Genomic DNA, 72,089 nt, shown 5'->3' on the forward strand with positions numbered 1-72,089 from the left:
AAAAAGGGAAAGGAACTGGGCTGCCATAGAAATAGAGGCATACACTGTTGTAAAGGGCCTTAAAGAAAGTGAAAGCCTCCATTTTTGGGTCTGACTTTACAAGCGAGACAGACCACGGGCCTCTGCGATGGTTAATGGCTATGCAAGTGGAAAACCGTAAGCTTTTGTGTTCGGCCATATCACTACAGGGATTAGATATGGACATCCAGCACAAGCCAGGCTCCCAGCATGGAAATGCAGATGGCCTCAGCCGGAACTTTTGCTTTGATGAAGAACCTGACCCTCAGTAGGGTGGTGGTTCACATGTCGAGGCTGGGGGGAATGTGAGGAATTCGACCATCCACACAGGGAGTGTGCGCCTTTTGTAATGAAAATGAATGAGGGAAGATCAATCTCAGAAAATGTGTGGGGCTAATTGACACACATTTTCCTCTGCTCACCGCACAACACACACATAGTCATGTGTACTCTGGGTGGACACAGCCTACAGGCGCAGTCCTCCCTGTCACATTTTGCTAGAATGTGACAGCCAAGGGTACATCAAAGCAGCTCAGGGGGAAGACAACACCTTCGTCAGGCCATGGCCAGCCTAATTAAAATAGCAAAGGTCCCATGGATCTGCCCTCTATATTGTCTATGTTCTGCTGGTGGCAGAGCATACCGATAAGAGTTAATTGAAGCAGGCCTGCAAAGGGGCTTGTTCGCTGAACTGACAAAAGGTGACAGGAAACCCAACACCTCTTTTGATATGCAATGTGTCAACTTGATGCTAGCTTCCACCCCTCTGTAAGAAGGGTAGTGAATCCATGTCTGGGACAACAGTTTACATTAGGCATCCCTTACAGGGGGACCCCATTTCAGAGGGAAGTAGTATGTGAATTGATGGTGACAGAAGTCTGTTCTCACCACAGACTTCAAGGAAGACGTGCGCTTTGATCAAGAGTCACAGAGAGCTCAATTAACCAGAGAGACACGTAGATCCACAACAGACAGGAAGATGGGAGGGAATTAGTAGTACTTGGTGTCACCCAATTCCCTTTCCTGTTGCAAAGCACTCTGGTTATGTCCTTACGCATTACAGAAGATTATTGGTGGGGACCCAGAATTGGTTCATTAAGATAGACTTAGCCTGCCCATTTGGCTTTAAAAGACAGCAGAGCCCCTCATTTGGCAGATCATCCGACGACTTTGAAAGGAGTAAGAAGAAGGACTCATTTGGACCATGGATGAAGGTACAGTCTGCCTTACAGCTTCTGCCACTTAAGGAAGGGCAGTATTTCCAAGAGGATAGCAAGACCCCTCCCATAAACATCTCATAGGGAACAAAGGAGATACCGGACTCAGAGGACCCATCCACCAGCTCCAGAACTGGTACCCAGCCAGCCCAGCACACAGCATGCCCTGCTAGGTTCTGCCAGCAAGCTTCCTAGGTGGGAAGGGCCAGAGAGTCTCTGAACAACGGAAAAGGATGTTGCCTGCAAACACTCTCCTCAGCTTTGGGCCGTCTGCCTTAACGGATGACACAAGCCCTGCGAAGAAGCTGGGAGGAGTGCCACAACAAGCATCAACCAGCCTCCATCTTTTAAGGACATTTTCGAGACAGTCGAGCCCTCAAACCGCGACCGGTTGCACCATTGGCTGTTGTCACACTGCAGTCACTAAAACAGTCCGAAATGCCTCGACCAGTATTCCAGATCCATCAACCAGCACAGAGACAACGATTCTTGACCCTGAGTCGCTGTGTAGGCCAGCCTGCAGCTGTCCATTCAGCCTCGCTTGCCGAACTGCCTACTGCCTGATACCCACAGCTGTCTCCCATCTTGAACTCTGTCACAGGAGCTGCAAAGCTTCCTGGAACCAACTTGATGCTGTCGAGCATCAAGATCAGCTCAAGCACCGAGTACATTGTGGTCCTGTCCCCCTGATCCTTCTGCGAAGGCCCCTAGGGACATTTACCACTCCTTGCTCCCTTGATGCTGAAACCAAATAACCTTGAACAGTTAAGACTGATTGCTTTACTGACTACCCTCCTGTCAGTATCCAGAGTGCATCCCTTTCCTTTGTGAAACTGTCTGTCCTCTGTGTCCCTTTACAGGGTGGGCTGTATTTTGCTGTTTGCTAGAACTGTCTGTTGTAATAATAATAAAGTAGATATTTGTATACAAACTTGACTGGACAATCCCTTTTTCATTGGGCAATAATTATATTTTTGCTGTGTTGCAACTAACCAACGATTCACAAACTTGCAGAGATAAGCCTGCCATTCTGTCCATGTTACCAACATTGGACAAGGAGGTTCATCATATACTTGTGTTTCCAATCTGTTCAGATCCCTTCTGGTGTCCTAGAGGTGTGGGGCTGATTGATGTTTCAGAAGCCGATATTCATCCCTGGGCCACTCGTATCCCATAAATTGATTTGTCACAGGCACCAGTGGCACACATGGAATGTGTGCTTTACTAAGGAGTAAAGTCTGTGTTTCTAGCCACCTGATGGGATGGAATCTTTACCCTTGGTGATAATGCTTAATTAAATGACAGCATATGACTGAGTGTGTGATGTCATAAAGCAGGGGCCGATCCTTAATACAACCACAACCCGATGCCTTGACAATATGCAGTGTCCAAGTAGAAAAGCAGGTAGGTCCGGCACTATACGCGACTGCTCGTATTCCACAAATATTTTGAATAACACTGTGAAATGTATGGTATTCCTTTGGAGAGAGTTTTCCTTCATGGTTTGGGAAACACTGAATTTGTGACAAATGTTTTATTCACAGAAAAATGCCTTTTAATTGAATCACCACTGCTACATCTGACGCTCCACAGCAGCTTTATTTTTTAAAGATGACCCAGTGTTAAAGGTCACCAAAATCTAAGTCACTGTACCAATGTGTGTGTGTGTGTGTGTGTTTGAGTATGTGTGTACACATGCAACGAGAATAAAAACAACACATGTACCAAACAAGTGTTTTCAAATGTTAATGATTTGACACAGCCACTACTTCAATTGCTGGCTAGTTTTTAAATTCTCCCAGTTTAGGGGATTTAACCAGGATCACACATTTTTTGTTAGACATGGAGGAGATGCCGGGATTAACCCATGGGTCTCCTGTTTGCACAGTTGAATGCCAGTAGATCACATCTCCATCGTGCCTCCTACACAATGTCTGCCATTTTAGCGGCATTTACATTATTGGATGGTAAACTCTGTGACCTGTGGTCCAGAAGCATAAACATTACGAAATCATGATACATTTTTCTTTATAATCTGGAGTGGTTGCTGTAGGTCCATCATATGGCAGCAACATATCCTTACTCGGACATGCTTTAAATAGTGCACAAGCTGCTATTCGCTCATGGAATAGGGATGTACGAACCTAGAAGGATAACCCCGGTCTATTTTTAAGCCAAAGTGAGGCAAAGCCGCTGTGCTAATTGGCCACCTGCTGTAACCTGCACGCGTGCATGTTGGGAATGCACACACGCCAGAGCAATGTGTTCAAAGCGCTGTTTAGACCCATTCAGGGTTTGCCCTCTGTAGTGGTGACACTTTGGTGGCAGTCTGTGTGACTCCGGGGAATGTCCACTGGCACCTGGGAAATGCACCCTGACCAAGGGCACCTCGAGGAGGTACTGAACAGTATGCAGTGATCTGCCCAGGATGTTAATGGGGCTGTGTGTTTTATACTTTTTCAGAATGCTGCATTTACTTTTGCGGGCCAGGGTGGTTGTTTTTGAGGGCAGGCACTTTAAATGTAACACAATTAGACATATTTGGGCAGGGCCTATTTAAAAGGACTGTGAGCTTCTCCCTGAATAGTAGATCATAGAAGATTTTAGGCGGATCACTAGGCTGTCACCATAGTAATGCGCTAGCATTGGAATAGGTTGCAGGGCCTTATGTACATCTTCAGGTTACATGGCCTCGGCATATTGCACTTCACCCTGGGCCAGATGTCTGAGCCCATGCAGCACCATGGCTACAGGACAAGTTCACCAAGTCTGTGTCCAAGTGAGCTAGACACACAGCAGCGGCTGGACCACCATGTAGGACAGGGTTGCCGGGTCTGAGATCTGCCAAAAATGTCTCCCCTTTATCTTCAATCTGACAACATCCATTTACACCCTGTATTATTGTAATGCGATTGGACTGCTTTAAACTGTCAATGCTGATGGAACCAGGATTCAAACATGAGATAGGTAGGGTCAAGGGTGAAGCACTTACCACAATGCCACTCCATGGTCTTATCAGGATATTAGTGAAATGGCTTGTGTTTAGATTTAAAAGGTGTGCACCTTTTCTTATTTGCTTGCAACGCTATAGGAAACTCTCCATCCTTGAGTTTTTTTTCTATGTGTTCTTCATAAACCTTCCGAGAAGCAAATAGTGACATGGGTGATGTTGTAACACTGCGAGCACAGGATAAATAATAATAATAATAATAATAATAATAATAATAATAATAATAATAATAATATAGGATAGGTTGCTAATATTATTAAATTGTGTTCTTGTATAGCTCTTCATGTGGATTGCTCTTGCTTCTAAGCACTTGTACTAGTAGGTGTTATTACCCAATAATGTAATGCTACTCAATGTATCAACTTTGAGAGGATGACTGGCTGGGTCAGTCCTACTGCAGTATTCGAACTTCAAAGTGCATGGAACATGGAACTCAGAAGGGGATGCAAAAGAGATGTTGAGCACTAATATAGGTTTCTTGACTAGCATTGAGTAACATGAGAACATATTTTTCTTCTGAAAGAGTGACACCTACTTGGAGCAGTCCCAGCAGCAAGGAAGGTGTAGACCAATACAGACATTAGAAAACGGGACATTATGGAGTGAACTTGGGTTTCACTTGTCCTTGGCCAGTAGGTTGGGACTTGTGGGGTACATTTACCAGCCCAACCGAAATCCCTGCCTCACAAAACTGCATTTGAGCAGTTACAGAAATAATGGCTGCACTGTGATGATGGAACACATGTTTTTTTTCAATCAAAACTGCGTTTTGAAGTTACAGAAACCATGACTGTGCTGTGTCTGCTGTGCACATATGGAGCAAGATGGAGCACAAACACCCCGAGAATGTCTGCACTTATTTTCTTCATGGGAATCCAAAAAGAAAAATTCAAAGGTAGCCTGGCTCAGTGCTGCAGTACTGGGATTTGCATAAACTTCAAACTGCTCAAGAAAATGTTCTATGTATAACGACTTTGTGCTATATTCACTTTTTAACATCACCCAGCTTGGGATTTAGTAAAACACAGCCATGTTCACCCATATTCAGGTTGTACACCAGCAAATGGGGGGCATTCCTCACTGAATGGCATGTTGTGTCAAGCAAAATCTGTGAAGAGCAGAGAAATCCATTTCAGGCCGTAATACCCACGTTCACTCTTGCAACAAAGTAACCCATACAGAAGACTTCAAAAAGAAAGCTTGTTCTCCCTGGCTGTGCGTCAATTACAAAGAACAATATGTTCAGCACCTTTCCATGCCCAGAAACTGATCTGATCGGTCAAGGCATTTCTGAAATGTGTGTTAAAAAAACCACATCTTGTGAAATCCCCATGTAAAATAAGCCTGTGTAAATTCGTTTTGCAAAGGCAGTGAAATAATACTTTTTAAAGCTCAAAATGTGAAATCATCTCAGATACTCACACATAGACAGTATTTTATGGGTGGAACTGTGGTGGTTTAAGTGTATATTATACCTATGTACTAAAGACTTGGTTTCTGTGAAAGAAAGTAAGGAAGAAAAAAATGTGTGTTTGAAAACAGCAGAACAAAGGGTCCTTGGCAGGAAACTCAAAGGCACTAAACCTTCCTGGGACAGGAATCTCCCCCAAAAACTGTGAAAGGACCAAGGTGTGAGAATTCGCGATTTCGTCAGACTGACTGGAATTTCCCCAGCAAGGGACAATGGACAAGGTGAATCAGCACTTCACAGAATGGTGTGAATTCCTTGTGACACCTTTCCTCAGCTGAATCTGCCAGAATCAAAGGGTGCTATGGTAACCCTGCTGCCCAGAACTGACACAGAGGGGGCAGGCTGGCTGTGGACATTTTAAGGACCACCCTCCACTGACAGATGCCATCCATTTGATTTAAAATACTTTTTATATTAAAGCATTTATTTCAGTGACCTGAAGAAGCAGCACGTTGAAATTATGATGGTTTTAATGTAAATTGTGCACCATTAAAACAAGACTTTGTGGGTTATCCTACCATGTGGGGGACACAAACAGCATTAAAGGGGTATTTCTGGAAAAAGCGTACATGACACAGTTATGAAAGTTGATTGAAAATATGCCCGACATTAATAGGTTTAGGGGTATCCATTTTTAGAATTTTAGGGGAAATATTTTCCATAGAAATTGTGAGAAAAGTGGCAGAAGGACAAAACAGCATCGTACAAACTTGGGAGTTGGAACGGCATATACCTTGAAAAATATGGGGTCTGTCTATTTGATTTTCATGAGAATAACAATTGTAAATATAAGAGTTTTGTCTCATAACTGATTTTGGCAAAAGTAACTGTGGTATAAAAAAGCACCACATAAAAACACCCACACTAAGACTGATGTCACTTCCCTGGGTCCAATCTGCTTACAGGGTGGCGGCGTCATCCACAGGTTGACCTATCCAATCTTAGAGGTAGGTCTAGCTTAGTTCTGCTGACGAAGTAAAAATCCTCTGATGTCATCCGGTTTATAAAAGGAGGTAGCTTGGGGAGAGGCAGGACATTCAAGGGACAGCCTCTTCAAGGGACAGACATTCAAGAATCATTCATTCACAAATCAACAACCAGAGATCCAGATATTCCACATTCACCCTGCAAGACTCCAGTGCCAGGCCAGAGGTAGCTGATCCAGATCCAGAACCTCCTATCCATGCAGAATCATTGTACCTGAATTCAACACTACAAAAATCCCAATAATTCAGGGAGAAAGGAGGAAAGGCTGTGGACCCTGTTGGGAAAATCCAGACCTGTCCTTGCCCAGCTGATGCACCCCGCTGTCCACTGTGACCAGACCCCGGTTGCCTTGCTGTGTCCCTAGAGGAGAGTCACCGCTGCGCAGTGACCAGACCCTCGTCCTGCTGTCCAGAGACCCAGTTAGTTGTCCTAAATACCCAATTCAAGTGCTTCTTGTGAGTATCACCCCTCCCCAATATCAAAACATTGCATACACCATTCTTTTACCTTGCCATTTGTCCAACCCTATAAGAAACCCTACAAGAAATCTTCTAAGAAATCCTAGTAACTTCTTAAATTGTGAGAATCCTCTGTGTATCCTGTCCTTTAGTCTTCATGTGTTAGCACAATTCTGTTCCAATCATTTCAGTCCTTGTGTAAGTCCTTAGTACTATTTTGAATAATTTAATCAATTTCCCATAGATATTAATGCAGCATGTATAGGTTACACTTGCAAGTACACTCCTTGCATACCGTGTCTTTCTTTAACAATCTAACCACTACAATATAGTTGCAGTAGAACAAATCACTTTGCTAACAAAACAGAGTTGCCTGTGAAAGTGTTTCCCTTTTTAAAATCTGATTTATCCTTTCCATTAAGAATCCCATACTGTCACCCATCCAGAGTCACCCTTTTACTTTAGTATCATACCTGTTATGTGCCTTTTTACTTCATCAGCAAAACTGATTTTCGATTCTGTCCGTTTAGCTCATGTTTGAAATTGTTTGCCTATTTTAAACCCGTGAAAATTAAGCAATTGCAATTTTGCCACGTGTGATTCTTGCTGCACTGTTTTTCCTTCCAAAGTCGATTTTCTAAACTGCATGCCCGTTGTTAGTACATTGCCTTGTAGCTTGTAGGTTTTCTTGCTTCGTTAGTACAGCTACACACATTCTTGCCTTATCCGTTCAACCGCACATATAAAATAACTATTCAGTAATTCGGAGTGCCATTTTGCTAATTTTTCAAGGGAGCTTAATCTGATTTTGTCCTGTCCACCCACACAAAACATGGTTAATAGAGGTTTGAGGGAGTGTTGCAGGGGGAATGCCTAACTGTGGTGCTATTTGAAAATACTACCCGAAAAATAATCTTGCTTTCATTCATTTGTGCATTGTGTATCTGATGTTAGAAGGTTAAACTAAGTGTATCCTATAAGTTTACTGTGTAATTATCACCACATTGGTGATTGCTGTCCTATATTGAATGTGTTTGATTTTTTTTCCAAATTAAAAATAAATAAATATTTAATTATTTCAAATCGGCCTGGTTCATGGTCCATGGCGACACGGGGTGTACGTTAAGGGGTGTGTGAGACGGGTTGGCTGCCTTCTCAAAAACGGAATCTGAATGTAATAAACTCAACTGGCCAGTAGAAAGAGTCCTGGTCTACAGTGTGCCGCATCTTTAAAATCCTTAAATGACCCATGCAGACATTGTGGGCCTTGGCTGTCTTTGAACTTTATGGGCACTGTCTGCAAATTGGTGTGTGGAGTGTTTCTCAAGTGCGCCCGGGAAAAAGGCTGTGTGGGGACATGGAAAATGCATGATAAATGTAGATGGCCCAGAAACTAAACTAAATCATGTCCCTGGTGCTGTTGGATCCCAATGCATTTCCGGTGATAGACCAGTGGCTTTACTAATTGAATACAGAATGTGTGCTTTCAGGGCTTGGAGGGATGTCTCTGACACCAATAAAGCCCATCCAACAAAGTTAGCGCTGGTCATCTCCCTCTGAGCAGAGAACAGTAATTACCCAGGCCTTCAGTGAGATTAATTAATTCATCTTTTATGCTGGAGGACCTTAATTTTGTGAAAAGTCGAGTTATTTGACTAAAATATAGTAAATAAATAAAAAAAAGCAAAGTCTCCAAGGTGTCCCCTGTCCCCACCCAGATTTTATGTGTCATCTACGCCCCTGTCAAGCAGAGTTTGTGCCATTACCAATGAGTAGAATATAAATGGTAGGGCACCTGGCGGGGTCCTGATTTACCCAGGTGGGTAAACATATAATAAACAAAAAATCAGGATGACGAGATCCAGACCAAGCTCTGTGTGTGTGTGTTTATTCGCATCAACACAGAAAGTTTTTCAAGTAATCAAAACAATTTATTTTACAGATCTTTCGATAAGCACGAAAGGTACAATGTGAACGGACAAGGTTTAGTGATAAGAAGTGATAACACGTATGTGTGTAGACCTCGCAACTGCAGAGGCCAAAACTACACTCAAAGACAGATTTCCCACAGTTGGATAGGGTAACAACCCTAGTAGGCAGGGAAAAGTGGGCTCTTAGACTTGCGTCAGTCCAAGGCATGATTAACACATGGTGCACACAACACTATTTACATGAAACGTACACAAGGGGGGTAGAGTTGTGACACAGGGATCGACACAGGGTGTGTTTCGGCCAAAAAAGAGGCTAGAATTGCGCCTGTCTTTGCGCTGGCCTTCGTCAGGAGATGCACCTATAGCGGTGCTGTCCGTTGTGTCTGTGAATAAAAACATATTGGTGAGGATCTCGGGAATCAATTTACTAAGTACTACTTGGTATTTAATACGGGCAAAGTGGTGCCAGAGAGGTACACCATGTGGTGTCTCTTGAAAACGGCGTACCTGCTGTTGTGGTAGCCGGAGGCTGTTATGAGGGTCATCCATGAAAAATGCAGGATTGACGGTGCATGAATGGCATTTGTTCTGTCGGCTGTCTCGGTGGACGGGCCGATTCGTCTCAGGGTCCCGTGCAGCTGATGTAGGCCGGGATAAGTCCAGAATCTGAGAAAGGACATAAAACGCGGGTAATGAAAACCCGGCTGTGTGTAACGGATACAAACCCAATGGGTGAAGGTGGTCCGAAAAAGGGCTAAGACCCCACTGGTGTGGTGGTGGTACGGTGCTCGGGGCTGCAATAGCAGGACACCTGGGTTCTGTGCTCCTGGGAGTGCCGAGTTGAGTGATGGTCGGTTAGGCAACATGACTGAGGTGGCCCTAGGATGACAGAGGTTTGTGTTGTGAATATACATCTGTCTAGGTGAAAGCTATGCCGGGCACGGAATTAATGGGCGTGGGCTGCGTGTCGGTGCCTAGAATGGAAAATATCAGGGAGGAGAAGACTCACTGTCGCAGGGGTGCGGTAAAGAGCTGGAGTGGGTAGCTTACCTCAGTGAGCTCGCAGGTTCTGTGCTACGTAGTCCCAGGACCTCTGAACGCCGTAGTGGTTGTGAGGAAGACAGAGTAGTGGTGCCTTATTAGCTAAACTGGGCCTGACAGGGACTAATCCAAACTGGCGGAGGGCCTGGACGCGGGGGCCAATCGCGAGGGGCTGGTCGAGTGGGTCACGATCGCGTGGTGTAGTGGGAAATGTAGTTCCCTAATGCCACCAAAATGGCGGCATAGCGTGGAGTGATGTAGTGACAGGGAGGTCATGTTCTATAGATGGAAGAAAGGTGTTTGGTTAGAAATGTTTCCATTCGACAGTTATGTTTAGGCCGTTTCGTACTGTGTCCAATTTGTGTACCCATTTTTGCTCGAGTCTAGTGAGAGCCAAATTGATATCGCCGCCCCGGCGTTGTGGCTGGAGTTGTTGTACCAATCCATCAACTTTTTAGACCTTCATATCTATAGATCCGGAGAGAAATTGAAAACGGAACTCTTTAGGAAACACACGGACAGAAACACTCTGCTCCACTTCTCGAGCTACCACCCTCAAGGATTGAAGTATAATCTCCCGTACAGCCAATTTTTTCGCATCCGCAGGAACTGCTCCGACACAGAAAAATTCAAATACCATGCGCAACAACTACAAAAACGTCTCGGAGAAAGGGGTTACCCTAAAAAATCCATCAGGAGTGCCAAAAAAAGAGCAGCCAACACGGATCGCTCGGTCTGCCTCACCACGAGAGAAAAAGATCCCATCAACAGGGTTGTCTGTGTCACCACATACAACCCTATCAGTAATCTCATAAAGAACACCATCAATAAACATTGGCATCTGATCAAAAACGATGGGAGCCTAGCCAAAAAACCGTTATTTGCTTTCAAGAAAAACAAAAACCTCAGAGACACACTGGTACACACCTACCTGGAACCAAACAGACCTACCTCCACCTTGTGGAATCTCCCACCCGTGGTGGGACACTTCAGCTGTGGACAATGTGTCGCATGTCGCTTCACCAAAAACAGCAAAACTTTTGTCCACAATAATCTCACTTGGAAATTGAACAGCCACACGAACTGCGAAAGTAGGTTCATTATCTACGCCATCAAGTGCCCCTGTCAATTGGTCTACATTGGCAAAACCATCAGACCAATCAAACAAAGGATCAACGAACACAGGTCCTGTATCAAAAACCAAGTCGAAGATAAGCCACTAGTTGAACATTTCGCCAAGGCAAAACACACCCACGATCAGTTGTTCTGGACGGTGGTCCAACAACTCCAGCCACAACGCCGGGGCGGCGATATCAATTTGGCTCTCACTAGACTCGAGCAAAAATGGGTACACAAATTGGACACAGTACGAAACGGCCTAAACATAACTGTCGAATGGAAACGTTTCTAACCAAACACCTTTCTTCCATCTATAGAACATGACCTCCCTGTCACTACATCACTCCACGCTATGCCGCCATTTTGGTGGCATTAGGGAACTACATTTCCCACTACACCACGCGATCGTGACCCACTCGACCAGCCCCTCGCGATTGGCCCCCGCGTCCAGGCCCTCCGCCAGTTTGGATTGGTCCCTGTCAGGCCCAGTTTAGCTAATAAGGCACCACTACTCTGTCTTCCTCACAACCACTACGGCGTTCAGAGGTCCTGGGACTACGTAGCACAGAACCTGCGAGCTCACTGAGGTAAGCTACCCACTCCAGCTCTTTACCGCACCCCTGCGACAGTGAGTCTTCTCCTCCCTGATATTTTCCATTCTAGGCACCGACACGCAGCCCACGCCCATTAATTCCGTGCCCGGCATAGCTTTCACCTAGACAGATGTATATTCACAACACAAACCTCTGTCATCCTAGGGCCACCTCAGTCATGTTGCCTAACCGACCATCACTCAACTCGGCACTCCCAGGAGCACAGAACCCAGGTGTCCTGCTATTGCAGCCCCGAGCACCGTACCACCACCACACCAGTGGGGTCTTAGCCCTTTTTCGGACCACCTTCACCCATTGGGTTTGTATCCGTTACACACAGCCGGGTTTTCATTACCCGCGTTTTATGTCCTTTCTCAGATTCTGGACTTATCCCGGCCTACATCAGCTGCACGGGACCCTGAGACGAATCGGCCCGTCCACCGAGACAGCCGACAGAACAAATGCCATTCATGCACCGTCAATCCTGCATTTTTCATGGATGACCCTCATAACAGCCTCCGGCTACCACAACAGCAGGTACGCCGTTTTCAAGAGACACCACATGGTGTACCTCTCTGGCACCACTTTGCCCGTATTAAATACCAAGTAGTACTTAGTAAATTGATTCCCGAGATCTTCACCAATATGTTTTTATTCACAGACACAACGGACAGCACCGCTATAGGTGCATCTCCTGACGAAGGCCAGCGCAAAGACAGGCGCAATTCTAGCCTCTTTTTTGGCCGAAACACACCCTGTGTCGATCCCTGTGTCACAACTCTACCCCCCTTGTGTACGTTTCATGTAAATAGTGTTGTGTGCACCATGTGTTAATCATGCCTTGGACTGACGCAAGTCTAAGAGCACACTTTTCCCTGCCTACTAGGGTTGTTACCCTATCCAACTGTGGGAAATCTGTCTTTGAGTGTAGTTTTGGCCTCTGCAGTTGCGAGGTCTACACACATACGTGTTATCACTTCTTATCACTAAACCTTGTCCGTTCACATTGTACCTTTCGTGCTTATCGAAAGATCTGTAAAATAAATTGTTTTGATTACTTGAAAAACTTTCTGTGTTGATGCGAATAAACACACACACACAGAGCTTGGTCTGGATCTCGTCATCCTGATTTTTTGTTTATTATATGATTACCAATGAGTATACAGAATTTAAGATTATGTAAGGGAACTGTGTGGGATATTCCCCAAACCACACCGTGGAGCCTAGTCTCAGGAGAGCGGCTCTGGCCATCTTCTCGCGAGACTTGGGGCCCACGAGCGCCAGGGCCCCATGCAGCAAGTCGGAGCCGAATCAGGAGGAGAGCAGTCACAGCCGCGGCGCTCCTACAGCTAAAAAAACAGAGAATCACGGATTTACAGAGGGACTTTCAGAACCTCATCCCTCAATAATATATGACATTGTTTTAAAACTGTCTACCCTGTACATAATTATACCCTGTTATAATAAAAGCTTCCTACTAGAATCCTATGAGAGGCTCAGCATTGGCAGCCCACAACACACCCATGAATGCTTCTGTGTGACTGTGAGTCCCAGAGCTGAATGTCAGCATTGTGCAGTGTCTTTACTTGATGAGCGGACGGTCCTGCATTAGCTCTGGAAGACAGTAGCCCTCAATATTGCTGTATGTTCCTATCAAGACAAGAAAAGCTGCGTGTTGGTCATGCATATTATTCTAATTAAATAAATGAGATCGCACCAGTCCACTACCTCTTACCAGTTCATTCCCCGTCTGCCCACTGTCAGGACCCAGGGAACTATGCATGCGTGAGTCTATATAAATGGGGTCATGTGGTGATGGGAAGGGCATGGGCGTTGCCCGTTAACATATATAGCACATTCTGTTCTTTTTAATTGAAATACATGTACTTGTTGTTCTGTCTACAAGTTGAGGGAGTTGTCTAAAAGATGTTAATTCAAGAGGCGATGTCAACCTGAACTTCTGCGTTATCAAGGCGTTCTTTTTGCTTTTCGTAAACAGTGCGATGCAATTTCCAAGAATGACTTTAATGATACGGTGCCTGCATATTGAGCCATTTCTTTCAAGAAGTACAAAAGCAAACCACTTTATTGTAATGTGTACATTCATACTCGTGATAAACATCTGATTAGGGACTATGATGTACACTTATACACAGACAATACAAATAGAGGGTCACCTGGCAGACATGTGCGACATGCTACACAATGTACTGTAAAGCTGTCCACATTATTACATTTTTGTTGCAATTGCATTTTAAAATATCTATTTAAAAGTGATTATGTAAGGCACAGTGTTTGTAAAAGGTTGAACACAACTTAGTACCCGGCGAGGGTCAAGCAGAATGCAACACGCATTCTGATTGGCTCTCGCCGGGTCCTTACCTGGCCCGGGATTCCAGCTGCCTTGTCCTCGGCGGGGGGGCGTGGCAGCCCCTCAGCCAATGAGGAGGCTCAAAGCGGGGCCATCCCCGCTCTGAGCCTCCCCACGACTGGGAGGCTGCCTTCGTCCCCCGCCGGGGACTCAGGTAAGCTTTTTTTTTTTTTTTCCTTCCCTCCCTCCTCCCTGCCCTCCCCACCCCACTTACCTGCTTGCTCCTGCATCCCCGGTGGGGGACGATAGCAGCCTCCAGCAGTGTGGAGACTCGGAGCGGGGCCATCCCTGCTCCGTGCCTCCACACGGCTGGAAGCTTCCATCGTCCACCGCCGGGGACGCAGGTACGTTTTTTTTTTGTTTTTTTTCATCCCCTCCCTCCCAACCCAAGGTAAGTGACCTTCTGCTTCTTTTTCGGGAGCGGACGCACTGGGAACACTTGTGTTCCTAGCGTGTCCGTTCCCGATTGCCGCTATGGAAAGGGAAAACGGACTCCGTTTTCCCTTTGCATGGTGGGCATTTTCTTGGTCGTTTTATCATTTTTTTTTTTTCTGTCCCGAAACGCTGCAGCGTTTCGGGACAGAAAAAAATGCTTTTAGTGCCCCGGTCACGCACATAATGCGGGCCGGGGTACTAAAAGCTATATGACCCTCGCGGCGGGGGCATTACCGACTCAGGTAATGCCCTGGGGCCTTCGTTAAGGCCCTCGCTTCGCTCGGGCCTATAACTATGGGCCCCGGGGCATTACCTGAGTCGGTAATGCCGCCCCCGCTCGGGTCCTATTGCTTATTTATGCTCCTGCTTGGCCGATTACTAACGCACACATGGAGCGGTTGACACACATTTTCCATCTCTTATCAGTATAGCCTTCCCATGAGAACCCTATTTATAAAAAATGCATCAATCAGAGATTAACATTAACCCCTTGGTAATGAGTTCACAAGCCATTCTCTTGTATGGTGCAGATTGCTAAGTGATTCAGCAAATAGTCAATGTGGTTTCTAAACAGAACTGCACCAATACTAAGCAAAAGCTACAACAATAGCCAAAGGCTGACTGCGAATTGGAGTTGTTTACAAATATTATAATAAATTGAGCACGTTTTATAACATTGAATAATGACAGCTATGTTAATAGGGGGCATATTGCATTACAGGTAGTGGCCCTGCTCAACCCATAGGAAGTGCACTTTTTGGGTGGCTTATAACTTCGCCCCCCTGGACAGATCCTCAAAAAACCTTGCAATAAATGTATATTGCCCTGCGAAGTTTGGTGCAGTTTCATCAAGAAGGGGCAAAGTTATAGGGGGGCACAAAAATGTTTTTTTTTTCAATAGACATAAGAAAAAATGTTTTGCTCACGACTACAGCCCAAACTGCTGGACAGAGATTCACCAAATTTGCAGCAGGAGCGGCGGCTTGGTCCTGAAAGCATACTTTTGTAAATTTGGTGTAAATCCATCCAGTATTTCTATTAAAAACGGCCAAAAAGTCGGTAAAAAAGAAATCGTGATATCTGGGCTCAGTCCGCTCACCTACTTCCCTGTTTGGTCTGCGAACGGACCTCTGATTGGCCCATGGGTTCTGTGGACATCGGACGCACCTGCTGATTGGATGGTGAAAAGCGTGAGTCATATTTTTGGGAAACACCTGCCATGTTGGATTTGCGGACTGTGCCCGCTGTCCGCGAACATCGCAGTAAAAACATATTGAAACACAACATTGCACTCGTCAAACTAATTAAACTATGCCCTCTACCACCCCTCCAACAGGCCCTCCACCATTCCTCTCTCCAAGGGACAACAACCTCCGTCCAAACAATCAACTTTCATGCATCCTAATTAATGCCAAATCTGCTACCAAAAAGTAACACACTATATACGATTTAATTTCCTCTGAAGACCCTGACATCCTTTTCATAACAAAAAACTGGTTCTCCAATGACTTTTGACCCATTGCAGACAAGGCTTTTCCCCCGGCTACACACTAATCGTGCACAACAGAACAAGCAGAGCAGGTGGGATCCACATCCTCCACAAATCACACCTCACCATTTCACACTCCGAGGAACAAGCCTGCAACACAGACTGCAAATCCCTCTTAGTGAAATTTCTTAACAATCGCATTTTTTACCCACAGCTTCTTGCATATCTACAGACCTCTTGGCTACAACAGAACATTTGCTGATGCCTCTAAGCAACTCCCTAATGGCCTTCCTGGTCGCCCGCCCCATCATGCTAGGAGATCTCAACGTTTAGTTTGATGTCCCACAAAACCCCATGACACAACCACTCCTGGACAACCCGTACGCCCTCAACATGACTCAACTGATATCAGGTGCCAAGCACTCCACAGGAAATTCCAGAGATTCCCGAGATGCAATTTTCAGCTCCTCCAATCTCATCTCCATGTTTCCCCCGACCACTAATCTGGACAGACCACGCATCCATCTTCTTCTCACTATTGATGGCAACCTCTCTTGCCTGTTTGACTATACCTGGACCATCCACATGCTTCCTTTTATGGAACAAGATCATATTAACCACAGACTTGGCTGACTCCCTCCTTGCCTCCCTCCCCAATCTCTCAATTCAGGGAGATCTGTCCTCTATCAGACATGTTTCCACAAAATAAAGCTGCAGACGCCAGTCAGATGAAAGCCTAAAAGGCTGAAATCCAGAAGGCAAAATAAATCTTTCTACTGGAATGGAATCTCTAATGCCCATAACACCAGCAAAAAACTCTGCAAGATCATCTCAGAATTCACGGCCCTTTCATGCACTTCCTCCCCCTCTATCCACTCCAGAGCACTCTGTGACACCCCTTCGGACGACTTCCACATCATAGTTGTAGAAAGAAATGCCACCATCAGCGACAAACTAGCAGCACTCCCGCCCCGATCACCTGCACCCTCGCCCGACCCGACAAACCCTCCGACCATTGGCCTTATCTTCTCCCATCTCACAACCCAAATTCCTTAAGCTACTTGCTAGCAGCCACCCCTCCAGATCCCTGGTAGATCTGTGCCCTTCTGCCATCCTTAAAGATGTTTTTTCCTTAACCTGTGCAAGCAACATCGTAAGATGCATCATTAACCCTTCCCTCACCTCAGGCATATTCCCAGCAGCTTTCAATACACCTGCTCATAAAGCCCTCCCGTGTTCCCCTCCTACCGGCAACTTTCTCTACCTATCGCTAACAACCATTTCATAGCCAAACGTATTGACTAAACAGCCTACTTACAGCTTTGCCTCTTCACCAAATCTAACCACCTCCTCGACCCCGCCCAGTCCAGCTTCAGAACCCTTTGAGGAACAGAATATTCCCTAGTCTCCATCTGTGATGGCCGGACCTCCTTTCCCATCAAGGCTCCCTCAACATGAAACATGATTCCCCCCATCATCTGCCATTTAGTGGATCACCTTAACTCCCAGAAGGCTTTCAAGACCTGGCTCTTCCCCCCAGCGTCTTGGTGAACCCTTTCGGCCTCCCGTTCTATTTTAACCTCCTGTCAACAGGCCGGGCAGCAAATGTAGTACTGAGCAACACAGAGAAAGGTCCCCAGCAGAACGCAGGACAGGAACAAACAAAACAAGAGGTAAGTGTCACAAGTATCACACATCCTTCAATGGAAGATAGCATTTGGCTTGGCCACCCACAAGCAGTCACGGTCTGAAACACTTGTGTATGAGCGTGATACAAATAAAATATCATATCATATCATCTGCAATCACACGCTACTTCAAGACACACCAAATAACACCTCTGCAGCTAAGTCCCACAACAAAAATTCAGTCTAGCTGGACACTAATTAGTCTGCTTGACTTGCTTACTCTCCCTATAACCGCACAGAACCCATCCCCAAGCCTGTACGATATGGGTCTCTAGAAGGGAATTGGCCACCCCTACCTATCTCGTATTGGCGAAAATGCACACACGCATTCTATACTCTTCTGACGTAGCTATCATTCCACAGAATTGGTTCCCCTGAGGGAGTTCACCTACAGTGCTATGAGACCATACCAATGGGAAAAGGCTCTATACTATTGCCACATTACATTACATTACATTAACTCATAAGAATTTAAGCTCACCTTTTTTCACAGCTTGCCCCAGCAAATTGTAGCATAGCTAGCGAGGGGATTCCCAAATGTGAGAAGCCCTCAACTGGGTTCTAGATCAAGCAATGAAAATATGGCTAGTCATGATACAGAAATTAAAGGTGAGGAACATAAAAGTAAAAGGTAAAAGTAAAGACCCATCAGCTGGCCCTAAAGTAGCAGAAATTAGGTCATGGAAGAGTATGGCATTGTAAACAAGAAAGCTAAAGACTGGCATGTATCAAACACAGAAGGAACAGATAATATAGGGAAAGGCTTAGGTGAAGGGTGCACAACCACCAATGTCATTGTTTCAATCTATCAACCCAATAGATAGTTCAGCTTATGCTAGTGTAAAATATTTGGGACATTGTCCAAAGCCAGGCTTTCACCACAGACCAACAGAACCAAGTAGCCCTACAGGTCACGCACCTCATGGACAATACCAGGAACTGGGAACTCATAGCAGGTTTGACCCTAAGGCTGTGACATATGGCTAGCAATCAAATGGAACCAAGGTATGTAGATAAATTAATTGAAACAGGAGGCCTAATGTGGTGTATCGTCCACGCTCGAATACTCAAGTCACACCACAGCAGGCTTATGTACAAGGGACAATAGCATGCTCTCCCCCTTCATTGTCAAGAGAGTTTTGGGGAAATACCAAACAACTCGCCATGGCTCCGGCAATTTGAGTGAAACCGATAAGGGCCTAGAGTACAGAGAAATTAGTTCACGGATCAAGAAAGATTTCAGAATTTAGAAACACAAATGAGGATACTTGCTGAGCAGGTAGGGAGACTATGTGCCATCCAAAGAAACCAGCAACAAATGACAACCCAGAATGAGGACCAAAAGAGTGATGCTGCACAAGGGAACAGTAAGTGACTAGTCATACAGACACCCCAACCTGGGGAGCAGATGCAGAATAACATGCAGTCAAATAGACCTACATGGATGCACAGTAACTTAAAATTTGAAAATAAGGTGTTTAATGACATAGTAAATAAAAACACACATAGAAAGAGGTGTGGTTTAATCTAGAGCTAAATCAAACTACTTATTCCATACAAGAGTTTTGCGACCAGTGAAAGACAAGGGAAACATACAAATGGATAAACCAGCATAGGTGTTGAGCACAAAGAACAGCAAAAAAGAAAACAAATGAAAGGAAAATATGTTGCAAATGATGATAATGAGGATACAAACTAAGAAATGCACCGTGGTGGTAAGGATGCTGGATGGGGCAATCCAGCATGTGTGGTGAAAGAGACAGTGCTCATCTAGATGATGGCCATAACATGCATTTTGCATTATGAGATGCATTTACAAAAAAATACAAGGTAGAACTTACATCACATCTGAAATAAATGAAACAGGAATTCATAAAAAGACCGGTGAGGAGAGGATGGATGGAAAGAAAATGAATGGGGCTCCATTACCCAGGAAATCTAATATTGTTCATATTTCCACAGATGTAGAAGACAAGCAGAGTGCTCACACAAGTGATTCACCAGATGAACATTTCATCCCACAGGTGTTCAATAAAGTGCAAATAACAGGTGAAGTACAAGTGCAAGGTAAGTTCCAAACACAAAATGATCCTGATTTACAGCATAAAGCAAGAATTCCTGGAAGCGTAGAGAAATTACGTAAGGTAGAGAATATAAATGAGAACACCGAAAGCAGTATGATAAAAGCATGTGAGGAGTTGGGTGTGACCACGAGCAGATCTCTTCCTCAGTCAGGCCAGCTGATAGCAAAGCTTTAGATGTACTTGCAGAGTAGAAACATAACTAAAAAAGACAGGAAAATTGGAAGTGAATCTATAAAAAGGGGGTTAGGGTATCATTTGACATTCCCCTTTGGCAAAGGTCAAGCAGGCTTGAGGCTAGCCAGTCCTGAGATCAGTAACAACTCGTATTTTTTATGCATCCAAGAAGAATGTGAAAATCAATATTATGCCCCTATCACTGTGGAAGAACAATGCAATGTGTCTGCAATGGCGGACACAGGAGCACCAACTTTTGTGATGTCAATAAAACTGCTAGAAAGCATAAATAATGGAAAAAAAACAACAATGCACTTTAAACTAAGACAAATAGGCCCAGTGTACATTTTCATTGGCAAGGAGATACCTGTAGAAGGTGCCACTGAGGTTGTCATTAAGGGAGGTAAACATAAGTTAAGACAGGAAGTGGTGGTAACAACTATCATGAAACACCATTCTCATTAGGCACACATTGTTTGAAATGTTTGTTGCTGCTAATTGATTAGATAAACAGCATTCTCTGGTCATTGGCCAAAAAGCCACTAGATCCTCAAAAAGTGGGAAACCAGCTTAGTAATGCAAACAAATGTCTCACCATTATTCAAAAAAGGTATCCGGAGCCCCTCTCCAGAAAGAACATGGCATGATAACCTGTTCTGTGGTTTTTTTCTACTATGAGAGTTTGCAGCCATTGATTTTTGCTCACTGTACCTTTCACAGATGGGAAATATGCATCTTTGTCCCGCCCACATGGGCAGTCCAGCACCGAAATTTTATAGCAATTCCCTTTTGAACAAGAGTACCAACAGCAACCCCATGCACGTGTTGCAGCCTTGTTGGGCCTCATCAGTGAGGTGGAGCTGTGCCTCGCTGAGCACAATGAGCAGTGAGTCCATGTCTGGGTTGCCCCAGGTAACTCAGGGTGACCAACCCCAGGGTCCTTGCAAACATTTTTCAAAAAAGGTAGCAGATGCCCCTTTCCAGAAAGAACATGGCATGATAACCTATTCTGTGTTTTTTCCCCACTATGAGAGTTTGCAGCCATTACTTTTTGCTCACTGTACCTTTCACAGATGGGAAATATCTATTTGCATATCATTTTTTGTCCCGTCCACACAGGACAGGTTATCATGCCATGTTCTTTCAGGAGAGGGGCACCTGATACCTTTTTTGAAACATTTCTCACAATAACCATGTAGGAAAGTGTGTATTTCTAGTGTCACTGTTGTTTTCATGTGCCAGGATAGAATGCAACATGAAAGGATAGAACAATCTGTAGAGATTCATTTAGAATGAAGGAAGAACTGTCAGACACAAGTGGCTGAAAACACATTACGATTCTATTTCCATGAGTAAGACATGATACCCTGTGATGGATCCATTAAAAATCAGGAAAAATATATCCAGACTCTGGCTGAGATCCACATGAATGCCGGTCGCCCGTACATACCGGTGCACGTAGATGGGTATCTGGAAATGATTGAGGCATATTTGGGCTTGGAACAAGAAAGGAGTTTTTATCAATGAGGAGGTTTTTAAATAAATGCTTGACAGAAAGAAAATACAAATTGCAAATATTCAGTTTAGACAGCCCTAATCATTGACGCATAGTCGTAGGGTGGATGCATGTTGAACATAGAGATAGGATATAAGGGCATCCATCGCAACATTTGCGTAATAAGTGGAATTCACACCAAATTCTATCTGGGGAATGATGACATGGTCAGGACAAGCATGGGTCTAGACGTGAGCATGGGTCTAGACGTATTGAACCGAAATGATTGGTCCAGATTTGGTAGAGCAGCACAGGCATTTGAGAACAAAAGGCAAGAATATTATTATGCAAAAATAATGCCATATGCAATTGAGCTACATGTGAAAAAGGATGTTTATATTACTGCTATTCTTGAGACAGTTTGCAGTAACATTGAAACCCAGAAAGGGACAAATGATTATAGAGTCTGATGCATGTGTGTGTATCAATGAAGTCATGAGACAACAAGGAATATAATGTGAATACACACCACAGATAGAAGGTGGGGACAGTCCTGTATGGATACTGACAGATAATGTCAGGGGATTAATTTGGAAGAAGGTGCCAAATTTGGAATGGCAATTCCCATACCACACCGCAGATCTGAACAACCCAATCATTGGCAATATTCCTGAAAGCTATGTGACTCTAGGAGATGAACTGCCTGATATTATGGACTGCAAACCAAAAGGAGCCCCCAGAATACAATCAGTGCATCCATGTGAAAATAAGGATGCAATTTGACATCCCCAGGATCACTGAATTCTATTTCAGTTGGAGGAAAGTGGTCAAGAGGAAATGCAGCAAATAGAGACGAAGGCTGAAATGCCCTCTTTAGAGGACTTTAAATAATTTTCTACACTTACACATGAAAAAATGAGGCTGCAGATGCATGTACAAATAATGTAGAGAGGGACCAATTGAAGAAGATATGTTTAGAATTCAAAGATGTATTTGCCTCAGATGCATATGATTGTGGGCATACTGATCCTCGTGTCACTTTATTACCAGCAGCTTTTGGAAGGGAACCTGTTTTTGTGCATGGAGTCAATGGCCAAAATCATTATCAATCTAGAGTAGATAGGGATAATTAGACCTATTAATAGTACAACAAACACACCTATCCTAAGTGTATTGAAGCCCAACTTCTAGGTGCAAATGTGTGCAGATTTAATAAGAGGGCATCTGTGTCATGGTGGCTGCTTTCATTCATTGACCAAGGCCTGGCACAGATACAAGGGTCAAAGGATTTTTACCAGGTTGGTCATAACAGCTGGATATTGATGCATTTCATTAGCAAGGGACAAACAAAACATATTCTCATTTACATTCCAAGGGAAACAGTATGTGTGGCACAGGGCTCCCTTTGTCTACATCAATAGCTGGAGCTAATTTTGAATCTTTCTGAATAAGGCTTTACCGGACGCAGCCGAGAGAGAAGCCAAGGTTTATGTGGATGATACCCTGATTAAAAATGATAACATAAAAGATCATTTCAGTGAAATAAGATATATGCCTTGTCAGTCACAAAAGGTTGGGGCGACAATATCGTGACATAAGGCTCAATGGTGCAGAAGAAGGGTAACTTTCTTGGGACATGAGATTGCAGAAAAGGGTTTAAACCCACAGAAGGAGAAGGTGGAACCAATAAAAAAATAAGGAATCCCATCAATGTGAAGGGCTTGAAATGTTTATTGGGTATGACAAGCTACAATAATAAATGTATGATTATGCAGAAATCACCATTGACTAAGCTGTTGAAACTAAGCGTACCCTGGAATTGGGGAGGGTTGAACGTGTACTGATTACGTCAGAAACAGAGTTGCATGATTGTACAGCTGAGTACTGTGGTTTACAAAGTTCAAGACTGATTTGAGATGCAAAGGATTAATCATAACAGATAATTATGAATGTTTAGTGTGCATGGAGGAATGAATGAAATGTTGAGGTATTACCATTACAAAGTAAAGAAGGAAAGTCTTGAATGTAATTTTATTTTTGGGTACTTAAGCTCTCTGTCTGTTTCATGTGTACTAGAAATTAGTAACTTGTTATCCTCCAAAAAGGTTTCCTAAAATCAGATGTCTGCAATGCAGCCTGGAGAAAATGCAGAGTCCCTGAGATTAGAAAAGGCTGGTGAACGCAGGGGGGAAGATCAGATGGCCAGATAGTGGTTCATGTGAGAAGGAAGGACGAAAAGAACCAAAGACATGCAGAGAACTATTACAAAATGGTTAATAATGTTTATAACAATAAGATTAGTTAAAAGAAATGAACTTCCTATGGGTCCTAATGTTGAGTATCTCCCGAAGCATAAGGAAGCACACACAATCACATTGAATATATAAAAGGATAACATCACAGTGAGTGATCTGAGTTTGGCAAGTGAAAATATATGTGCATGAAAAGAGTTGCAGTGGACTAAGAAAGGATTGAAAATTGTAGGATTGTGTTAATGTATTATCATGACATGGTTAGTGGCACTTAAATATATGATAATGCAGGTAGAATGACAGCCATAGAAAAAGAATGTGGCCATTGGTCTGAAAAAGATGAGCTGAGGCCTGACCTGGGTCTTGAAAGGAGCCTGACCCATCAGCGAGTGTGGGGGAACAAAGGTGAGAGAGATAGATGTCCCATTTGGGGGCAAGCTTCAAGGAGGCAAGAGAATAATGTCATATGGTGAGTTATGAAAATAAATAAATGACGAAAGAAAGTGCCTCAAGCAGATAATTGGGAAAGTGTCAGATTTGACATAAGACACCATTTTGTTAACCTTTACGCAACCTAAAGGTTAATAAATAGCCGATTCTTTTTTTTAACATTATTATTATTAGTCATTAGTTTATTATAAACGTTTTGCATCACATTACAATACATCAATATACAAAGAATCATAAACAAGTAAAATCAACATTAAGTACAATGTACACATTATGGAATACCTACAAATGTTCCCCAAATACTTAAAAAAATAAATTCCTGTATATTTCAGAACAACAATATTAATAAGGCAGTCGTAAACTATAACATTTAGTTAGCCTGCTAGTCTTTCAACATTTCAAACACTTTCTCTAAAATGCTAACAGCTGCAATAATCAATGAGGTATCCGATCCAGCACAAATCATTTTGCACCAATCTTCGGAAGTAATCACAACAAAATGTGCCAAAAACTGCTCAAAATATAAAATTCTCAAAGCGTTTAAATCCAGATATATGTTTTAATGTTTCTTTCTCAGAAATATTATTGCAAAATCTACATACATTATCTTTTTCCCAGTCACTTAATGAACTGCTAAGATTTCACGAGTTGGATGAAGGTTAAAACGCAGCCTAAACATAGTTTTCTAAAACATTAATTAAGAAATTTAATTATATGTGGGATAAAGTATTAAAAGGCTTTTCCTCAAGAGTAAAATGATAAACAAAGTTTATATCCTCTAAATTCATGACAAGTCTGGATCCAATCAGTCAGCCACAATTTCTCTTTTGCCATACCTGGGTTTGTTTTTATCAAATTTACAGAAACTTCCAAATCCACTAGTGTATTCACACACCCAGATTTCCACTGAACCAAAGTCCTATCACAGTCTTTCCTGATTTCTCTATGGAGTATTTGGAACATTGAGGGGCCTCCTGCATTAAACATTTTCGGAAAAGACATCATGTTTTCCAATGTACCATGGCCCATAGAGAAAGGAGGCCCAATTCATATCTAATGAGTTGTATGGGCAGACCGTTAGGTACCAGTAAAATCCTCTTCCAGAATATACCCTCAAGTATCGACCACACCTTACATGGAAAATGCAGGAAGGCTTCGGCCCCATATATCAAAATTGAGAGAACTTTTAATTAATAGAATTGAGTAATAGCTATAAGAGAAAATTGGTCATATCGTTTGAGTAGTTACCCACCTTGTGCTGCCAAACTCTTTGCCCTCATCTTTAATACCTCAACACTCAGGGCATTCACACTGCTAGAGTTTATACATATACCCACATAAGAGAAGGTCTCCACTTTTTAAAAGGTTCCTCACCAGGAGAATCTATTTTTCTGATTCTCCTACTTGGTTGCATTAACAAGATGGTAGACTTAGCAGCGTTTACTGCCAAAGCATTGGCTTGGACATAAGATTGAAGTCTATGCAGCTGGTGCTGCAAACCAATAGAAGTCTTGTCTAGGAGGACAATATCATCGGCATACAGCAACCAGCTTACAAGCAGTCCATTAATACAAGGCGAAGGGATCTGGCTCTCCTTACAGAAGCAAGAAGGTGGGCACCACCCGAGATTCATATAACTGAAAAAATGTGAAGAATCTTGAAATCAACTCAGTGATAGTAATAACATGGTTTAGAGGAGCAGACTGTACAAAACCCTGAGACACCAGGGCTCAAAAATAATCATAACCAAAAAACCGGGTGGAAACCACTTGACTAAACAGCCGCTCTCACAATGTGCCTCTTACGAGGTTATTCAAAAATTCGTGAACCTTAGTCCTGATAAATTGTTCAAAATTAAGTCACTCTTTTTTGAGTAATGTCTGTTCAGAGTTTGCTCCAAAAGTGAGGTAAGCTTTGGAAAAATGTTCTTGTGTTGGATGTTTTATGAGGTTATTTTGGGGAAGAAAAAAACAATTAGGCTAATTTGTATAATCAAGCGATTTTATTGCCAATGCATTTCGGAGTGTGCAAACTCCTTCATCAGGGATTTACTCTATGTGACACAGCAAATGATAACCCAGCCCAATCACAAAAGTGTTATCAAATAGCATTTAAACATAAATTGCATGATGTAAGTCATATGCACAAACAGCACATCATAATTATAAAATATGAAAACCAATCACAAAATTTGAGTAGTTAGTACCAGAAAAATATACGTACCATATATCAATCAGTATTGTGGTGTTAAATAGAAAGAGGAAAAAACATAGAGTGAAAAATGTAACAGCCTTGTTACTATTGTTCAATATTGTGGAATTTAATTCACTAGAATGTGAGTACCTTCATTTAGATGGCGTTAATTCATGGGGGCATTAGGACTTGTATTAGTCCTTGTGGACTTCAAGTCTCCTAGAAAATAGACGTACGTAACTAATTAGAACGGTGCTACATTACTTACATTGTGTCTTTGAGGCCCATTTTACGGGTTTTTGTGAAACTAACATTTCTTGTGCGCACTATTAACTAAGATTCTCCTCTGTTCTGAGCTTCAAAGTGAAGTCTGTTAAGAGTAAAGAAACACAAAGACGTCAGTCATCTGTCTCTGATAGTGTCCCTGTAATCATCCTAAGTCTATTGTACTTCAGAGCTCCTTCCTTACTGTGAAAGTCTAGCGTCCGTGTTTAGCAGTGTAGAGCGCGCTTATGCCGCTCTATCAACTGCTTATATACGGTTATACGGTTGCCATGGCGGCTGCTGGAGATGCCTGGGAATGGCACACAAGTGGGTGTGTCAGGGAACCCAGACACCCCTCATCCCAACCTAGCTAAAAACCCTTGGTTGGGATGTGCGGATTGCCGGCACTGCAGTATTTAAATTTCTATTGGTATTGTGTGTAATTCCTAATGCGATTGTAAGGGATTTAGAATACCCGTTTGTTTCATTGGTTGACAGACATTCTGCTCACGTAGTGTTGTCATGACAATGTGACGCTGTCATGGCAACGTGGTAAATATACTGCCGAAACAAGTAATAATAAGGCTAGGTGTTAAAGTGTAAGAACTGATATAGATTCAAATGCATTCTATGCAAAATGTAAACGCGTGGGTGTGTGAACGTGTTTATAACAAGATTTAACAGAAACTGACCAACTATGGTCACAGCTCGATGTACAGCATTTCTAAACATGCCAATGTCTGAACTTGTTCAGAACAATGCATTATAATGTTAAGATAACATAAACTACGCTTGGTGGTTTTTAATAATAGAATTACGATGTGGCATTTTTGCAAGTAGGTTTATCTAATCAGCAGTTTTCATGGAACCCCTAATTCGATATATATGAATACCACAACTTCCTGTAGATTACAAAAGTACTAATCCTTAGTAAGCTGCTTAAAGAATTACTACAATACATATCGTCGGTGAGCTGCTTAAAAAATGTTCAAAATACTTACAATGTGAATCATGTTTTGGGTGATTCTGGTGATTAAATTGAAAATAGCAGTGTCCAGTAGGTGCACAGGGGATATAATCTAATGTTTGACCGTACTCAAGATACTAATCATTCATAAACTGGTAAGAAATTACAACAATACCTATCACAAGTAAGCTACATAAAAATGTTCCAAGGGTATACAACATGAATTGTGTTGTGTATAATTCTGATGATTTAATAGTAACCAGCAATGTTCAGTTGGTGCACAGAAGGTATGCTCTAATGTTTTGCAGTACTCACAAGTTAGTAAATGCTTACGGATACAGGCAATTGCTATATGTTGCTACAACTGTTAGTAGGTGGCTGCAGATAAATATTCTAGTTGTTAACTCTCACCATTCTTACAAAGCATGTTACAAATGACAATTTTGTGTGAAGATAGTGTCACTGAGAATCTACAAGCTTCCCAGTCGATCGATCCAAAATGTTTCTCTTTTGTCGAATTTCAAACTCATATCTTCATGTGGGTTTGATGCTCTGACCACCTCTAAGATTTGAAATCTTATTTGTGATAAGTTGTGTTTTTTCTCTATCCAATGTCCGGCCACTGCAGAATCCATGTTAGAATTAGGTATACAAGATTGATGTTCATTCCACCTTATTTTATTCATTCTTTTCGATTTGCCTTCATAATGTAGACCAAATGGTCATTTAATGGCGTAAATAATGTTAATGGTGTCACATGTGGCAACATTTTTTAGGTTCATTTTCTGACAAGTACTTGAATCGCTGATAGTATCTCCTTTAGTGACAAAGTTGCAACTTCCACAATGTAAACAAGGGAAGGTTCCAATCCATTTTGTGCTCAGGCTTTTAATGGGTGTTGACGAGTTCATCTCGAAGATTCCTGCTTCTTTGGTAGGCAAAAATTGGAAGTTCTTTAAAGAGGTGTTGTACCCTTTGATTGCAGGTAAGTATAGCCCAATTCTTACTGATGATCTTCTTAATTTGAAACATATATCAACTTTTGATAGTCTTTCGTTTCTTTGGTGGTAGACAGCAAAGTTTCTCGATTCAGTGGGTTTATTCTCTCTGTTGCTTTGTCTATATCTGTTTGCGTGTAGCCACATGCGAAGAAATTTTGCTCATTTCTGTGTGTTCTCGGATATAATCCTCAGGGTCACTCACTATTCTCTTGACTCGTACTAGTTGGCTATAAGGTAGATTTTGGATGAGTCTAGGCTGATGGAAACTTAAATGGTGTAGTAAATTATTTCTGTCAGTCTCTTTCTGGTATAGGGTGGTGCTTAATCCCTTCTTGTCCTTTCTTATCTTTACGTCGAGGAAATGAATCTGTGTTGTAGATGATTTATGAATAAACTGGATCCATTGATCAATGCAGTTCAAGTAGTCAAAGAATTCAATGTGTTCACTTAACGTCCCAGTCCAAATGCCAAAGAAATCGCCTATATATCTTGTCCACAAATGTATCTTGCATTTCCATTCTGCATGTGTTAAGATGTAATATGTTTAAAATTTGAACACAAAGACATTTGCATATGTGGGGGCCATGATAGCGCCCATTGCTGTCTTGGAAACTTGGAGGAAGAATTTATCTTTAAGCTGAAAGTAAGAGCTCTCTAAGATAAATTGGAGAAGAATGAGGATACATTCTTTCTGTGCTCGAATTTCTGGTGCAGTGGCAAGAATCCATTCTATTGCATCCTGTCCAAGATCATGTGGAATAGATGTATCTAAATCTTTGACATCGATGGTGAATAGAATTACATTTTTATCAAGTTTTATTGATTCGAGAATCTTGAGAAAATGGGTTGTATCCTTCAGATAAGTCTGTGTTTTCTGTATGAGTAGCTGTAAAACGAAATCTATGTATTTACCCAAGGGTTGAAGAACACTATTCATACCTGCCACTATGGGTCTGCCAGGTGTGTGTAAAGCGTCTTCATGAACTTTGGGTATCGTATACAAATTTGGATGTTGGTTGAGTAAAAATTTGAATGTATTTTTGTTTATCCAATTCAAGTCTAGTGCCTTTTTGAGAAGTTTGTCGAAATTTTGTTTGCTCTCATCCATAGGGTCTCTGTCTAATGGAGCGTAGATGTTAGTATCTCAAGTTGTCTCAAACATTCAGCATCATAATCACTCGTATTCATAATAACTAATGCTCTGCCTTTATCTGCATGGTGAATTGTGATCTCCTTGAATTGTGATCTCCTTAGTGCAGTACAGATGTTTTATCAGATTGTGGTTTCAATTTTTTATGGGTAGGGTGTTTGTAATCTCTCAAAGTCCTTGGTCACCTTTCTTTGAAAACATTCTACTGATGGCACCAAAATTGGTGGAACAGAGTGACTTTTTGCCTTAAATTCTTGGTAATCATTCTCCTCTTCAATAGATGATCTCTGTTGTGTAGTGTCAAGTTCATCAAAAAATGCTTTCAATTTAAGTTTCCTTATGAACCTGAAAAGTTCAATTTTGCTGTCAAATATGTAGGCACAAAACTCAGGCCCCGCTGTAGCGTCTTCTCTTCCATTTTGCTGTCCCATATGTAGGCACAAAACTCAGGCCCCGCTGTAGCGTCTTCTCTTCCATCGGCTTTCCTGACCACTCTTCCAAATCCAGAATAAATAAATTAAAAAGAGCACTAGGAGGCAGCCCTGGTTTAAACCTTTATATGTTTTGATATCTTTTGAATGTTGACCCCTTTGTTTCAATCTAACTCTCAGGGACATAGAAGAATACAATGGCCTAATTATCTCCAGTAAATCCCTATGACAACCCCAGTTGGCCATCTTAGTCCATTAAAGAGAAAGGTCCACACTATGGAATGCTTGCACAAAGTCTATGAAGGCTAAATAGATTGTTGTCTTATTAAATAAAACTTGGCCTTTAAACAAATTAATAATACGCACATATAAGGCATTTGTGGTGCCTTTAATAAAGCCTGATTGGTAAATATCTATATGTTTAGCTTCCCTAATCAAGATCCTCAAATTATCTAAAACTAAGGTAGCAAATATCTTTCTAGGTATATCTAAAAAGGGCGATCGGGTGATAATTAGCTTTTTAAAAATAGGTATTATCACTTCAGGTTTCAAAGAAAGAGGCACCACTCTGGCCATTGTTATTTGATCAAACAGTAAATCCAGAAAGCCTGCCCATATCTCCGGAGATTGTTTTAGTATTGCATTTGTCAAACCGTCCAGACCAGGGGCTCCCAAATTACTAACACTTTTAATCAAAGTTACAATGGCCTGCTTATCATAGGTGACCACCCACTTTGTTGCCACTGAACCCTCTAAGGAGCATAGTTCTTCATTAACAACGTTGCTGAACAGTCCTTCAAAATGAGCAACCCACATAGCCTCTGATACAAATGTATTTGTAAAGCTATTTCGGGAGTACCTCTATTTTTCAAAAGGTGGCAGACATCTCCGGTCTGCTTTTTGGCAATCGCTCTAAGCATCTTCACAGTGTCCTGTTGTTTCAAGATGGCCTCGCAGGAACATAGCCAATTCTTATATTTCCCTTTCCTTTTTTTTTTTTACTTGGATGCTACTCATCTCTAGGTAGGAATTTCAATCTTTTAATTTCAATGTTCTAATATCTTCTAATATCTTCTAATATGTACTTTAATTTCTCTCTTGTTTATTACCACTTCCGTATTGTGTACCTGTGTATGCTTATACTGGGGTTTCCATAACCCGGATTTGCTTCAGTGAAATTAGACACTACCGAAACATAATCTGGTTTGTCAAGTCTCACCCTCAGGGCCATTCTGGATCGAGGACTTATATTGTTCTATAAATTATGCCACTAAATCAGGTCTATTTCTCAACTGATTTCTTCCCTGAGAAACCTCCATTTTAAATATATAGACATCCGGTCAATTACCAGTTTGTATAATCCATGTTAACTTCAGGATTGCATGATCACTTTGGGGGGAGAATAGCACCTGCAAGTTGGTAATGAATGGGGCAATACTCCCAGAGACAAACACATAATCCAATGTAGTAGTTTGAGAGTTTCTAGTCCGAATTGCTTGCGCCATAATATCCCTAGTCTTTGCACTTTTAATATATACACACCACACAACTCCATCAACTTTAGCAACTTCCATCCTCTGATCATTGCAGGGGGGGAACCTTCTACCAGTTCACAAACTCTTTCACCCCTTCTGCGCACACATGATGCATTCAAATCACCATCAAAGAATTTTGCTGAATTATCAAGCGTATTAAGACAGTTATCCATTGAATCAGACAAGGAGTCTAAATAAACGTCGTCTGACATAACTTTAGGAATAAACATTACATCCCACTGTAATTTGGCTACCTGGATATGTGAATTAGGGTTTGCAATCTGATTTAACTCGAAACCCAGCACATCTTTTAAGACTATTAATAACCCTGAAGCAGGCCATGTCCCACTACCTTTCACAGCAGGGTTCAACAGCTTAATGAAGCCATCCAACACCAGATTATGCCTAACCAAATCTCCTGCATTAGTAATAAATCGTAACCCTCAAAACAAAAATATCTCTTATTTAAAAAAAAAGGCAAGAAACCCTGAGTGTTCCAAGACCCAATCATTACGGCTCCATGACTTGGATTAACAGTTAGTTAATTTTTGTTTAACTACAAAGCTTTTGATAACCAAGACCATGACCCCTCATCTTTAGAAGCTTCTCCTTTATCAGAAAGATACATTACATTTTTGTCATAGCTATCATTAGTTAATACACACGTCACTTGTAGTGGATAACGCTTATCACTCTCAAACCTGGCCTCTAAATCGCTTTTTTACATGTGGGATATTAGATGCACTTAGATCTGGACTTTGCCTTCTGCTTTTATCGTTGCTAGTATTTCTTAGCAACTTTCTCTCATTTGGGGAGCTTAGGCCCTACCTGGACATGTATGTGTATGGGGTTACTGATGGTACTCTTGTTCAGAGGAGAATTGCCTAGCATTTCGGCGCTGGACTGCCCCTGGGCAGGACAAAGGCTGATATGCGGGGAAATGTATTCTCTGTGAAAGGGACAGTGAGCTAAAGACTTGGTAGAGTCTCTCCCAGGGGTTATTCACCCAAGAACAGGTCATAGGGCTGTGTTCGTGCTGGTAGAGAGATTCCCAGACCCCCCTTTGTTTTGCATAAATTAACTTTGGGTTTCACCCTAAGTTAACAGGGCGATCCAGACGTGGACCCCTTGCTCACTGTTCTTAGAGAGGCAACAGTTTCACCTCACTGATGATGCCCAACAAGGCTGAAACACGTGTATGGGGTTACTGATGGTACTCTTGTTCAGAGGAGAATTGCCTAGCATTTCGGCGCTGGACTGCCCCTGGGCAGGGCAAAGGCTGATATGCGGGGAAATTTCTTCTCTGTGAAAGGGACAGTGAGCTAAAGACTTGGTAGAGTCTTTCCCAGGGGTTATTCACCCAAGAACAGGTCATTGGGCTGTGTTCGTGCTGGTAGAGAGATTCCCAGACCCCCCTTTGTTTTGCATAAATTAACTTTGGGTTTCACCCTAAATTAACAGGGCGATCCAGACGTGGACCCCTTGCTCACTGTTCTTAGAGAGGAAACAGTTTCACCTCACTGATGATGCCCAACAAGGCTGAAACACGTGTATGGGGTTACTGATGGTACTCTTGTTCAGAGGAGAATTGCCTAGAATTTCGGCGCTGGACTGCCCCTGGGCAGGACAAAGGCTGATATGCGGGGACATTTCTTCTCTGTGAAAGGGACAGTGAGCTAAAGACTTGGTAGAGTCTCTCCCAGGGGTTATTCACCCAAGAACAGGTCATTGGGCTGTGTTCGTGCTGGTAGAGAGATTCCCAGACCCCCCTTTGTTTTGCATAAATTAACTTTGGGTTTCACCCTAAGTTAACAGGGCGATCCAGACGTGGACCCCTTGCTCACTGTTTTTAGAGAGGCAACAGTTTCACCTCACTGATGATGCCCAACAAGGCTGAAACAGGTACTCTTGTTCAGAGGAGAATTGCCTAGCATTTCGGCGCTGGACTGCCCCTGGGCAGGACAAAGGCAGATATGCAGGGAAATGTCTTCTCTGTGAAAGGGACAGAGATCTAAAGACTTGGTAGAGTCTCTCCCAGGGGTTATTCACCCAAGAACAGGTCATTGGGCTGTGTTCGTGCTGGTAGAGAGATTCCCAGACCCCCCTTTGTTTTGCATAAATTAACTTTGGGTTTCACCCTAAATTAACAGGGCGATCCAGACGTGGACCCCTTGCTCACTGTTCTTAGAGAGGCAACAGTTTCACCTCACTGATGATGCCCAACAAGGCTGAAACACGTGTATGGGGTTACTGATGGTACTCTTGTTCAGAGGAGAATTGCCTAGCATTTCGGCGCTGGACTGCCCCTGGGCAGGACAAAGGCTGATATGCGGGGAAATTTCTTCTCTGTGAAAGGGACAGTGAGCTAAAGACTTGGTAGAGTCTCTCCAAGGGGTTATTCACCCAAGAACAGGTCATTGGGCTGTGTTCGTGCCGGTAGAGAGATTCCCAGACCCCCCTTTGTTTTGCATAAATTAACTTTGGGTTTCACCCTAAGTTAACAGGGCGATCCAGACGTGGACCCCTTGCTCACTGTTCTTAGAGAGGCAACAGTTTCACCTCACTGATGATGCCCAACAAGGCTGAAACACTAGCATTTCGGTGCTGGACTGCCCCTGGGCAGGACAAAGGCTGATATGCGGGGAAATTTCTTCTCTGTGAAAGGGACAGTGAGCTAAAGACTTGATAGAGTCTCTCCCAGGGGTTATTCACCCAAGAACAGGTCATTGGGCTGTGTTTGTGCTGGTAGAGAGATTCCCAGACCCCCCTTTGTTTTGCATAAATTAACTTTGGGTTTCACCCTAAGTTAACAGGGCAATCCAGACGTGGACCCCTTGCTCACTGTTCTTAGAGAGGCAACAGTTTCACCTCACTGATGATGCCCAACAAGGCTGAAACACGTGTATGGGGTTACTGATGGTACTCTTGCTCAGAGGAGAATTGCCTAGCATTTCGGCGCTGGACTGCCCCTGGGCAGGACTAAGGCTGATATGCGGGGAAATTTCTTCTCTGTGAAAGGGACAGTGAGCTAAAGACTTGGTAGAGTCTCTCCGAGGGGTTATTCACCCAAGAACAGGTCATTGGGCTGTGTTCGTGCTGGTAGAGAGATTCCCAGACCGGCCTTTGTTTTGCATAAATTAACTTTGGGTTTCACCCTAAGTTAACAGGGCGATCCAGATGTGGACCCCTTGCTCACTGTTCTTAGAGAGGCAACAGTTTCACCTCACTGATGATGCTCAACAAGGCTGAAACACGTGTATGGGGTTACTGATGGTACTCTTGTTCAGAGGACAATTGCCTAACATTTCGGCGCTGGACTGCCCCTGGGCAGGACAAAGGCTGATATGCGGGGAAATTTCTTCTCTGTGAAAGGGACAGTGAGCTAAAGACTTGGTAGAGTCTCTCCCAGGGGTTATTCACCCAAGAACAGGTCATTGGGCTGTGTTCGTGCTGGTAGAGAGATTCCCAGACCCCCCTTTGTTTTGCATAAATTAACTTTGGGTTTCACCCTAACTTAACAGGGGGATCCAGACGTGGACCCCTTGCTCACTGTTCTTAGAGAGGCAACAGTTTCACCTCACTGATGATGCCCAACAAGGCTGAAACACGTGTATGGGGTTACTGATGGTACTCTTGTTCAGAGGAGAATTGCCTAGCATTTCGGCGCTGGACTGCCCCTGGGCAGGACAAAGGCTGATATGCGGGGAAATTTCTTCTCTGTGAAAGGGACAGTGAGCTAAAGACTTGGTAGAGTCTCTCCCAGGGGTTATTCACCCAAGAACAGGTCATAGGGCTGTGTTCGTGCTGGTAGAGAGATTCCCAGACCCCTCTTTGTCCTACCTGGACATAAGTGTTTGCCTAGTAGGTTCAAATAACTCAAAAGCCAAGAGAATGCAGTCTGTGTGCAGCCTCCAGTAACAACAGCCTCACTAATCCTGGATCTATATGCTACAAAATTCACTCATATGATTATCATTCATACATTCTACCCATCTAATAACACTAGAAATAAACTGGCTATGTGGTGAATCAAATCCAACACATTCTGTCTTTTTACAAACAGTCCATCGTCACATACAGTCTTTCAAGACACAAACCGTTTTCAAACTTTTTTCCATGAATTCCCTGCTACTCTTACACTGCTCAATACTTCAGTGGTAACCAATGCTTTATCCAAAACCTGGTTGACCTCGTTATTTCATCTTTTCTACTCAAAAGTCATAAAGGTTGAGCTATTTGTATCCATCAAATGATGTGTATTCACAGGGAGCATTAGCAAAACAGCTGATGGATGGTTTATTTCTTGATTCACTTCTCTCTACAATTCAGGCAGAGGGGACTGCTGCAAATGTTGTACGACCTCCTCCACATCATTCACAGAATAAGTAGTTACAGAATAAGTAGTTAAACTCATGAATTCCTCTTGTAATGGCAAAGCGGAGTTGACACCTGGCAAATTCTCCTCTGAAACTTTCTTAGCGATTATTTGAAATTGAGCCTCAGGTTTCCAAGTGCGTTTTTTTATCAACTGCTGAAGAACTTACTTGATTATCAGGCAGGACCAGATTCCATAAAAATGTGCTTGTGCCAATGGCTTCCAGGTTCTGTATGGACATCTCTAGTAAAAGTCATATTCGTCTGTGAAGCCACTGCCTTTAGCCTTTTCTGGGGATTTATTATAATTGTCAAAATTCATTAGGCCATTCAGCAAATCCAGAGAATCTGGTTTAGTGGCTCTAAGAAAACCTTTTACAAAGATCAACTCAGAATGAAGCATGGCAAGTACTGTCACTTAATACTTTAAGGACTCATTCATAGATTTGTACAATTTCAGGAATGGAGTTAAGGCAATCGTCATACCTGCCATTAAATCCACATTTCCCAACAACAAATTGCCAGTCCTCTCACTCCTAGGCAATCTTGAGGGAGGAGATGTGGATATTTTTGAAGAGTAGGTAAACAAATATGATTTATCAGGCTCTTTGCATACAGTTCCCTGCATGTCGGCATTATTCAGACCACCCAGGTCCTGTTCAAGAGCGGGGTTCGAGGAATTAACCTGATCATCAGCTACATGGGGTGCAACCATATTAAAATCAACGGCTGTTTTTGGAGTAGATCTGTTCTGGGAGCCGAAATCTATTGGATTAATATCTAATACCCTTGCCAGTAACTCAGAGTCCACAATCTCCCTTCTTGCTGCTGCCAATTTAGACTCTATAAACCCACTGTGATCACTGGGATGCTTACTTCAAACCTCCAGACCGCAGACAGCCGACAGCATTTTAAAGCAACTGACACGTGCTGACGCGTAGACGCTTTTAAGCTCCAGGTAGAAATGCTACACGCCGAGCAGTAGACAGCAGGTAAAACAATTAACAAGTCCTGTTAGACAGAACCTTGGAGCCCACAGCTGACACCACTTGATGCAGTACAAATGCAAAAAAAGTGCAAATGTAGACTGTAAAATATGAAATGTGCTCGATTCTACCTTAAAATCACATTAGAGTCTTAAAATGAGGAATTAACCTGATCATCAGCCACCTGAGGTTCTACCAAATTAAACTGAAGGACTGTTTTTGGAGTAGATCTGTTCTGGGGACCGCAACCTGATCTGTGTGACATTTTGGGGCTGATTCATGGAATTATTTGCGCCGAAAAACGGGGATTTGTGCGCCATTCTGCCGCAAATCCCCATTTGTTAAACAGGGATTTGAAGGCAGAATGGCGCACAAATCCCGTTTTTTTCAGCGCAAATAATCCATGAATCAGGGCCTTAGACTGTATAGTTGATGCACTTTAATGGGATCTGATAATATTTGTGGTACCACTTTAGAACTATATATATTTACCATTGTTGATTTTCTGAGCACAAAGTGAGTTATTGTGATAGTGTACATACCTTTGAATATTAATTAGATAAAGACTGTGTTTTAACTAATACAGTGTGTGGACATTTCTTTGTGGGGGGTTGGGGACTACACTGTACTTAAGAACCAGCCTGCATTACCTCCTGAGAAGCTAGGCCTTGATTGCTCGACCATAGCTACCGAATAGAGAATCTTGGCTGGGGTCCTCTGTGCCTCTCCTCTACCATAGAGAGAGCAGAAGTACAGACACCATTGACAAAATGGGTGTTACCCAACAAAAAGATAAAAAAATAGTCACAGAGAAACCGCCGGGGAGGGCGGATTGGGAAGGTTTGGTTGGGGAAGAGAAAATGCAAACAAATAAAGGGATGGAGAAAAAAGAATAATGAAAACTGATTACGTATGTCCGTCATGAGTATATTCACTGTTTATATAGGTTGCATAATTTACCATTTGTTAATCCTCTAGGTGAACTTACCCAGTTATAGTTTTGAAAATGCTTGCTTTTAATATGAGTATTCACGCATGAATTTACGGGTTTTAATCCCACCTGCAAGGTAATCAGTATACGTGTAGAAGCATTTACATATTGCAAAGGTAAGTTGCTGACTAATTTTGCATTAATTGTGTGGTGTCAATACCATGCGTTAGTGTGCATGCTTGCTACAATATGTCCTATTCCCAATATTAGCGCACTGCCATATATGCAAAATTCCACGTCGTGCTGCATTTCCACTAAAAATAATTATAATTTGTGGTAATGCTCTTTAGAAAAATAGTCCATCTGTCGTGCATGGTTATTGCATTACTCGAAATGGCACATTTTAGGGGTGCAATACGCCAATACCCATATGATTACTCATACTTCACGGGTACATCACTGAGCTGGTCCACGTAAAAAATCTGCCTATTGAGCGCAGTTAAGCCACAATGTATATTATATTTCCTAATGTGCGCGTTGCTTGAAAAGCAGATCATGCATATTGCTATCTCGTGCTACGTTTCATCTCTTAACATGAACAGAGTGATTATGAACGTTGCTAGTAGAACGTTCATGATTTATATAGTTTTTGAAATTCCATACATTCTTAGGATCACGCGGTGCTGACCGCTAGCATTGAATTATCATAGTATGGAAAAAGAGGACCTTACCATACAGAAAGAACTGTCGAGTCGGCTACTAGACTGCCGCGAACGCGCATTTTTGTTGTGCTAAACGTTACATAGGTAACGGTAGTCCTACTATTACCACTATGTTTAGAAGTCAGTGGCTGCCATCTTTAAAGATGTTTTAGCCATAGCGTTGGTTGTTATTATATCCTGAGGTACTCACTCTGCCTCTGTAGAATCTGAGGGATTGAGTCAAATATTATTGTCATTTGGATATTTAAGTTACCTTGTGTTGGTTCAAGCGGTTTATTATGTTACAAAAATCACGTATGTCAAACAGGTAAGTATCAAGTCTGTTTAATATTTCTGTTGCTGTGTATCAATCAGAGTTTTCTAGTCACCTGAAAAATAGGGATTTACAAATACTTGGCTATCAAGGTAAAATTAAAATAATGTTCAGAAACTGTTGCCAGAAAGCGTTAGAAATGCTGATCTAGGTCAGTAGCTAGTAGAGTGCATGGGTCGGGGAGTGTTAATTATAGTTGTATACATTGTTCCAAAAGATGAAAATGATGGGAGACACTATCCTTATGTCTCTCAGATCAAAAAAATATACATACAAAAGAATAAGGTGGTGAGTGCTTGCATGTATCATATATCAATACCATTAGGTAAAAAGCTTTTCATTGACATAATGTATATTTCCAATGGTCAAAGTCCCTCAGAGGCATGTTTATCAATTAACAGAAACACTCCCATTTCATTGTCTGTTTTCAATCCAACCACTGTCGATCTGAATTCATAGATTGTCCGTGCTTCTTCTTGTCTTAAAGTTTTTTCTCTATTTCCTCCCCGTCTGCCTAATATAACTTTTTTCAGGCCAATGAATCTAATGTTTTGCTCATCATCCATTTGGTGCAAAGTCTGCCAATGTACTGCTAAGGGCAGTGTTCCATCTTGGCTGGCGATCAAGAATAGGTGTTCTTGTATCCGGAGTTCCCGGATTGTGCCTCCAGTGTATATTTTTTCACATACGCAGATGATGGCATATATTATATATTTAGATTTGCAATTAATATTTTCTTTGATAATGGCAATTGTTCCATTTTTGTCCCTGAATTTATTGGTTGGTTTATGTGCATACTGGCACATAGTGCATACACCACATTTCCTGAAACCAGTTGTTGCATCTTATAACCACGTTATCTGGCTCCTTTTTTCCTCTGCTGGTAGTAAAGATGGGCTCACATTCATTTTGACTGTACGGGATTGCCTGTAGGTAATCATGGGACGATCATCTATGTATTTGCTGATATGTTTGTCCAGATGTACTAAGTGCCAATGTTTGCATAATATTTTCCTAATTGTTCCGTTGTTGCTGCAGATTGTTGTAGTAAATTGCACTTTCTTTTTTTCTCTTTTTATTGGTCGCGAACAGTTAGGGTTTGTTCTCCTGGCATACTTTTAGCTTGTTCACTTGCTGTTTTGATGCACTTAGCATTATACCTTCTTTCTCTAAATGTTTTGAAAAGGAGATCACATTCCTGCTTCAAAGTTTCTTCATTACTGCAATTTCTGCGGGCTCTGATGTATTCGCCCTAAGGAATATTACGTTTGACCAGGTCGAAATGGCAACTTGTTGCCAGTAGAGGAGAGCTCACCTCACTTTCTTTCCGAAAAGTCTTGGTAAGTAAGCTATCTTCTTCGACATAAATTGTTAGGTCCAAATAGTTGATGTTAGTACTGCTATTTGTACCTGTGAATGTAATCCCAAAGGATTCACAGGTACGTACATTTCCACATCCAAGTAATTAATCTGTGTCCTGCTAGTTGAGTTCGTAAATTTAATTCTAGGGTGCATGTTATTCATAACATCAAACAAATTCTGTAGCTCATCCTTCGGTACAGACAGCCTGTTGGAACCCTTAGCAAAGTACTTAGACAAGATCCTTCAACCACTGATACAGAAGACGAGTAACTACGTTAAAGACACCATGGATAACCCTATTCAGAAGAAGTACAAAGGCACATTGCCCTGCCACAACTGCCAACATTGTGGCAACCACATTAAAGGCAACACTATTACGCACCCACACACTGGTAAAGAAATCTCTCTCAAACATTCCTGTACATTCGACTTCAAAAATGTAGTTTATGCTTTGAAATGCCCATGTGGGCTTTATTATGTCAGAATCACAACCAGAAAAGCTACGTTACGCTGGACAGAACATAAGTCGAACATACGTACGCGTAATCTGAAATCTCCTGTGACATCACATTTCCTGAAAGCGAGACACACCATAGCACAGCTCAAATGTGTCATCCTTGAACAGGTGACCGCGGGGTACAGAGGGGGTGACATCAATAGGAAACTACTACAGAGAGAAGTCTTATGGATAGACCTGTTAGACTCCCTGGAACCAAAGGGAATAAATTGTGAAATGGACCTGATGTGTTTCGCAAGGGTTGGAGAATTTACTGCAGAGTAAAAGCTATCACTTTCTATGAGTCCCTATTTTCCTACCTGATGTACAGAGTTGATTTTACTGTTGTGACAGCACAGACTGATGTTGGTCTCATTTTAGTGTGTTTTTCAAAAATGTGGCTCCCCACAAACGTGTGTATTTTATTTGTGAATGGACCAGATGTGCTTTATTTGTTAATGCACAATTTAGGAATAGCTAAGGATTTATATGAGCTTTAATGAGTCCGCTTGACGTACACAGTTGACTTTATTGTGGCAATGGTATGTACTGAAGTTGAACACATTTCAGTGTATTTTTTCAAAAAAATAGTTTCAAAATGTATTAACGGTTCAAAGTGTTTGGGCCTAAACTTGCAGAAGGCAAGCTGACACCGAGCTAGAGTAAGGACTAGGACGGCAGAATAGTCTTTTGATACAATGAGAATCAAGATATGCTGATAGAAAACAATACACATAGTTTTCATATGTGGGTATTAGAAGTTAACTACTTCTATTGATACGCTTGACCATTAGTACCAGGTCTACACCTCACATCTCTAAACTGGGCGGGAGGAGGGGCACCTGGTCTACTTTTGTTGACGTAGTGCCCCTTCACCCACCCTACTGTATCCTCAAATACTCCTCCCTGTTAGAGATAGCCCTGTGACATGGGCAGTGCATAATAGCCCATAAGCATACACTTACTGAGGCATGTTGAGACTCGCTACGTCAATTGGTCTGTGGGAAGTGTGACACATTTTCATTTGCATCAACCAAAAGCGTTACTGTAACAATGCAACAATTGTCCACACAAATATGGCGTTGATACGCAGTTGTGTGCATGTGCGTATGTTGCTTAGGAACCTATTACAACATAACCTCCATCGAGGCTCAGCTTACTGAACAAACGAGCGAAGGGCAGTGAAATCGCTGCGCATGTAAGTTTATGATGTCGCATACGACAAATCAATCTTGTCGGATGCCGCAAGTTTTGTCATAGCTATATATACAGGCAAGATATTTGTAATATTGGGATAGAAGACTTAAATCGACACGTGGCATTGATAGTGATTCCACTAGGCAGTTTAACTGAGGGACACAGCAACAAATAGCAAATTCATATGGTTGTATTATGAATGCTTCTCACACTGAGTACAGCGAATCCCCAGGGGATATAGAGTGGTGAGCCTAGCTTCACAGGGGGCGAGGAAGAATTTGTATGACCAGGCTAACTGTTACATCTTTGGGCGTCACACGGCTCTTTATATTAACAACACTGAGTTGAATATATATGAACAGCACAGTATTTTACTGTCGCTTTTCTGTCTTCCCCAGCTCCTATACCTCGGGCCAGTGACTAGGTTAAAAAAAAATGGAGCTTTGTGAATGTGAAACACGGACATATCGGGACTTCTGCAGTTCTGCATATACACTCCACTGAGTCAAGTTGTTCACCATAACTGTCTTCTGTGACATACTCTAGTGAAATCTTGCTCAAGACAACACCAGGTTAGTTGCGCCCTGTGAATTCTGGTTTTGAATGAGTACACTATGCTAGCTAAGCACATTAGAACCTTATAGTAATACAATTTTTTGTTATATGATCTACAGAGACATTGGAAATGTGAAATTGGAAGTTGGAAATTGAAAATTGAAATTGGTTTAAGGCAGCCCTGAAGAAGGATTGATTCTGAAACACGTCGGCATGTTACCCACAACTTCGATACAGCCTACACAACACGATTAAGGATAGAGAACATGAGTGCGGACATTAACACATTACTCTTTGATATGATATTGAGAGGTTTTATATTTGAACTCTATCGCTCACTTTAAACCACTTGGTGAAAACATATTGTACATACCCACGTGTTTTTGTTTACTTGAACTCAGAGGCGCCTGATGGCTCCTCTATGATTTTGATACATTGTGTGATGCAATGTAATGACGATATTATGACATTATGACAATGTTCAGAGATATTTGTGGTTAACAATTGTCTCGTTACAGAAATAGTGTGCTTCATCTCAAATGATTGAGTTTTTTTTTAATTTTATTTTTCAAATTGTACTTTATAAATATTTGTGTTGAATCTATATCTGTACCTGTTTTTGTGACAGATTACACAACGTGTTATTGAAAGTATAATCATTCGTATATGCATCCATTGAAATATGTATGAATATGTTACTTTTACTAACAACGAATGGATGGGATTTCTTTCCTCTAGGAGTGCATATAGGGACCACCTGTCAGTATATGACAGGTTCATGTTAGTCTTGAATATATGCAAGGTGCATTAACTCAAAAGCCTTGTAAGCAATATTCCCGAAATCTTTTTTTTATTTTGCAGTATATGTATATTATTTGATCGGTCCCACACCTGTGTCTTATGCTTTAATACGGTCAAAACATTTATCAATTCCAACATTTCACCCACAGAGAAATTAATATTAGCAAAATGTATTAACACGGTTTTCTTTAATTCAATCACAAAGGTTTTCATTTTCCCTGAATAAAGGTTAGATGCAATAAGGCTCAGGATTGTGCTAGTTTCCGTCTCAGTCAACAACAAGCATATATATAATTGACATCATTGGATGAACCAATTTGACTTAATAGATGGCAAACCCAACTCGCACCTAAGAGCCTCAACCGGGACTAATCTTGCATGCCCATGAAAGATCTTAGAATTTTCCGCTCAGTTTTCCTAATCCATTTTACATGTTGTTCGGAGAATGGCCCCAACCCAAACATCAACCCTGGTATAATACCAGCCAGATATATCTTTAACTGTCCGTCTAGGTTATTACCATGCTCGCTCTTTATAAATCTCTTTATCACCAGCCACTTCTTTAAGATTTTCAGTGAGATATGATTGACATAGAAGGAGTAGGTTGGGAGAGAGCAAAAGGCGGAACCCAAATAGATGTACCTGTCTATGACTTCCAATCTGATGTCATTCAAATTCCAAGCGAGGTAGATTTATGCTTGTTCCTATCGCCTGTCACCAGGATCTTAGTTTTGATAATATTAAAGTGTAGACGGTTACTAATTGCAAATCGTGAAAGGGCATTAATAGAATGCTGAAGGCCAATGGGTGTATAATCCATAAGGATTATACATCGGTATATGTAAGCCATGATATAGATTCACCCCCTATCTGAGAGGAGAAATTACATTCCTTCCCCAATGTCACATCTAAATCTGATACATATAGATTAAGAAAAGGAGGCGCTTGGACGCACCCCTGTTTCAATCCTTTGTTGGTATTGACTTGTCAAGAAAGAGCCCCTTCTTGTTTAAGTCGAAGAGCAACCGAGGTATCGCTATGGAAGGCTCTGATGTAATATAATAGACTAGAATCAAGACCCCATTGCTGCAATTTGTTCCACAATATGGGGCGAGAAACAGTATCAAGGGCCTCAGAGAAGTTTATGAAGCATAGGTACATTTTCTGTTAATAATAATATACTTCGGATGCCAGATAATGATGGGTGCAGATGTTGTGACTCGTATTATGCGCCTTTCAGAAATCCGTCTGAAATGTTTTGAACAGACACTTCTCCTTGGCCCAACTGTTGAGCTTCCTCAAAATGAACGTAGCAAAAATCTTTGCACTGGTGTCCAGCATTGCGAGAAGCCTGTAGTTGCTTGTGGATGCAGCATTTAAATAAGCATATACATGTAGTTTCACCCCCTATCTGAGACGGGAAATTACATTCCTTCCCCAATGTCACTTCTAAATCTGATACACAGAGATTTAAAAAAGAAACAGTCGCAAATGCTCACCCCTATTTCAATACTTTGTTGGTATTGACTTGTCGAGAAAAAGTCCCCTCTTGTTCAAGTCGAATAGCAACCAAGATATCGCCACAGAAGGCTATGATGTAATATTATAGACTAGAATCAAGACCCCATTGCTATGATATGATTAGTTATTTATAACACGCTTAATACCCAGAGGTTTCCAAGCACAGAACCGGGGATCGAACCTGTTTTGCTCTGTGTTGTGTTGCTTGCAAGGCGAGCACATTCCCGCTGAGCTATACTCCCGAGACAATTGCTGCAATTTGTTTTACAATGTGGGGCTAGAAACAGTATCAAAGGCCTTAGAGCAGTCTATGAAGCATAGGTACATTTTCCATTTATAATAATATGCTTTGGGTTGCAGATAATGAAGGACGCAGATGTTGTGACTCGTATTATGCGCCTTTCTGAATCCCGTCTGAAATGTTTTCAACAGACACTTTTCCTTGACCCAGCTGTTGAGCTTCCTCAAGATGAACGTAGCAAAAATCTTTGCACTAGTGTCCAGCATGGCGAGAAGCCTGTAGTTGGAGGGACATCCACACCGCCCCTTTTAATATAGAGGCACTAATATAGCTTCCCTCCAACTATCAGGGATTGTGCCAGTACTTAATATATGTTGAAACCAAAAGGCCAATAGCCGCACCCATTAACTCGGATTATATGTATATACAACATAAGGGATTGCATCAGGCCGGGTGCTCTAGAAGACTTCACCCTCATTATTACATCATAGATATCATGCTCATCAAAACGCCAGACTGGTGGGATAGCATCAATCACAATCTCTATAATAGTACAGACCACATCCTGGTCATAATAAAGTGAGGTACAATGGTTAATCCTCAATTCCTCAGAAATAGGGTTTAATTCCTGTACGGTATTTCCCCCATGCAGAGGTGTTGCTAGAGGGGGGCAAAGGGGGCTATAGCCCCGGGTCTTTTGGTTGTAGCCCCGGATAGAAGCTCAGGAGTTACAACCAAAAAGGCTAGCTAACCCCCAAACCCGACAGTCCCAAAATTAGTGTAGCCCCCAGATCTTTTCCAGACCTAGCAACACCCCTGCCCCAATGGCAACATCTATAACATGACCAGAATTTTCTGTCAGCGCTTCTGGACGTGTTTGATGTCGTGGGGTGCCATCCCCTCTGTCTTGATGGCACCCACTATGTCCGTCCAGATCCTCCTCCGTCCTTCCTTGTCGGCGCACAATAGTGAGAAGAGGGCATCATAATGCCCCAGGACTTGCTCCACCAGGATGCCAACTTCATTGGATGTGAAGCTGGCAGCCCTCTGCCTCTCTGCTGGGGGGTTGCGACTGGTGCCAGATGGTGTTGTTTCGAACATGGCAACCCCCGAGGCAGGTGTGGGTGGGCAACTGGGTCCTGGGGCTGGGCTTTGGAGCGATGGAACACCAGTTGGGAGTCTTCTGTTCTAGTAGGGGTGGTCACAGCAACTGGACCCCTGCAGATGGCTGATGTGCAGGCACCAAATGGCAGGGCACTGTTGGCCAGGGCCGGTCTTACTCCAGATTGCACCCTAGGCCGAAACTATAGAAAAAAGGGGGATAGTTGCCTTCTTTTTTGTTAAAGAGGGGCTTGACTCAAAAAGGCGTGAATTACAGGGAGAAGAGAGAGTCATAAGCTACCCCTATTACACCGTTTAGGCTGTGGTAGGTTTTCAAAAGGCAGGAAACCTACCACAGCCTAACTGGTGTAATAGGGGTAGCTTATGACTCTCTCTTCTCCCTGTGACCCTAGGAGGAAAGCATTGATGGCGGCCCCCCACCCCGACCCCTAAAAAATCCAAAAAAAGGTGTTACAAGTGTTGTAAATAGGGTACTTCATTAAGAACCCAATAGAAATACAAATGCAATAGAAAATGCATACACTAGACACTAGGTGACAGTCTTAGAATGTTACCTGTATTATGTGTTCAAAAAGTAACTTTTCTTGACTTTGCCCTTGCGAATTGAAGCACAGCGTCGGATAGATCCAGGGATTGGCCAATTTTCGATTGATAAAATAGCAAGCAATGTCAGTCTTTCATTGGCCATTGTTGATCGAAGGTATGTTTTAATGAGCTTCAGTTTGAAGAAGCTGTGCTCACCACTTGCAACTGCGATGGGCAGAGTGAGCAGAATCTTCAATAATATCCAGACATTTTGGAAAATGTTCTTCAGGTTAGCATCATGAATATACTGGAGAACTGGTAGTGGTTTAACTGTCCCTCTTGGTAACAAGTAGCATATAATTTCCAATTCAACATGAAGGTCCTTGCCATTGATGTCAGAGGATTCACCATGTTTTAGTGTCTGGTGCAGGTTTGTACAATGCTCCAATAGTGTTTTTTTGTCCATAGGAAGCTTGCTAAGGTCATACAGAAAGCCCCAGCATTGTTCATGATCCTTCATTTGTCCAAACCTTTCTTCAATTGAACCATGGGCTGTGTCAACAAGCACATAAAAAAACTCCCTCTTGAACTTTTTAACTTTTCTTCTGGGCTTTGGGTCTGTGTTAGATCATCTCTGCCCTCATAATCAAACTGCCTCTTACTTTGATGAATACGAATCTCCTTGAAGGCAGGCTCAACTCCTAGGTCAGCTGCCATTTCTTTGGCAGCAATGATGGCATTTTCAAATCCATTGTCCATGTAGGCTACAAAGAACTGAATGCATCCTTTCATCAAAGAAGTAGCAGTCACAATGTCCACTGACTCATTTTGTAATGTCTTGCTCACAATGTTAATCTGAAACAAGATATTGTGCCAAACTACAAGAGAAACCAGAAATTTGAAGTCAGATATCTGGTTAGCCAGACTGTGGGCCTCATGTCTGACTCCAGCATCAGCTTTGTTTAACTGTGCTAATTCCATTAGTGCGTCATAGATGTCAGTCACTTGGAACCTTACTGCTTTCACGCTGTCAATGTGACTATCCCAACGGGTGTCGCTTAGCGGCTTTACAGTGAGATTTCTAACATTATGTGTGAGGACTTTCATAGTAGATGCAGAAAAAAAGAGTATATATTCTTTGTGGTAATCCAAAGAGAGTTACTGAATCCAAAGATGACAATGCTGCATCGGATACAACCAGATTTAGGGAATGGCAGCCGCAAGGCACAGAAAATGCTCTTGGATTAAGAGCAAGAATTGTAGCCTGAACCCCACTTTGCTTGCCTTTCATGTTTGCGCCATTGTCATATCCTTGACCACGGCAGTGTTCAAGCATTATTTTATTTTCATTCAGGATATTTATAAACAGTTCAGTTAAGCATTTTCCAGTAGAGTTGTCCACAGGCTTTAAGCAGACAAAGTGTTCCTTTACTTGTCCATCACTGTCATCAACACATCTCACCGTCAGTGACATCTGTTCTATGTGACTAATGTCAGAAGTGAAGTCCATGATAACTGAGTAGAATTTTGCTTTCCCGAGTCGCATCAATATGTTCTCAAGCACCTTACTTGCCTTAATGTTGAGCAATTCATTTTGAATTCTTTTGCTGCAGTAATGATCTTTGACTTCTTTACGAACTACTCGTTTTAAATGCTTACGCATGACATCATCATATTTCCCAAGGAGCTCTACCAAACTTAGGAAATTGCCATTGTGATCAGTGAACAACTTATCTGATGAGCCCCGGAAAGCTAAGTAATTCTTTGCGAGGAAGAGAGTAATAGAGATTAAACGTTGAAGCACATTTCTCCAATGGGCGACTTCTGAATTAATTATCCACTGGTTTTCTGAAACTATGAACTTGTTCTGTCTGAGTCTAGACCCTGCTTCTGTCCATTTTGAGTATGCAATAAAATGAGCATTTGACACTTCATGATTCTTTAGAGCATCAGCAATGTTATGCCAACAGTTGTAACCAGAAAGTGCAAACATTGATTTTGCAGCCCTATCAAATATTTTACAACAAAAGCAGAATACTTTATCAACTGATTTTGAGTAAATGAGTCAAGGTCTATGCATCATCTCACCACTGTCATGCACTCTTTGACACTTTATTCACTTGGAATCTCATGGCTTTGATTTTACTTGGTCCATTCAAAATGATCCGGTCTCTACCAGCAGAACGTAGGACCTCTGGCAACAAAGCAGAATCTGATGTATCAAAGCTTGATGTATAATTTGCTTTACTGCTGGTTCCTTCTCCGGGTGAGTTGGGCTCTTTTTCAGAGTCCCTTTCATTTTCATGTGGCATAGATTCTTCTTCTGCATTTTCCTTCCTTTCAGGTGAGCCACATACCTCATTATTCTGACTCAAGCTGCATGGTAAATCAGATGATTCTGCATAATTTCCAGGCTGCACACTGCTCACTATTTGCACTGTATTTTCCTCATTATTCTGACTCAAGCTGGATGGTAAATCTGATGATTCTGCATCATTGCTCACTATGTGCACTGTATTGTTCTCATTATTCTGACTCAAGCTGCAGGGTAAATCTGATGATTCTGCATCATTTCCAGGATGCGCACTGCTCACTATTTGCACTGTATTGTCCTCATTATTCTGACTCAAGCTTCATGGTAAATCTGATCATTCTGCATCATTTCCAGGCTGCGCACCGCTCACTTTTTGCACTGCATTGGCCTCATTATTCTGACTCAAGCTGGATGGTAAATCTGATGATTCTGCATCATTTCCAGGCTGCGCACCGCTCACTATTTGCACTGTATTGTCCTCATTATTCTGACTCAAGCTGCATGGTAAATCTGATGATTCTGCATCATTTCCAGGCTGCTCAACGCTCACTATTTGCACTGTATTGTCCTCATTATTCTGACTCAAGCTGCATGGTAAATCTGATGATTCTGCATCATTTCCAGGCTGCGCACCGCTCACTATTTGCACTATATTGTCCTCATTATTTTGACTCAAGTTTTATGTTAAAGCTGATGATTCTGCATCATTTCCAGGCTGCGCAACGCTCACTATTTGCACTGTATTTTCCTCATTATTCTGACTCAAGCTGCATGGTAAATCTGATGATTCTGCATCATTTCCAGACTGTGCACCGCTCACTATTTGCACTGTATTGTCCTCATTATTCTGACTCAAGCTGCATGGTAAATCTGATGATTCTGCATCATTTCCAGACTGTGCACCGCTCACTATTTGCACTGTATTCTCCTCATTATTCTGACTCAAGCTGCATGGTAAATCTGATGATTCTGCATCATTTCCAGGCTGTGCACCGCTCACTATTTGCACTATATTGTCCTCATTATTTTGACTCAAGTTTTATGTTAAATCTGGTGACTCTGCATCATTTCCAGGCTGCGCAACGCTCACTATTTGCACTGTATTTTCCTCATTATTCTGACTCAAGCTGCATGGTAAATCTGATGATTCTGCATCATTTCCAGACTGTGCACCGCTCACTATTTGCACTGTATTCTCCTCATTATTCTGACTCAAGCTGCATGGTAAATCTGATGATTCTGCATCATTTCCAGGCTGCGCAACGCTCACTATTTGCACTGTATTTTTCTCATTATTCTGACTCAAGCTGCATGGTAAATCTGATGATTCTGCATCATTGCTCCCTATTTGCACTGTATTGTTCTCATTATTCTGACTCAAGCTGCATGGTAAATCTGATGATTCTGCATCATTTCCAGGCTGCACACTGCTCACTATTTGCACTGTATTGTCCTCATTATTCTGACTCAAGCTTCATGGTAAATCTGATCATTCTGCATCATTTCCAGGCTGCGCACCGCTCACTATTTGCACTGCATTGTCCTCATTATTCTGACTCAAGCTGGATGGTAAATCTGATGATTCTGCATCATTTCCAGGCTGCGCACCGTTCACTATTAGCACTGTATTGTCCTCATTATTCTGACTCAAGCTGCATGGTAAATCTGATGATTCTGCATCATTTCCAGGCAGCTCAACGCTCACTATTTGCACTGTATTGTCCTCATTATTCTGACTCAAGCTGCATGGTAAATCTGATGATTCTGCATCATTTCCAGGCTGTGCACCGCTCACTATTTGCACTATATTGTCCTCATTATTTTGACTCAAGTTTTATGTTAAATCTGATGATTCTGCATCATTTCCAGGCTGCGCAACGCTCACTATTTGCACTGTATTTTCCTCATTATTCTGACTCAAGCTGCATGGTAAATCTGATGATTCTGCATCATTTCCAGGCTGCACACTGCTCACTATTTGCACTGTATTGTCCTCATTATTCGGACTCAAGCTTCATGGTAAATCTGATCATTCTGCATCATTTCCAGGCTGCGCACCGCTCACTATTTGCACTGCATTGTCCTCATTATTCTGACTCAAGCTGGATGGTAAATCTGATGATTCTGCATCATTTCCAGGCTGCGCACCGCTCACTATTTGCACTGTATTGTCCTCATTATTCTGACTCAAGCTGCATGGTAAATCTGATGATTCTGCATCATTTCCAGGCTGCTCAACGCTCACTATTTGCACTGTATTGTCCTCATTATTCTGACTCAAGCTGCATGGTAAATCTGATGATTCTGCATCATTTCCAGACTGTGCACCGCTCACTATTTGCACTGTATTGTCCTCATTATTCTGACTCAAGCTGCATGGTAAATCTGATGATTCTGCATCATTTCCAGACTGTGCACCGCTCACTATTTGCACTGTATTCTCCTCATTATTCTGACTCAAGCTGCATGGTAAATCTGATGATTCTGCATCATTTCCAGGCTGTGCACTGCTCACTATTTGCACTGTATTGACAGTATTGTCCTCTGACTGACCCAAAAATGTTTTCATAAATTTTGCAGATTTTTGCAAATCAGATTCAAATTGAGCATGTCGCTTCCGATTCTGAGCTCCTGACAGTTTCTTTGGAGGCATCTTCTATACTCTCTCTCTCTCTCTCTCTCTCTCTCTCTCTCCTTAAATTAAACAAGATACCATTATTTTAACTTTTCAGTGTCTTGATAAATATGGATTCATAAACAAAACAGTACTCAGCAAGGCATTATGAAAGGTTCCCTACACAGCCAGCAAACATTGCAGTAGCCCATCATTGGTGAAACCGAGATTGTGAATTTTTGGCTAATGGCTTAGTAAGTGATGTGCCAATTAAATGGCAGAAACAACTCAAATGAGCACAGGCCGGCCCAGTCTTCTTTATCTTGTGTTATCATACATTTGATATACATGTCCTGACATTACCACAGAGAATGGGTCACACTGACTGTCTGTCCCTGAAATTCAGTAGGGGCAGGAAAGTGAACATCCCTACCCACTCTCCAAAAACCCATCAGGACTGGCTGAAAGGAATACTTTGATATGAAGAACCTGGCTTTTCTATCCTGGGGTCCCATAATTTCCAAGTGTCCCAATAGGCTCAGCCTTCTTCTTGGGCTTCTACTCAAGAGGAACATGAGCACACTCTTTTTGCTTAACACTTTTCAATATGTAATGCGTGGATTTGTTGTGTTGCACCTCTTAAGTGATTGCTATACAACTCAGTATTCTTAAAAGCCAATCCTAAGCTCACATTTCTAATAATTAGACATGAGACCATATTTGCTTACCTAAGTTACAGACTGGTCTCAAATGCCAGCTTCACCACAAAGTGTGTGATCCTGGACACATGATTTTATCTCACTGTGCTTATCTGCCAAAATTTGAAGAGCCTAGCAGTTATTCAATCCATACTATAGCATACGTGCCAGCAACACACAGACTTACCTTATTTATCGGCAGAGAAGCAGAAGCACTCGGCACGGGGCTGCACAGACCGGTCACAGCACCCCAATGGCAAAGTTAGCAGGCTCTGGCTCACTGGGTCTGGCTGCGGCTGGGCCTTCTGATTCGTTCACGATTCCACACAATTTCTGACTGACAAAGACTAGTTTCGGGACAGCAGGTCAAGGAAGGGCAGGCTGCCCATGCCCAGCAGCTGTCCTCCAAGCTGAGTGAATAAACCCTACTCAGCAGGGGTCAAGTCCTAAAAATTGAAAGTGAGGGGTCTCATCAACAAATGCAATGGGATGTGACGTTGCCAGAAATTAGCATACCAAGGTTAAATAAGTACACTACACCAGCTGCACACATATCCGGTGCACCGACGCACCGCACAAGACTCTCTTTCTCTACTGACTTGAACTATGGTTCCCGAGGGCATTCAACCTACCAGCACTTTGAGGTCATACCAATGCTATATAGAGCGCTATATAAATCCCAAGTAACATAACATTGACTACGGTCACCGAGGGCGTTCCAACCACAAAGCACAAAGTATAGCCAAATACAATACTTTCAAACTGACATAACGCATTTATCAAAGACACCCCCCCCCCACATTTCCATAGAAACATCAGCATCAAAACATTCAGGGTGCCTATGAAATCTGATTCTACTCTGTTCAAGGGTTGGACTTTCCAGGACCCTAAATACCTCCCTGATTAAGTCCTCCATTCCTCTCTAGGTCCAACTCTGCAGAGCAGATGTTGTTCCCCAAGCAGACAGTGTGTGTGTGGGGTGGGGGGAGAAGAGATCTGTTCCACAGGAGCCTCCCTGCCCATCTGTCTTGATCCGGCTCTCCAAGTTCTGGATGCTCCTAAATACCTTCCTAGTCTCCTCCTGCCGCTACATCTGGATGTATGTGTCCCATATGAATCTCGTCAGGTTCCGGTCATCCCTCGTCCAGTCTCCCCTACTCACCCCTTCATGCAAGCACTTGCCCTCAGGCTCCCTTCCCTAATTAGCCTTCTGAGGCTGCCCCATCGCATTATCATCCTACCCCTGGCACTAGCCCTCATTGGAACACCTTCGCACTTGCACAGCCCCCTTGAAGCTCCGGATGTCACAAGGCATAGGACAGTTGTTTTCCACCTATGACCTATGGTTGGGAATGGCCATAGGGATTAGCATGGCCAGTCGACGGGATGGTCCAAACACTGACAAGATGTGTGCCCCTCCCTGTATGCCATTTCTCCATGCTGTACTTGAACGCAATAGGCTTGACTTATAGGTGGCGTAATGGCCAAAACTAAAAAAGGGAGGAGGGGGCGAATATAGCAGGAGGACTCTGCCTCAGCACATGCAGACCCATCTTAATTAAACTCTTTCTTGGTGAGGGATTTTTACAAAGCCTTCACAGGATATTTCATTGCGGCCGTCAGACTGTCAGCATGTTGTTCCATTAATGCAGCACCCTGGCCGTGTGTGTCTTGTGGCTCAGCCCGGCTGTTATGGAAGTTCATGGAACAACATGCCTGAGAGTCTGACGGCCGTCCCTAGGAGTCACTAATGTCTCCATATCGATAACAGGAGATGATGATGCAACAGATCCAAGGTTCTTAGGTTCACCAGTGATGCCTCAGTCCCAACAACGCACTTCATTGAGGCAGACCAACAGATTCCCAGTGTCCAACATTCCTAAGCCCATTTGATTCTCCATTTCAAGCTTACAGCCAATACAGCAGGGCCGCCTCAATTTAAACAGTACACGTTTCTGCAATGCACCTGTTCTGCAGGTCCTCCCTGTGACACCACTAGTACATAAAACACATTTTATAAGCCGTACCGTGCGTTGAAATGGAAATATTATTCCACTGGTGTGACGCCATGTTAGTGTCAGACTCCCAAAAATGGACAGCGGGGGTGCATTTATAAGTTACCATTGTAAATGGGCAACAGAATGTAGAAGACAGTGTTTGTCTCATCTTGATGTCCACGCGCCCAACTCTTGCAAGTCCACATTAATAGCCTGCATCATCGACCGCAATCACGCATATCACTTCAAGTGACACTTTAAGTGATATACGTGATTGCGCCGGCCGTCAGATTCTTGCAGGCATGTTATTCCCTTAATGCAGCACCCTGGCCATGTGCCTCGACTCATGGCTCGGCCCGGGTGCTGTATTTATGGAACAACAACATGCCTGATAATACAGCACCCGGGTCGTGCTCAGTGCCGCCACCGCAACATGCGGCATGTTGCATATTAATGCAGCTAAAATAAAAAATGTATTATAGTCGCGACCCCTGCCCCAACTCCCCAAGCCCCCACAGTACTAGAGTGCACTATACTTACCTGATAGTGATGCAGCATGTCATGTGCATCCACACTCGCTCACTCCTGTTTTCGGCGGGGACGCGAGGCTGACAACAACGCCAGGCAGCCAGAGCTAGCCAGCCCCAAGCTATCAGTTCGCAGATGCGCGCATAGCTTGAGGGGCACACGCCACATGTGCGCCCATGGGCCTGACTGGTGGCCTGGCACCTGCGCCACCGGGGCCCTGGGTGGAAGTTTAAAAGCAACAAACAAGTGTTGCTGCTAATTGCATATTTATGAGTCAATTGCACTTTGCTGCTGACCTGAGGGCAAAGGCCAGCAGTGCTCACTGCTTGCTTAATAACACATCAAAATCAGGACTCAGAGAGAGCACTGCCGTGTGGCACCCCTAGAGGCTGACTGACATCAGGCAGCTGCCTGAGCTGCCTGACACAAAGACTGGCCCTGCTGTTGGCACGTATGTGACGTAACACGCGCGGGTGTTACCCTCAGCAAGGGTTAAAGGTCTCACGTGGGTTTCTATCGCTCTGTACTTGCTTTTCTTGGAGAGCGGTGCATGTGTTTTCCAGACGTTGGGGTTCACACGTGATTACTTCACAGCGGCTACAGTGCGTACTTCTTCTTTTGGCGGGGGTGTTGCCTACGCGTTCTTCTTCTACACGCAAGGCAGACGGTGAGTCGCACATGCTATTTTTCCCACTGTGGGTTTCCCTGTTTGTCGCATACCCCTTTTTTTCAGGCATACTAGCCTGCGTGTTGATCATGTACACATTTTTTGTGTTCCTGGCTGCCACAGCGTACCACGTGTGTTTTTGTACATGCAAGTGGGCTACAGGGGTCGCGTATCTCTTTTTTTTGCTTTTTTGGTATGCTCGAGCGTTGCGTGACCCGTCATTTTTCCAAAGGGGCCACAGGCAGCCTTGCAGGAGCACAGGGGTGCTGTTTGCATCACGTACCTTGCCCCCTCACCCAAGTTTCCCAGGACAATTGTTGTGTGCATCTCCCATTGGTACTAGTACATCTGTGCCATGGTTGGGAGGCCACAAAAGGTGAGGGGCGCCTCAGTTGGGCAGCCTCCACGTGCCCTTTCCCCTCCCATGTGCAGCACCTGTGCGTGTGGTTGGGGATGTGGGGGCACCACCATGTCCACCGGCATGGCACCATGCTGCCACAATGATCCTGCACACTACTGGGGGTGCATAGAGTAGCTGCCCGCCAGAGCAGTCAAGGGAGCAGAAGCGTGACTTGAGCACTCCAAATGTGCGCTCCACTATGGCCCAGGTTCTAATATGGGCTGCATTGTATCTTACCTGGGGTGGGCTGGTGGGGTTCCGTATTCGCTTCATCATGTGGGTGCTCAGAGGGTAGGCACTGTCCCCTGGGGAGGTGATAATGGTTGTCATTAGTTTGGTTTGTGTATTTGTCTGTGTGTGACATGCATGCATGTGCACAGGCATTTGTACTCACCAATGAGCCATGTGTCGCCATGCTTCACAGCTTCCAGGTCCCGGCTCAGGGCAGAAATTCTGTATATGAAACTGTCATGGGTGGACCGAGGATAGTTAGCATAGACAGAGGTGATGATCCCCTGTGCATCGCGTACAACCTGCACGTTGATGGTATGCCAGTGCTTGCAGTGGATATTCTCGGTGGCCCTAGGTGGACGTAGGGCCACATGGGTGCAATCTAGGGCACCGAGCACTTTGGGGAAGTGTGCCACCCTGTAGAAGTCCAGGACCACGGCCTGCCTTTCTACAGGTGTTGTGGGCATGTATATGTGCCTGCAGACTGAGGGGCGCGCAGTGATGATTGCCAACACCTGGTGTAGGCAACGTAACTGCGTGGACTGTGCAACGCCCCCCACTATGGAAGTTGTCTGCTGAAATGACCCAGTGGCCAAAAAATGCAGTACATAGAGCACCTTATCCAAGGGGCTCAATGCTTGGGAGCACAGGGTGGGTGATGTGAGTTCATCCTCCCACTCCTTGACCAGGTCTAGGATGATATGAGGTGGAAACCTATACCTGCCATAGACCTGGTCATCAGGCATCCCAAAAAGGCTGGTCCTGGGCAAAAAAATGCAGGGCCTGGCTATTCTCCTCCTCCTGCGGTGTCCCACGATCACTGCTGTGAGGAATGGGACATTCATTGTAGCTGCATATGCTTGTTTGTTGTTTGAGTGCACTTTTATGCTGCGCAGCGGCGCTTCCGCCTGCTTTCGTGTGGCGGACGTAATTCTGCATGTGCGTGTGTTTTGACGTGCGCAGGTTTTCCCTATTCGATTCCATGAATACGTGTTGTTCCCTAGCGTGTGGGCGTTGCGTGTGTTTCTCAGCGGTACTTCCCACGTTACGCCTACATTTTGACACGTTGTTCCCCATTCTCCCGTGGTCCGCCCCCTTTTTAGGTGTGTGCACGAGAAGTTGTTCGCTTTACCCGTTCCTGTCGCTTACGCGTTTGGAAAGCCGCAGTGACGTGTAAGGTAAGCGCAGATTTGGCACACATCCCGGAAAAAACATGCGTAGGGCCTTCCATGAATCGCACGTGTGCAATTCGCACGCATGCGCCAGCTTTTTCACGCTTGCGCCAGCTGGCGCCACAAATTTCGGCACACACTTATTCCATGAATGACCCTCTGTATTCATTCCCTCAGTTGTAATAATACAATTGTCAACAGACCTTGCAATTCGTTGCTGAGAAGGGACTGCCAAGGAATCATGGGGCCATTAATAAATAGAGAGGCCCCTCGCTGTTCCCAGGACACCGGCCATTCAGGCTAGACTGTAACCATTTAGCAATGGGCCCACAAAGTTGTACTTGTTGAGTGGAGCCTTCAGCAAGAGTGTACATTATAATAGTTTTCCCCTATTCTGGTCAAGGCTCTGAATGAATCCCACACACCAAATTGCGGCTGGGGTTTACTGAATGGTCGTATTTCACATCATGTGGTGCTTGAAGTGTCAATATAGTGGCGTGGAATGTTTGGCGAGATGGGAATAATTTCCTTGCGCTAAAGGCAACTGACTTTCTTTACTTTGTTTTCTTATTAGCTGCCGATGTGACGGTGGGATTATTGTCGGCGTCATAGATCTCATCAGCCTCACTTTCTGGGGAGATCAGTTGCAATGTCATAATCCAACGTCATGACTCATCAAACCATTGGCTGCTGGCGCGTCTTGCTGCACATTTAGTTGGTTGTAAGCCTCGTCATAAGACTCTATTATTGACGTAAAGCTTTCTGTGAATACCCAGGAAATCAGAAATACCTCCTACTTCACATCACTTCTGTGTTGAAGAAATATGTCATAATCTCTGCTGTGATTGATTATAAACTAGGCCTCTTTCGCCAATCAAGAACACCAGAAGGTAAGTAGTTTACATGTAGGTTTATTCTCTTAGTTATTAAGTAGAGAAAGCACTGGGACATCCATCTAGCCCAGCAGCTTAGGTCCAACTGACACCAGTATAACCCAAAACATACATCAACATTCCACCAGAGTCCCAGTGACATCATCATACCAACACTCCACCTAGAATGTTAGTGACATCACCACCATCACAACACCCATAGCCATAATCAATCACAGCACAGATTATGACAAAATACTGCAAAGAAGTCAAGTTTACAGTCTAGACCACCTTTATAAAATAGATGACAGACGTATATAGTTCCCTCTCCGTCAATTCCAAGAAAATCTTTCTTAGTATAGACTTGGCATTTTATTTAGTTATTACAAACTACAATAATTTTGGACTTCATTTCAGTTAAACATTTGGATATCCTGTGGTCTGAGATGTGTAGGTGCAAGCAAAAGTACTGCTTAATGTAGTATCTGGACCCAGAAATGGTAGACATGACGTAGGGAGCACACAGGAGCCAGCAGGTATAAAAGGTAAGTACGCTTTATTGTAGTTTCAGGGTATAGGCCAGAAGACAAGGGAGAGCATAGGTACAGACATCCTTCTAGTAACATCTCCCATCCTGAATCCCCAACTGTAGTCCCTATAATCCTCAGGGAACACACGGTTCCAACCTGACCAGCGTTCCATGGCTTGCATTGCCATATACAATGCCAGCCCACAGTACCCATAATCATTGCAAATCTATATTTGTTCTATATACTTGCAACAATGCATTTATTTATTTGTACCTTTTTAAGTAGAGCAGTTTTAGGGAGTACCAATGAATTGTGCACATTTTGGCACTCAGTCCATGCTTGGTCTATGAGATGAATGGCGCATGCATTTAGCACCGGTGTTATTGGGTTTATGGTCTCCTGGGGCAAGTGCTGGAAAATTCCACTGGCTGTTTTAGCATTCAGAGATCTAACTAAAATATCCATTGGGGGATCAGCCATGCAAGGCACAGGTTGTTTACTCCACTCTATGAAAGGGTGCTAGAAGGCACACTGTTTGATAGCTGTCACATTAACCCAATGACTGACTGATGATCCAAGCCTTGCAACAGCAAAACATGGAGTAGGAGAGTGGGGTTGAAGTGCTGGCAGGCAGCAGGATCAGGAGTAATGAGGATGCAGGGAAAACCTTTAGCAGCGGGCTACACTTTCCTTCATAGAACAGAGTGACCCTCCCTTCTCAGGGGATCAGACCTCTGCACTGGCACATACACCGCCACAAACAGATCTCCACAGTTCTCCAGCTCAACTCCACTAGGTGAGGGATAGTGCCAGTACACTGGTATTGGGCCTTTGGCAGGGAAACTAGGATATAAAGAACTGAAGGACACCAGACTGTGACACTGAAAGACTTGGAGCGAGGCACATCAGATTACTCGAGGTCAGGATGGACCTTGGTATGTGCTGAAGGATCGTTTTTTTCAGAGTTTGGCAAAGAGTTGAAGTGAATCACTCATCAAGACACAGAACAGGGTAGTGCAGTTCTTTCTCCATGCCTGGAATTGGGAAATTCCTGGGCTAGGGCACCTGGCAAGTATCAGAGAAACCAGAGCACCCTAGCTGCAACCTAGGATGGCTGGTTAAGGTGGGAAGAGTAGGAACCTAACATGTTAAAAGAGGGTGGAGGGAAAGTACTTTTTGCTAGTGTCTAGAAATATAAAGAAAGTGTTATGTAGTAATGTAGCTTCAGTGTTAGGCGCGTGGTTCCTGTGCGCATGTGGACTGGGTGACGGAAGCTGCGTGTGAGGTGCGTTCCACGGGTGGCTGTTGGGACAGGTACTACTGCCGGGTGGGATGTGCCGGTGTCGCTCACATATGTTCCTGTATATGCCTACCGTGACCAGCGCTGTTACAAGGGAATAAAGCCACAGAAATGTACTTACCTGTCGGGAGGCCTACTTACCCTGCAAGGTTGTTTCACATTACTAGACTAATAACAGAAAAAGTGAAGTAAAAAGAAATGCAAATATTAGTACCAAACGAAAGGACAAAATAGAAAATAAACTAGAATGCTCCATCCCAGTACTTGGTTGACCAAGTTTACTGTGTGCAGTGTTTTACTTGATTACAAAAATGCAGTACACTGTCCTCCCAAGGTTTTCCATGTCTGCCTATGGGGAGGAGCCCTTAAACATGGGTGGAGGTATTATTATGTCACACAGTTATGCTCATCTTGAAGGAGACTATTGTAGCAGGGAGAGATGGAGGTACAAAATTCAATGAGATGATCAAAGGACTCAGGCAGCAGTTGCCAAATCCCCCTTCTTTTTATTACACCAAGCAGGTTACTAAATACAGCCAAGCACCACTATTTAGCAGCATGCCCCACGAGTCACTTCATTCCTCTACCACCATCACAGACTCGGTGTCACCTGACTGTGGCCCAATGTGCAGGGACTACAAACTAACAGCTGGTTTAGTCCTAGTACTGTCTGTTCCGTGGTGACCAGGAGACCGAGGAGCTGGGGCTGCCTAGCCGCTCCACTCAATCATGAAATAAGGGGTTGTCCCGGAAAGGTAGGGTTGCACCAACACTATAAAAACAAAACTGTGGGGCATCACACAAAAATTATCAGGCGGCAGAGTATCAGACTGTTCCAAAAACCATTGCCTGAAAAATATAAAATAAATTGTATGCATTTAAAACTGGCCTATTTAGCATCTGGGTCAATTAAGTCTGCAACTGGATTCCTAAGAAGGGAAGTGACCCTGTTCATTTTCAGATAATTGGCTATTTGAAGGAGGCTCAGAAGATCCACTTCCATGAATCACTGGGGTGTAACTGCAACGGGGCCTCTATTGGTTGGGACTGGATTGAGAACCTACCTTTATCCTTGCTAATATAGGTGTTTCTTGAAGTTTATAGTTCCCAAGCTTCACCTTAGTATCTGTAAATGTACAAAACTATGGCTCCATATCCGAATAGCATCACATTGAGCTGTCTGGTTGCATTGTTAAACTAGGGGAGCTTTACATTTTTAGGCCATTTAAACATTTATTGCACACGTGTTCTGATTCTAATTTGTTTTTATTTATAGCACGGTTAATGTCGGACTCATGGAGCTTCTAAGCTCCCGACCGGGGGTCAAATCCATACTGCACAGCATTGTCCTGCTCACATGAGGAGCACGTTGCCCCTGAGTACAATGGGCCTAAACAGGCCAACATATTAATTTCCATGTTCATGCGACATATTGGTTTATGTAAACCATATTGGATTGCATACGAAACACATTGGTTCTTCCTGGCCTCTAGTTTGAGAGTTTGAGTTTCAAATACTTGAATTTTTTCCTTAATAATCAAGTAACGTGTCTTTTGATCTGCCTTTTTAGTTCTTTGTCATTCATAAAGCTATCACTTGGATGGTACATCTGTAGTTGAAAGTCACCTTTATGTCCTATAAAATCAGCTTAGCTGTTAGCCTCCACCAGCATGAAAGGCAACGCGGTTGAGTACACCCTTTACTGATCAAAGCAGAATGAATCCCTAGAAGACTGAGGAGGGAAGCCTTTCCCCTCAACTTTGGAGTTTGGGTCTATTTTTGGAGAGGGAGAAGGTTCTGCAGAAAGTTCAATTGCACGTGTTTTTTTACGATAAAAGGTGTACAAAAAATACATCCATCTAGAAAGAGGCGGTAATTAATATCATTGCCACCCAAAGTGACAATAACTCTGCCGATTGCCAGCACAATAACTGCAAACATGTAACATGTAACATCCATGAGACAAGTAATACAGCTATGATGACAGCAGTAACACACATGAGCAGCATGCCCCATTGACAGCCACTACACAAGCCTGTCTCATGCACATGTATACAGAAGGGCCAAAGGAGAATGCAGGGTATTGGAGTGCAGCAGCCAGAGGACATGTTGCACTGCACATGCATGGGATCTGAATACTCACCAGGGATTCTGCTGCAGCATCTGCAGCGCTGATTCCTGAGATGTATATCTGATCTAGGGTTCCATCCGCCTTCTCCTCTGACAGCCTCAGGACTAGTGGCTCCAAGTTGCCCCCTCCATTTACCCTTGCCCCTATCTGGATTCTCACTATAAGTGTGCAGTTCCCCCCACGTATGTCGTCCAATCTCTTGTGGATCTTGTCGCCTGGGAGTGGGTGACAGCCACTGCAGAGACATTGCTGGCACTGCTCGGCCACAATTGTGTCTTCTTGCATGCTGACATGTTCTGACTCAGGACCCCAAACAGGTGGTGAGTCTCCTTGACGGTTTCATCCAACAGGATCTTGAGTTCCTCATAACTACCTTCGTGGGTACAGAAAGCTAATAGTTACTGCAATAATAATTTAACCTTCCCGAACAATTTGATGAAAATAACTGGCTTAAATTGAAACTCACTTTGAAAGTAATGCTTGCTTTATATTTGGAAGTTTTATAGATGTATTTGAGCGAAATGTGTTGGGCTATATTGTTCGACAGGGTTCAAAGGATTGCTTAATTGGGCTTTATTCTCCAAAAACTAGATACCATGTATAGAGGTGAGATGGTAACTTTTTTGTCTCCTTTTGTCTCTTGGATCATTTGGAAAATGTCTAATAAAAAGAAAAATAACTATAAAAGCCGTCAATAAATATCCAACTATAAATATCTTATATTAGTACCCGGCGAGAGTCAAGCAGAATGCAACACGCATTCTGATTGGCTCTCGCTGGGTCATTACCCAGCTGAGAATCCCTCAATTCTCGGCTGGGATGCAGCCACCTTGTCCACGGCGGGGGACGTGGCAGCCCCTCAGCCAATGAGGAGGTTGGAAGCAGGGCCATCCCCGCTCCGAGCCTCCCCACGGCTGAGAAGCTGCCTTCACCACTGTCGGAGACTCAGGCAAGTTTTTTTTGTTTGTTTTATTCCCCTTTCCTCCCACCTCCCTCCCCTCCCCATCCCACTTACCTTCTGCCTCCTTTGTCCATAGTGGGTGGCGTGGCAGCCTCCAATCGTGTGGAGGGTCTAAGCTGGGCCATCCCCTCTCCGAGCCTCCCCACGGCTGAGAAGCTGCCTTCGCCCCTGTCGGAGACTCAGGAAAGTTTTTTTTTGTTTGTTTTATTCCCCTTTCCTCCCACCTCCCTCCCCTCCCCATCCCACTTACCTTCTGCCTCCTTTGTCCATAGTGGGTGGCGTGGCAGCCTCCAACCGTGTGGAGGCTCTAAGCTGGGCCATCCCCTCTCCGTGCCTCCACACGGCTGGAAGCTACCATCGTCCCCCGCCGGGGATTCTGGTGCGTCTTTTTTTTTCCTTCCCCAACCCCCCAACACCACTTATCTTCTCCTCTGTCGTCTTTTGAGAGCGGACACGCCCGGAACATTTCTGTTCCCAGTGAATCCTCTCCCGATGGCTGCCATGGAAAGGGAAAACAAAATCCGTTTTCCCTTTCCTGGCGGCCATTTTCTTAGTCGTTTTTTTTTTTCCTCTCCCAAATGTCGCAGCGTTTCTGGACTGAAAATACTGCTTTTAGTTCCCAGGTCACGCAGCTCTTGCGGGCCGGGGTAGTAATAGCAATATGCCCCTCGCGGCAGGGGCATTACCAAGTCAGGGGCCTTCGTAAAACTATGGGCCGGAGGGCATTACCTGACTCGGTAATTCCCCTGCCGCTCAGGGCATATTGCTTAAATAAAGTGAAAGAATGCCAAATAGAACAATCAAAGGACAACCGTGCATTATGAGTGAACATGCCAAACTCTATAGAGAAACAAGAAAATAAATACCACATATAAGCGAGTGTGCCTCTTTTTAAGCACTATAAACAGCCATCTGTACTTGTTCTCTACTTCCACCGTGAAATTAAGAAGGCACCCAATAAATGCATAAAATATTTCAGTAATGGAGGTAACTGGACAAGGTTTTCTTGCCCCAGTTTTGTCCCTTATTTATTTATTCATTTATTTTTTTATGTGGCATATTTTAGCCAAAGCTTTTCACACCAATACAAGGAATAATACACACAAAGTAAAATAATAACAAATTACTAACGTACTTATACAAAATATGTGCCTTTGCATATCGTCCTATTCTGCACGGCCCTACCCCAAATCAGAACTCTCTACCCAACTCGATTCATGCACAATCCAGCTGCTTTGGACACTGATGACTTTTTTGCAAGTATTTCTAGTGGAGAGGAATTGTTATGCACGAATGCTGTTTTAAAGATTTTACAAGAGGCAAGATTGATAGCTTTGATGCAAGCCGAAGCAAGAAGTTGGGTTACGTGGTTGGCGTATTCGAAATATGCTGTTTTTATGACCATTATATTTATTTGTTTTATTTATTTATTTGTTTATTTGTAATGTGCCGGTAGCTCACAAGCATCGGGGTGCAGAGACATGCGCACAATGGACACACATATTGTGGATGAGGACTACTTACGAGACACACATATTCAAGCTGTCATTTAACTTGGGATACTAGTGTACAGAGTTTATCTGAAGAGGTGTGTATTCAGTTTGTTTCAAAAGCACAGGTAATTCGCTTCCAATCTCATGTTGGCAGGAAGGTTGTTCCACTTTCCCGCTACCACTATTGGGAATGATTTTCCCACTCCAAATGTGCGTTTGGGTGGGGCTACAGTAATCTTACCCAAGGCTGCAGACCTCAAAGCTCTATCTCGTACATAGAGGTTGATTTTAGATTTTAGGTATGCTGGGGCTATCCCATAAATGCATCTGTGCACCATGGTCAGAGCTTTGAACTGCACCCTATCTTCAATTTTCAGCCAATGAAGCTCTCTTCTGGCCTTGCTGATATGATCAAATCTTCACTTTTGCTTGTTGATTCTCACTGCATTGTTCTGGATATGTTGGTAGCTAGTGAGACATTGTTTGTTAGCGCCTAGAATAAGTGCATTGCCGTAGTCCAGGCGTGAGAGTATAGTTGCCCTTGCTATGATGGCACAGTTGTCATCTGACAGGTAATGTTTAATGCCTTTCAGCAATCTAAGGTAATAGGAACAGTATTTTTCTATGTATTGTGCTTGGGCTTCGGTTCCCAGAGATGCTTCAAGCATCATCCCTAAGGTTTTAACATTACTCAAAACCTGGACATGGTGTCCTTTATCTGGAACATGCCATGCGCGGGTGGTAGTTTAGCTCTGGCTTGATGTGAACCAAATACCATTAGCTCTGTTTGTTTGCTATTCAGACACATCCAGTTTGCATGATTCTACTGTGTTGTAGGTTGTGGATAACCGTTCACTATCCTTCTTGTAGACCCCGCTCATTGTATTGTGGTGAATTGTGGTGATTTTAAATTGTTTTATTTGTATTGATTGATTCACTGTTTTAACTGTGTAAGGTTGTCTTAGTGCAACCAGGAACACACAAATAATACACACAAAAATATATATATATAAATTACTAATATACTGTTGTATCCAAACTCACATCATAGAAACATACTATGTACAAATAAAATAAGTTCATACATATAATATTTCAGCACATTGACTACCATTCAAAGAGATAGCTTCAATATAAAATTCCTGTTAGACGATTTCTTGTCCGTCATTTTGCACCATACACCTTTATTAAAATGAGTCTGTCTACTTTTATCATATTAACTTGCAAAGTGCGTTTCATGGCTATCCCGAATATCCAACCTAGCTAGAACCACCTTCAAGATCTCATATAGTGCAATTGCCAATGCAGGGACATTACTCAATTGACATCTGCCCCAAAACGATAGATTACTCAGAGTTTTACTATTATGAACAAATCCATTTAGTTCCACTGTACGCTCATCCAGCATCGCTGGTCACACCGTTAACCAATGCCTAATGGTCTCTATTTGGTTACTATCTTGGCATACCCAATAGCCTCTTTGGTTTCCAGTGATAATTCGGCAGGCACCCTCGACAGCAAAACAAGGAAGCTGGTTTAACCTAACCAGCATGAAGAATCTTTTTAACCAAAGGACAAGGGCATTTCATCAATGACCCTTGGGGGCTGCCAAGATTATATGTATGTTCAACCAGAGATAACAGAGACGAGTACCTGGACACAGATTTCATGTTCCTGTGGAAATCCCAGAGCTGGGCATTCTTTCAGAGTTGTGTTATTAACTTATAGAGATAATTGTTTAGATCAGACTTCAAGTCAATCTGATCAAAGAAGTTGTTACACATCTTACTTAACCAGTCCAATTATTTGTTCTCACCCTCACTAATTTCTTCATTGAAAAAGTCCAGAATTGGAATGTTTTGTTGTTTAATCATTTGGTGCCATAAAATACACTGGGCCTCATTATGAGGCTGGCGATGGGCGTGACTGTAGTACAGGCACGGCAGCTGCCGGTATTCATTTTTTTCCGGTGCCCAGAAAAGGGAAATTACCGGGTCATTACGACCTTTGCACCAGGTACTTGCCCTTTTCTGGGCACCAGAAAATATTCTTCCCCATTCCCATTTGAGTTTCATAGGGCTCAATGGGAATGGGGAAGGTGTTAGTACCGGTACCGTTAATAATGGTACAGGTGCTACACTCCTGTACTGCTTGCGGGTACCGGTACGGCCAACAGGTCAGTCCTGGTGGCTGCAAAGGCACCCGCAAGCAGAACCCGTAGTATGGCGGTATGGTAGCAACCATTGTTGCCTTATCGCTATACTTGTAATGAGGCTCACTGTCTTATTTCCACCACAGTACACAGTGAAGTGAGACCAAGTTCAAGCCTCATCATGCTGACAGGCACTCCATTAGCAACACCCAGAATGCATCTCAGTATGCTCCCTTCAAGCCCGTCCAACCACTACTTATGCAGTGTACTACAGGTCTCCAGACCGTGCAAAACCATAGGTAGCACATTATGTTTATGAATCATTAGTAGTCCCCCATACTAAATGCACTTCTGCATTGAAGAAAAAAACATTATAGATCCAAGCTTCCTGTGAACTTTAAGTTCTATGGATGACATTAATGCATGTTCAGAGTGCCTATAAGATATAACATTACTCACATATATATATATATATATATATTCTGGTGATCATTCCACCAACAGATAGCCAGCTTCTATATAGGTTTGTGCTAAACGTCTATTACCATCAAAGACCATTACTCTAAAGTTCTTAAGATTTATTTGTAGATCATTTACAGCAGCATAGTTCATCAGAGTTTGCATAGCTCTTATATCAATCTTTGTAAGGTCCAGTAAGACTATTTCATCGGTGTAATTTAAAAGAGACACATTCATAGTACCCCATTTAGGAGCAAAAGTTCTTGTTTTCAAAAACAGCTCAAGATGATCCACCAAATAGAGGTTGAATAACAGGGGTGCTAAAACGTACCCCTGCTTCAAACCTCTGTTTATTTTTGTAATGGTCAAAGAAACAACACATTCCATCAATACAAACCTGAACTTATGTCCCCATATGTAATTGTCAAATCAATTTAAGTAACCCCTTGTTCATGCTCCAATCTGGCTAATAAGTCACAGTTATCCTCAATAAATCGGTGTCACCTATTTCATATTCTAAAATTGATTATACATGACAAAATTAATTATTCATGACTGAAAAAACACATCCCAGGTCCTGGGACTTATTAGCCAGATAGGGCCAGGAAGATAGTGGTTGTGCCCGCCTTTCTCCTCAAAATAGAATTTTTTCTGTGTCACCTTAGGTTTTATGATTCACTCATAAAATGATATTGGATGTATGCATACATTTTCCATATTGACAAATGCGTTTATGTGGTTTGTTTTACTCTGTAAACATAGGACCAATGGCCTATGTAATAAATTATAACTATTTTAATATAAAATGACAAATACTTTTTACTGTGTGTAACATTCTGTGTAGTGATTTAAATAGCATATAGAATGGGACCCAGTATGAGTTAAGACTGGGCCAGTAAATTAATTGCAGAATGGTTCATTTGGGGGACCCCCCTATGTGTGTTCAATCCACTGTCCGAGTTGGACTTTCCCTCTGTAAGTTGAAAATCTTGTAATGACCACATAGCTGTGATTAGAAAGCACCATTTGTGGTGGTCACATTTTTGGAACACTCAAACAGTCAAAATATGCAACTGGAATGGTTGAGATGTGCTAATTGAATTTAAAAAACATTCACAGAATCCCTGTGATGGCTGAGTCTGCTTGAGATGGAATTAATAAATCTTGTGGATTACCAGAAACCTTAAAAGTTCAAACAGTATAATGGTAGCCAAGTGCTAGTCTTTCAACCAGATATTGAAACATGTGAGGTGACCCAGAGTAAAAGAAACAGCCTGAAAATGAGGTACCTCTTAGAGTGGCCAGTTATTGTTGGTTTGAGTGTTTATAGTCTTGTGGTTCGTAGCGTGAATGTCAGCTGAATGTACAAAACCGAATTAAGTGTTTTCTCAACGCTTCGTGAAAAAAGGGGGGTATGGGGAAGGGAGGGACATGATGGTTACTATCTTGAGATCTCATTAATCAGTTGCTCCAACAGGATAGTCCCATAGATCACCCTGATGGCGACATACCTTGAGCTCTTTCACTGGCTCTGTAATTATCATTGCGTTCCTGAGTGCTGGTAAAAGTACATATTAATATTCAAAGTTATAGTTGGTCTGCATGTTTTTAGTCTTGTGATTCAAAGCGTGAGTGCATGAAACCAAATCCGTTATTTTCTGAATGCTACATGAAGAGAAGAAGGGGAAAGGAGGAGGACAAGATGGTTAGTATCTAGAGATCTCATTAATGAGTTGCTAGAATGAGATTATCTCGAGGTTTGATCTGATGGCCACATACCTGGAGCTTTTGTGACCGGCTCTGAGAATCTCAGTGCATTCCTGAGGGCTAGTAAAAGTCTCTATGTTTGTACTATATGGCTTGCCTCTGATGTAACTGTGGTAACTAGAGGAGTTAATTTGATAGGGTGCATGAGGGACGCACAAGCGTGTGACGGATGCATGTATATACTATATGCTATATACTTTGTCAATTTCACATGACCCCCACAACAGCTGTATTTTGGGGCTATCCTTCTTACGTTTCACCTTTTGTGGAACTGGTGTGGTAGATGAGGTGGTTAAAGGGCTGACATCCTCTGAGATTGGTAGGTCGGGGTCCACTAGTGTAGGTGCTGTCATAACAGGCAGAGCTTCCTGAATATACTGCTCCTGTAGACTGTCCTGTTCTCCAACCATTTATATCTCTGGCAGATAATTGACAGTCTCTTCTAACAGCACAGACACCACTATTTCAGTATGACTTTCAATTTGCGCTTTTTTTTTTTTTTTTAATAAACTTTAATTATACATTTTTCACATATTCCAACAAAATACATTTCTTGGTAACATTTTGTCGAACAATCTAACATTGGTGATAAAGCATACAATAATTTAAAGAATTTGAATAACTTGGCAATTCCTAGAGATAATAGATACCTAACAGACTAATACCTTAAGAATATTAGCACTATACTGTTACTACCTATTCAAAACACAAATACCATAGTTGTACATTCGCTAAAGCCCAAAAAATAGAAAAAGACAAACAACATAAATGAAAAAAGGGGGCGGGGCAGGACACACAATTACACACACACATATAAGTAAACATAAATTCACTCATATTAATTTGAGTTTGCATGCCTTTGTTTAGACCCTTTCACTATGCAATCTACCCCTATCAGCTATACAGATCATTAAACGGCATCCAAAGATCCAAATAAACATCCTCCTGATTCCTCTTATGGTACATATACTTCTCAATATCTGACAGCAATTGCATATCACTAACCCAATTCTATACTTTTTTCCTGGTTTTCCAGTTTCAAGATCTGTTTCACTGCCACCATCAAGGCTTTGTCAATCCAACTTCTACATCCTCTAACAACCATGAATCTTCCCCTGTCTAACAAAAGAATTGTTGAAAATGGTGTCCTGGGGAAGCTTATAGACAGTACCGTATTTAGTCTGTCTAGCACATCTCCCCAAAGCTCAACAGATCAAGAACAATTCCATAACATATGAATCAAAGCCCCCCTCTTTTTACCATACCCCCAACGTATCTCACTGTCCAAAAGACCAAGACTTTACATGCACACTGGCGCCCAGTATAGGCCACCTAGGATTTTCTGATGTGTGAGCCTTAGACTTAAATTTGACTTACTCTTACAGCCTGCTTGCTTTACTTTCCTCCACTCTCCCTCTAAAATAGTACTCTCTAGCTCATTCCCCCAAATGCCTTTTAACTTGTCCCATGAATCAATAATGGAATCATCCAAAGGAATTAGATTAATGTAGGTAGATACCATACGGGGCGAAGACTTAAATATGGTACATCCCAGAGGTTCTTTCTTCATTGAACCCTGCAACATTCCCAATCTCTACTGTAACAGTGCCTCTAATTCCTTCAATCTACGTAATTCTTTGCCTCTTAGACCAAATTTGTTCTTTAGCTCCATAAAGGGTACTGTTTGCCTGTCTTGCATGACATCCCTTATGTTCAGAATACCTTTTAATATACAACTGCGCTAGCATAGGGATTTATTCCCAATTTAGAGCTTGGGGTTCCCCCAAAGTGGGGCGTTATAAGGTAGGTAGATATTCTGATCAGCACCACTCAGCCAAGAACAAGGGTTGCACGCGTCACATCTATAGTTGTTAATCTATTGAAATTCATTGGTATTTTTCCCATTGAATATATGATATCTAACTGAAATGGATATAACACATCTCTTTCAATTGTCAACCAAAATGGTTCTAGTTTATTTGTGGGTGCCATATAGTGAGCAGCTTTATTTATTATAAAGCCCTTATGATATATGATAAGATCGGGATAGCCAAAACCACCTTCCTGTATGCTGTGTAACATAACACATCTAGGAATTTTTGCGTTCTTCTTTTCTACCCACATAAAAATCTGAAATATTCTATCAATTTTTTTTAATAGTTTTTTGGTGTGATGCAGGGGAAGTCATTGAACAAAATATAACACCTTTGGCAACAAAGTAATTTTAATCATATTGACCTTGTCCCAAATTCCTTAAGTTAAGTGTTCCCATTTTCTAACATCTCTCATCAATTCCCCTATGAATGTTTCCACATTCAACACTACAATTTTCTTCAGATCTCTGATAAGGTAAATTCCTAAATATTTAACTTGTGAATCTGACCATTTGCAGTTGCATCCTGAACAGTTACTTTGCCTGCATGTCTCTGAAAGTGGGAAGACCTCTGAGGTCTGTCAGTTGACACTATGTCCTGAAAGCTTGCTCACCCTTTTAGCTGCTCACCCTTTCAAATACATGTTTCACAATAGCACTCCCCTTTTTCCGGATTTGATAATATGACCACCATATCACCGGCATAACATTAAACTTTAATTTCTTTATCTCCAAACTTAAGTCCACTAATGCCCTGTTTCCTACATATATATAATATAAACGGATCTAAAGCAATATTAAATAAAAACAGTGACAGTGGGCACCTTTGTCTTGTGCCCCGTCCAAGCGTAAATTAGTATGGAGCTTCATTATTCACCCAAATCCTTGCCATCACAGCATTGCAACTGCAACAGCCTCTTTCTAAATCTTCCTGCTTCTACTCTCCTCCCTCTGCAACTC

The sequence above is a fragment of the Ambystoma mexicanum genome, chromosome 5p (genome assembly GCF_040938575.1).
Source record: "Ambystoma mexicanum isolate Mex_15411 chromosome 5p, UKY_AmexF1_1, whole genome shotgun sequence".
Lineage (NCBI taxonomy): Eukaryota > Metazoa > Chordata > Amphibia > Caudata > Ambystomatidae > Ambystoma > Ambystoma mexicanum.